This window comes from Centroberyx gerrardi, chromosome 2 (genome assembly GCF_048128805.1).
Source record: "Centroberyx gerrardi isolate f3 chromosome 2, fCenGer3.hap1.cur.20231027, whole genome shotgun sequence".
NCBI classification, from domain to species: domain Eukaryota; kingdom Metazoa; phylum Chordata; class Actinopteri; order Beryciformes; family Berycidae; genus Centroberyx; species Centroberyx gerrardi.
In genome coordinates, this window is record NC_135998.1 from 29,909,090 (window position 1) to 29,981,178 (window position 72,089).

At 40.0% G+C, this 72,089-nt stretch overlaps 3 protein-coding genes across 6 annotated transcripts in view; 1 reads left to right on the plus strand and 2 right to left on the minus strand.

Moving 5' to 3' along the window:
* Positions 1-463: 463 nt before the first annotated feature.
* On the minus strand, positions 464-18,466 carry sh3glb2b (SH3-domain GRB2-like endophilin B2b). 3 transcript variants are annotated; one of them, XM_078286900.1, is made up of 11 exons: positions 18,359-18,466; positions 15,320-15,461; positions 12,578-12,706; positions 12,224-12,357; positions 10,785-10,877; positions 7,965-8,027; positions 5,959-5,982; positions 5,663-5,752; positions 4,641-4,741; positions 1,629-1,881; positions 464-716 (listed from the first exon to the last, which is right to left on the minus strand). In XM_078286900.1, exons 1-11 carry the CDS (start codon positions 18,419-18,421, stop codon positions 609-611), a joined length of 1,200 nt encoding a protein of 399 aa, XP_078143026.1. In that variant the 5' UTR covers positions 18,422-18,466; the 3' UTR covers positions 464-608. The 3 variants fall into 3 exon arrangements, with proteins under 3 accessions (XP_078143026.1, XP_078143033.1, XP_071767981.2); XM_078286907.1 differs by having other exon boundaries at positions 1,629-1,822; positions 4,639-4,741; XM_071911880.2 differs by lacking the exon at positions 7,965-8,027.
* Positions 18,467-30,197: 11,731 nt separating this feature from the next.
* On the minus strand, positions 30,198-53,143 carry zer1 (zyg-11 related, cell cycle regulator). 2 transcript variants are annotated; one of them, XM_071906901.2, is made up of 16 exons: positions 53,036-53,143; positions 51,552-51,769; positions 51,246-51,396; positions 48,775-49,229; positions 43,975-44,148; positions 43,732-43,846; positions 41,209-41,355; positions 40,902-41,075; positions 39,279-39,494; positions 39,036-39,077; positions 38,787-38,906; positions 37,944-38,059; positions 36,824-37,012; positions 36,050-36,147; positions 34,820-34,922; positions 30,198-31,023 (listed from the first exon to the last, which is right to left on the minus strand). In XM_071906901.2, the coding sequence occupies exons 2-16, from the start codon at positions 51,716-51,718 to the stop codon at positions 30,936-30,938; spliced, it is 2,355 nt and encodes a 784-aa protein (XP_071763002.1). In that variant the 5' UTR covers positions 51,719-51,769; positions 53,036-53,143; the 3' UTR covers positions 30,198-30,935. The 2 variants fall into 2 exon arrangements, with proteins under 2 accessions (XP_071763002.1, XP_071763003.1); XM_071906902.2 differs by having other exon boundaries at positions 51,552-51,734; positions 53,036-53,126.
* A 7,705-nt stretch (positions 53,144-60,848) lies between these two features.
* The window catches only part of tbc1d13 (TBC1 domain family, member 13), a 13,066-nt gene continuing 1,825 nt past the window's right edge, over positions 60,849-72,089 (plus strand). The window contains exons 1-8 of the mRNA XM_071906910.2: positions 60,849-60,918; positions 64,368-64,441; positions 64,531-64,571; positions 66,916-66,977; positions 67,155-67,254; positions 68,105-68,187; positions 68,419-68,578; positions 71,427-71,637. Of these exons, the coding sequence (XP_071763011.1) occupies positions 60,896-60,918; positions 64,368-64,441; positions 64,531-64,571; positions 66,916-66,977; positions 67,155-67,254; positions 68,105-68,187; positions 68,419-68,578; positions 71,427-71,637 (754 nt within the window). The 5' untranslated portion in view covers positions 60,849-60,895. The remainder of the gene's footprint in view (positions 60,919-64,367; positions 64,442-64,530; positions 64,572-66,915; positions 66,978-67,154; positions 67,255-68,104; positions 68,188-68,418; positions 68,579-71,426; positions 71,638-72,089) is intronic.

A 72,089-nucleotide genomic window follows, 5' to 3' on the forward strand; every position in this document is an offset into this window, starting at 1 on the left:
CAGATTAGATGTAATTCATCAAATCTTACACTACTGTTCATATCAATAACTCACATGGCTAGAGTCAATGTGTATGCACAGGCCTGCTTGAGTGATTTTACACATATTACATGAGGTCGTCTCTGCATGCTCCATGCCTACTACTGTGATAAAAAATATTCTGCCAAAAATCTTGCAGTGTTTTGACAGGGTGTGAATAGATGTTCACTTTAATCATCACTGACCCTAAACTGTGGTTTAATTGTGGTTCCCTCACATTATGGACCTACTGACACTTTACTAGAATAGGAGGAGGGTCCTGGAAGTCGTCCCTGACCCATGTGGCCTCATCAAAACATTTATTGCTGGTCTACTACACACACATATGTTTGCCGCCATTTCCCCATTTTAGTCATCCATATTTAGAGGGAAACTTCACTTAGCCAATGGACAATTTTGTATATGTTTTCGGGATAGCCAAGGATCAATATGCAGTAGGTGTGCTGGACGCACACATGTGCCATTAGGTTGAGGTTTATGCAAGTGTGTGTGTGTGTTTGTGTGTGTGTGTGTGTGTGTGTGTGTGTGTGTGTGTGTGTGTGTGTGTGTGTGTCCTGTTGTTTGGTCCATTAGCTCAGCAGTTCAAGGTAGGTGACGGGGACCTTGCCCTTTTGGTTTCCCCGTTCTCCAATCAACCAGTCAGGGTCCATACCGGGTACGGTGTATACGGTAATAAGCTGAAAAATGAAAAGGCAAAAGACACTTCACCAAAAAAGCTGATATCCTATATTTTATACATAACGTCACGCACATCGCAAAACTGCAAAGTCTTGCACAACTTTGTTTAGTTTGAGTTTTCCACTGAGTGAAATCCTTTGGAAGACAATAAATATTTGATTTAAAAATAAAATTCTGGAAATGAAAAATACAGCATAGCCCCAAACAAACTGAGACATGCTGTTGGAAAAAACTAGTTTCACAGTTGTTTTATATACTTAGAACATTAATAGGACTTTATAGGGAATCAAAACAAAGCCGTAGAAAGAAAAATTTCAACACACTGCAGATCACTATACAAGTCTTTGTGTAGACAGAACATATTGAATGCATTATTGGTGAAATGCCCCTTTTAACTTTCAGTTAAAACTTCAGTTAACTTTAATTCAGTTTTCCTGTTGTGTAGCTCAGCATCAGACACCCAGCATTAAGTTCACCAAAAATTCTTACAATTATGTTAATCATGATTAATTATGATAAATTTAGCAACAAAATCATAATTTAAAACAAAAACAATTTCTAGAGTTATAAGCTTTTGTGTACTATTGATGGGGCATTTACTATGACGTGACCCCATCCTTTTCCATTTTCATTACATTATCATAAATGAGAAGCATTTCGTTTTTAGGTTGATTTTGCTGGTTAATACATCCAAATGAAAAGTGAAATAAAGTCTCATTTAGTTGGCTTTCATTGTCAGTCCAAAGGCAGTAAAAAAAATAGAAACTTAGACTTTTGATATTTGATATTAAGCCTTAAAACTCGTTACAATACCGTAGTAGATACCGTATAGAATATATACGGTACGGTATAAAAGAGCTGAGTTTACATGCAGCAGCAGACAAGCTAAACTCCATCCCTCCATGTCCTACCTCGTCAGCCAAGAGGGAAAGCTCGCTGGCATCATGGGCGTCGTAGTCGTACAGGACCTTGGCCTTTCGGGTGCCGGTGACGGGGAGCTGCAGGTCCTCCATCGCCAACGTGCCGGGCCTTTGGGTGGCGGAAGACGCCGAGGAGGACGCCGTGGCTCCGGGGGACGAAGGCCCGGACAAGAAAGCAGAGGAGACGGGGTTGGGGCAGACTGCGGAGGTGGAGGGGTGGGGGGCGCCGGCGACATTAGCACACCTGGGGTAAAGGTGGGTAGACAAACAGGGGGAAATGGCAGTGTGTGAGTAAACCCTTCACCCTTTCACCCGTGTTGCGTCAAATTTGCGAAAAGGCAACTTCAAAAGAACAGCGGAACAGCACCCAAACCCAAACACATGCTCTTTGATGTGGTTTACTTTCTTAGTACACATTTTCATGATGAAAAGGCAGTTGATGTGAAATCAAATGACTGGAAAAGGCATCAAAGAGTTTGTATCCAGACTTGGCCACAGTCCAGAGATGAACAACTTTCACACTTAGGCTACAGAAAAAAGGTAACTGGAGTGCACCGGGCAGTCAAAAACCTCAGGGACTAAAGTACTTAAATGAAAAAAAATGGGAAATTGATCCCAGGCCAGGCACTTCAAAAAGCCTTTATCAAAATGGGCTGGAACATTTAAAAAAAACACACCCATGCGTATCAGCTTTCGCCTTTATCAGGGTGACACACAAAAGAATGACTATGCTAAAATTGCCTCTGATTGTTCATATGACCCACTTTCACACCTGTTTACCATCAATGCAACACTGCAACTTGATCATGTTGTCTTTCAAAAAACAATCTTTCAAAGCTTGACACCTCTCAGAGTATTCTCATACTATATGGTGCCTTTATATGAAAAGTACCAAGAGGGAAGTTTTAAAAATCTTTATTGACTGAAAGATTAAAAGTCCCATATTCTCCACTTTCCAGTGTTTTATTTTCTGTCTTGAGGTCCATTCAAAGCTGTGTGTGTGGTGTCATGCACCAAAAACACTCTCAATCCATTTTTACACGTTCATTTTCCAGCATCTCTCTGAGCCTTACCAAGAACAGGCTGTTTCTGTCGCTGTGTCTTTAAGGCTCATTAATATTAACGACCCTCTGTTCTGATTGGCTAACCGTTTCAAGAGTGAAACGTGAGACGCCGCGGCCCGGCAGCTACAGGTAGGGAAAACTCTCCGGTAATAAACAATGACAACCGCTCAACCGCTTTGAAAAAAACACTTTGTTAGTCTATTATTTCTTACAAAAATGATAATGAGCGAACCTTTGTGACGCCACAAAGTTACGGAAGTCCAAACGGCTCGTTTAGAGGCTCGATCGCTTTTCTAATATGGATTGTGTGGATTTAGTTGGCGACCGTGCGTTTTGATACTTTCACCATGTTTAGATAGACCATCCAACTCCTTCATAATCAAAGAGGCAAGGGAAATCCTGTTTTACACCATATGGGACCTTTAATTTGAGAGGGCCACCATAGAAGCCGGTAGTCAGTGATTCATTCAAACCCACATGAGTGCCTGAACTTGGATTTCTTATGCCAGGAGAACACATTTGTGGTGATGACATCTATTTTCCAGTGCAGTTCCTGGCCTCCAAGAGCAGCTGTGGTTGTTTGGGAATCCCCAAACAATGCTTGTATCTTTCCTCTTAGATAGCCTATCAGATTATTTGACAGAACCACTACAGCAAATGGCTTGGGAGTTCACTGGAGCATTCCACACCATAGGAATAACATATGATTCAACTGAATGAGTACACACCAGCACACATCCATCTGTGAAATGTTAATGTTAAGAGTGTAAAGGAAACCGCAGCTTAATCACTCTGCACCACTCTAAACCTTGTATGGACTTGCATACAGGATCAATCACTTTCAGCTGTGTGAGCTGCCAAACCCAAAAACAGTTAGCGAAACTATAAACCAAACATCATATTTTTGCTCTGTCCTTCCGCTAAAGGCTGAAACTCTGCTCTGAAAAGTTTATCAAATGGCTAAAAATAGCAGCGCTGCCGTGGGATCAGCTTTGCTTTTCAGATCATTGGAAACATCAGATGGTTACAGTCAGCTCATCCAAAATCTACTTCAAATCAGCAATACAGGTCCAATTACTGAGGCAGTCAAGGGTAGGTTAGTCAGTGATCTTGGTCCAGCATTATTTATTTTTGATATTGTTCAACATTATTAGCATTTATTAGCAATGTTATGTTTTATAAGAATTTAGTACGCTTTTCTTCCCAAATAATGTGGAAGACATCCATATGAAAACAACTAGGACAAGAAAAGGGTTCATGGACATCAGAAAGCTCTGGAAACATTGACTAACTGAATGATGGATAAAATTTTTTTTAAATGGAATGCCGTCCCAACGGGGTTACACCTCACTTAGCTTTCCAAGTGCAGAAGCTCAGCCCCATGTTGTGGTCATGTGACTCATAACCTCAGCTTAAGTCAAAATGCAACACAGCCTGAGGACAAGACAACATTGGGGAGAAATAAAAGGAATGGGACCCATATGAAAAAACAGAAACTATAGAACAAATCCATCCAAGTTCCATCAGTAGTTTAGTATTAAATTAGCACTCTACAACACAGAAGAATAAGTTGGTGAAAAGATATCCTTTTGCTCTCTTGCAGAGCGCTGGATCTGGACGATGTCCTGAAAACACAAAGGTTTCGCAATAAACGCCCTTGACTTTAAGGGTTTCCCTCTCGGGAAGTTGCTGCCCACGGGGACACCCTTAAAGTGCAGTGTTTACCATCGCCTACGGCATCTTTAACATCGGCATTAACATTTCAAACTCCCTTCATCCCGTCCCAAATCCCCATTCTGAAACGAGTGGCTGGACTCCAAACACATGATCCTAATCTAAATCTCTGCCCATAAAAAGGTAATAGCAGCACCTATCATACTCAATGAAACTTTTATTTATACAGCACAGCTGGCTCAACAAGTGAACAGTAAATCCTCACCTGTTGAGTTCTTTCTGAAGGTCCTGCATGTACTGATGACACTGGGCGTAGTACGTAGCCTGAGCCTCCGCAAAATCATGCAAACAACGCAGGTGGTTCAACTGCGGGGAGAAAGGGAAAGGGTTAACCCTTAGCTTGTCACTCATCACAAATGGTATTAAAATGACTATTGGTGGAATTTATCATATGTCTAACAGCAGTGTTAAACGTCATGCACACTCACACCCTTTGATTCTAATAGATGATTGATTATCATAGGTAAATTCAGTGGTTATAGCACTATTGTGTTAACCTCATGAAGTGAATATGTGAGTCTGCTTATTTTAATAAAGATTAATTCAATCAAATGTTCCAAATCAAATGTTGTCGTTTTTTTATTTGTGGGTTGTTTTTTTTCCCCCATGTTTCACTTGCATCAACGCTTGGGTACGCTTGTAAATTGAGAGATTTACAAGTCATTAAGATAGTTCCAGTATGGATTTTAGATAGTGTGATGATTTTGAAATAGGCATTTTTCTGAGTATAGGCTCCTCACATGGCCACCTGTCTTATCTTTTCTGATTGCATAATAAAAAATTCAAATTTAGAGGTGAAATTTCAATGAGCGTGAAAGATTAATTGTTATCGAGATTGTGATCCAACAGTTAGCAAAGCAAACTGCAATACCTATTTAATGTTGCACTTTGCGAAAGGTTGATCAGCACCAAGATGCTTGTGATTTGGACAACCAAAAGGGGTAGGAAGGATTAGATTAGATTAGATAAACGTTATTATCCCACACGGGGAAATTCATTGGGGTGAGACAATAGCTAGCGAGACAAGGAAACAGAAATAGTCATGAAAACAGTTGTCATTGTCTAATCCCCACCCCTGCCTATTAAAGTTGCCCAATGTTCTTTATTGTAATAGTTTCTGTGGCTGGCTCATCAGAACTGACGCCACGAGTCTAGACAGCATGTGCTGGCAGACAACTGTTTCCAGTACTGCTGGGTCACTGGATAAATATGAGGAGTTACACTCACATGTGTGCTGCTGATGCCTTCCAGCAGCAGTCTGGTGACTTCTGCTTGCCGGTCAAACTCTGTCTGAGCAACGCGAAGCTCATGCTCCGCCTGCCAGAGGGAACAAGGACAGAGAGAGGAGGGATGGAGGCAAACGGCATCATTAATGCGGTTGTATAACATATCAGGCTTTTCATTAAACAGTTAGCACACAAACACAGATACCGACACAGCCACACACACACACACACACACAGACTTCACGCACTGTCCACTGATGTGGTCTTGGCAGGCGAACTAGCCTAGAGGATACTTACTTTGTCCACTTCCTCACTCAACAGCTGAGCGAAGCAGCATGACAACAGAAAAAGCAGTCAAGAGCCATTCTCAGACCAAAACATCAAACAATGTTGACATCACACGCAACTATAAGCTGTGCTTGTGCTTCAAGTTAGCACATCTGGGCATTCATATGGTTCATTCATATCACTTAGAGGTCACTAGACAAGTAGGGAGGGAGCACAGGGAGCACAGTGAGCCATCAGAACATGCAGGATTTTGGCTTGGTAACCAATGGCAATATTTTGCTGAAATTATATTACAGCATTATCCATACAGTCAATGCTCAAATTACTAACTGCATCTTTTGTAATTGTGATTATATCCAAAGAATATGATTAAATATAGACACCAAACAAGGGAAACAACTATCTTTATGCTCTATATCCATTGTGAATGATCAGACAGTAATAAGGCAACTACCTACAAGCTGACTGAGTATAAGTATATCAGTGAGGTGTGCATTTAAAATGAATGTGTGTAATACATTTGTATGCACTTGTGGTAGATTACTTGTTTCTGATAGCCGCTGTTGTTGGTCACTAACCTGAATCCTATGACAACTTGCACATGAATGTTATTGCACTGATTTCACTGCAAATAATCTCCATCTTAACAAGTCATTTAGTCTATTATTGAGTCCTGAAATCATAATTTTCTTAAAATAAGGGGGAAAAAAATCTGCCAATGGGGTTGAGATAATTTCACTTGTTTCCAATGCAAATCAACTTGTTTCAAGAATTTAGTAGAATCAAGTGTCATTTTCTTGATAGTAGTGCAGTGATCTGCCTTATTCTGACTGGTTTCAACAGACTGACACTCATTTCTGGAAAATTCCTGAAACAAGTGAAGCTGCATTGGAAACAAGTGGAGTTATCTCTCCTCATATTGAAGAGTTATGCTAAGTTTTTGTTGTATTGCGCCCTCTTGTGTTACACATTTGTAGGTTACGTTGCACATTCACCTTTCCTATTGTATAAGCTTGGCATGCAAAAATACCATGGCGTGCTTTTTTAGTACAAATTGCAAATAAACTTGAACTAGGAATGCAGGGAGAATGAGGTAGATAATGAGGCATTAGTAAAGTAGTTCCATAGCGCAGAGACGCGTGTGAAACTCAATTTTAGGGAAAAATGTTATGCAGTTGTATTTACCATTTACTCATCATTTTCTTGCCACGACAAAATTAAAATTGTTTTCTAAGTACTTTCTGATAGTCTTCACCACAAAGCACACACCGTCTAAAGCACTGGAGAGTCTAATTCACACCATGTCACACGACTAAATCACAGATAACAACATGACTAGGCGCTAGTGCTATGTTACTGTTGTTCACACATTATACTTATGGTTTCCAACCTTCCTCTGTTCTGACACACTGGGATCCGCCGCTACATCCCAACTCTCACAGCCGCTGTCTAGCTGTTTAGGTTATGGGTCCGAATGAATAATTAATGCATTGCAATGAGGTGTACCACAACAATCTATTCTTACAGGCTGGTTGCAGGTGCTTTGGGATATCTACTCTATGTGTATTGATATACATGGATGCATATGAAATGGGTCATTGTGGATTCTGGTTGATTACTTTGACTGGTGGATCTGTCAGTTTGAATCATTGTGCTCAACACCTTGAAATGTGCATGTTAGTTTCTTATTACTTTGTTTTTCTTATGTTTGAGTGACAGGGATTTTGATATTGTAAATGCGTAAAATGTGACTTTAATGATTTGACAGTAAGCACAATAGACCTCCACACCTGTAATCACTGATGAAAAATGTCTGCAAAATGTGTGAAGAACTTAGTTGACTTCCACATCATTGAGAAAACTGAACATGCACTGTGTGTTTGCGTGAGTCAACTACTGCTGTATGCCCATTCGCATGCCAGCATACATGTCCAGTGATGCTGGCCCTTTACTGGTGTGTGTGTGTGTGTACCCTGCATGTGTGCCATTTCTCTCGCTCGCCATTGGGCTCTTACCGCTGATGCACTGGCAGAGAGAACATAATTTCGAGGCCGTGTCTCCTGAAAATCGGGTGCAGCCTACGAACGACAGCAGGGGGGGGGGGAACAAATGTTGGCACAATCATGCATTTACAATCATGAAGCAGCTTCGACAAGCAAAACGTGAGCCGCGAGCAGGTAAAGAAAAGCAGAGGGACAAGAAGCAACAAAAGAGCAAGTCATTCAGAACGAGTCCAAGCAGAAGAGCCTTGTGAGGGAGGTGAGGCGTTGATCTGAAGCCCGGTGAACAGTTGACTTTTGACCTTTGACCTTTCCATTCTGAACAATATAGGCCTGTAACTCCCATTTCTGCCTAAAGTATAAAAGAAAGTAGGTCTAACAACTGATTACATGAGCAACAAGTAAGATTTCTGGCTTTCAGAACTCACTTTCTGGACCATATTTTGTTTTGGAGAAAACCCCCACCCCACAATCAGTGCCCTTGTGCATGGCATTTCAACACACTCCCAACCTCGCCAACAGATCACATAATGCCCTTTTAAATCTTCTAAATACTCTCATCCCCTGAATTATTCCACAGAGCTTGGGAGGTGTCTTAACTCTGTTAGGAGAAGCCAGCAGTTTTAGACCGCTTTAATACCCGGCTTTAACGTTTATCCTGGGAATGTGAAATTGGGTAGAGATGAAGCTGATGATGTTTAAACACATTCAAATGTGTAGACTTGGAATTGTTTTTAATGTTACTAAAATCACCTTAGTAGTAGTAGTTGTTATATATGAAAACCCATCACAACCCATACAAGCTTAGAGAAGTTAAAATGTGTTTGGCCTTTGTTTTTCACAATTTGCTACACATTTACAAATCCGCTACACATTTATCTGTCTTTCTGGTGCATTAATGTGTTTAAGAAATATGAATACAGTTTCGGTTGCTTTGTGAATATCCGCCAGTAGCCTAAATATTACTCAGTTATGTGTTAAACTAGACGTTTAACACACAACTGGGTAGTCATGCATTGCATGCAAAACGAGCCGGCATTGGACATTTTTCAAAATATTATTATTAATTATATTGGTTGGACGAATGTGTGTTATGTTTTGACTGAGGATCATTGGGAAAGCGCCTGCAGGGCCTCCGTCTGACCATTAGCTGAATGGATTCATGTAACAGCTGATCCAAGGTCTGTCTAGGGGTTAAACTCGCCATAAGACGTCATAATTCTAACAAAATCACTTGATCAGACAGTAGTTTTTCTTATCAATTAGTCCATAATTGTCAAATTCCAAGCAACCACATAATGACACATAATGACTTAACAGATCATATATGCTTGTAGAAACAATTCTCTAATAATCTGTCCTATAAATGGTCATCAAGTCACTGTGTTGCAAGCAAGTTTATGCAGAGTTTCCTCTATAATTTGCTGCAGCTGTGGTGCTTGGGGGGGAATAACTCTAGTTTTGTCCCATATCTATTGCTGTTTGTTGAGGTTGTTAAAAACAATTGCCAGGATGCATGAAACAAGGTTGTGTTTGTTTTCCCCTTTTTGCATGTGAAGTTTAGCACCAGCATTTTTATCATAGAAAAAATGCAAATTATTACATTCTCTAAAAAGTTGCTATTTTCCAGTTAAAGGCCTCAGGATATCGGATGATGTTGTAAGTAATAATCCATAGAGTTTTTTGCTAGCAATCATTTTGTCACAGTAGATGGCACATTTTTCAATAAATGTGGGCTCACACTTACCAGACAAGGCTCACACTGTCTAAGCCAAAAAAGTCCATCAATAATTTTGTTTTTGTTACATTTTAGATGAAACAGCTTTTATCAGTCACATTATCACTGTAGTTGTAGCATGGATATTGTGTTACCATGGTAGAATGATAAACACTGGCCGTGGATCTGGTCCTTAAACTGGATACAACATCTATTTTGGACACATTTGAGCTTTGAGGCAAATGAAGAGGGACTTTATAGAAGCAATGTGCTGCATTTGAGGGAAGGAAATAAAAATCAAAATGGCAAACTCGCCAGCCACACCGTCTCACAAGTTGATCACAGCCAAGACCAATCTGACCGCCCTGTCGCCTTGGAAACCAGGAGGACTACGGCTCCTGAAGTCCAGTCAGCTTTAGAGGCTGATCTTAACCAGTGTTTCTGTTAGGGATGCAAGCAACAGGCGCTGCAGGCAGAATCAGACAATAATGGCAGCTAACAGAGCACCTAAAGGGCTTTTAGATTTCCCCTAATTTACCTTAGTGTTAATTAGGTCAGTGCAGCCATAGCATCTTAAGAAGCAGGGGGCTTAGTGCAATAAAAGAAGAACAAAGTGACTGCACAAATTCTGCTTACAAAGACAACAAGAATCTTAAACTGACATGTTAGCAGAATGTTTTATAGCTACAAGCTGGTCAACACTGGCTTGTAATTTCACCTGCAAATATTTAATATTTAGTTACCTTTATTGAGCTTTTTCAATTTTGCAGCTTCACACAGCTGTGGTAGAGAACAGCTGGCGCAAACATAGATGCTGCACACTAACTGGTTTGATCATTTAGTGTAATGCAAGCCAGGTGGCGCTGTTTAAAGAGACCAGGAAGCCAGAGACGTGATCAACCCACAAGACAGTTTGTCTGGCGAGGCTACAAACACAACAAGTTTAAGATCACAGCAACACATTCTCTGATAATTCAGTCCATCAGAAGATCATTGCCAATATTCTGTTTCACAGTGGTTTTCAATTTAGAAAGTATCCAGAGAATAAAAGAATAAAGGGAATAGAGGAAATAAAAAAAACACAAAGCTTTGGCAACATGAAGCGACATGAATCTCACCGCTGCTTTGGCTTCTGCCTGCTTGGCTTTTTTCAGACGTGCTTTACAGATGTCAAGATCCAGGCGTCGGTTCTCCAGAAGTCGCTTCTCTTTCTACCAAGAACAAGAGGGATGAAATCAGATGCAGGGGATCTGCTGCAGGAAACAAACCTCCAAACTCCAGACTTATATCCAGCTGACGGCACACTGACACACTACGGAACAAGGTGTCACTGATGATCTCTGACTCTCTGCTATGCTAACTGCAGAGAGGAATGGGCCAAAGTGGAATGAAGGAAAGAAAATCAACCCAAACAGTCCAATAGACTGAAGGTATGTTTGAAAACTCAGCTAGATTGAGCTGGGAGAACTGTGTTTGGGATAAAAGATTTGAATTCATTAAGTTTGTTCCTCTCATGCACGCGCCTGAGCCTCATTTGGAGGGAGAAGTTACAGGAGAGAGGGAGGGAGCAGAGAGGGAGGAGGGGGATTTTTTTGTTGTGTACTTTCAAATTCTTGCTCATTTCTCCAACATTGCCTACAACAGCTTTAAAGTCGAGATGAAATGAAAAATGCCTTTTTAACCCTTTTAGATCACATCAGGTGGCGTCATATTGTACGTCATATTGTGCACCTATTTAACAATATATGCCGTTTCATCTCGACTTTAAGTGAAATAAGATGTTCCAGTTGGGTTGTTTCTGTAAAGTGTCCCCTGCATTTTCAGTTATGATGGGTTAACAATGCTATTTTGTTCATCTACAAAATGGCAAGAACAGAGAATTGCTATAAAAGCTAACAAAAAATTAAAACATTATATTCCCCCCTCCCCCCGCACTATATATTTACTATATATAATATATTTATATACTATATGACATATTGATCTAACACCATATGAATCACAGTGAACACCTTGCGTCCCTCTCCCATATACAGAAAGATATTACACAAATCCATATCCACATATCCATGATATGTCAGATGTCAGTAAACCCTAAATGTAAATGTTCAAATAAATTCAAAATTATATCTCTGAATGCATTTGAATATGTAAACAAGAGCCACTTGAGCTGCCTAATGTCCCGCCATAATCACTACGATATAATAAACATAACCAGTTATGCTAATGAGCTCATTAATTCGCTAATGAATGCATTAATTAGCAAATATTTCTATGTCAACACATTTGCCTTCACATAACATATGGGTGGTATGAATATTAACTCCATATCTTAAAGCATGAAGGAGTTATAGTAGTTGTTTCAGATCATCTCCTCTATACCTGTGGTGGAAGTATAAAGTTTCTATCATGTATTTATTGAGGTATTGTGTTCAGAAGAATGAGTCTACACACACAGACAGACTGTTATCACCATGACAACATCATGTCCTATATCATGTGACTTCAGGAAAACCAGCCCCTGCTGACCAGAACACCTAAAGTGAGTCAGACTTACTGATATAGTCCTCCAGTCTCCTTCCAGGAAGTTGCGTAGAGGAGTGAGGAAGCTGACCGACGAGGTCTGGAGGAACTCGCGCTCCGCCCCGCCCAGAGTCTTCTGGTACTCTCCTACTGTGATCAGGGTGCTGCCTAGAATCCACACAGATGCACACATGCACGCTGGTGTTACATGCAATGTGAAATCCAAAAACTGTACAAAGCTACAGGTGGGCTGTAGACTTTATTGCAATATCAGAAAAAGGACATGGTTGGAAAACAAAACAGGGTGGTAGCAGATAGCGTGCCCAGAATTCAGCGGCTATAGGATCTCATTCCATTGAGTGCAAACATCTCCACGAGCTCCACTGACCGTATGGAGTCCCGGGACCGAAGTCCTTGGCAGCATCGAGCATGTACTGGCCCAGCAGCTCCGCGTTGGTCGTCCTGGACGGGAGCTTCTTGTCCAGCTTCTCATAGAGGAACTCCTCTATACGCGCACCTGCACAACAGCAGGGAATTACACAATATCCTGCATGTATGTCTGTGTATTACTTTGAAATTAAAACAAACTGAAAGATGAATAACTTTATGAAAACGGATCATAAACCATAACACACCATGTGAAAAAATGTGTTCTTTAGAGGCCTCGCCAACTCATAAACTCATGTTTTTCATTTAAAAATGGCAATTGCCAGAAATTTTGTTATGAAATGTACATATTACATGAATATACAATAAAGGATTGAATTAATGATAAAGACTGGGTGTTATGAAGCTCTTGTGATATACATGTGGTATATATCACAACAATATTATGTCATATATACCACAGTTCATGTAAAGAACTACCCTCTTTTGTATTAATTTAAGCATGTTAATCATTCCCTCCAGGAATATGCTATTTTGCAATCGCAATAATTAATGCAAACTCAACCAATACCAACCACAATATTTGTAAAAAAATGCAATTTTGCAATATCACTGCAAATTTTTTGGCATGAAATGACCAAATCATCTCCTTTTTTTGGTATAAAATGGTCCAACCAAACTAAAGAAATTTCCAGTAGTTTCTGTGATATGCAGGAGGCCGACAGAATGCTTATTATCACAAGAATTGTATTATTGATTATATCTGACTCTTTCTTAATGAGAGGTAATTCTAAAAGTCCCATTTTGGGTATGTTGTTTACAACCATTTTTCCTTAACTTGAGATTTTTACCAATTACTGCATTTTTACTGAAAAAAAGGCCTGAAACTCCACACAGGGTTTTTGAGAAAAACCTGCTGCAAACTCAAGCATTTTTGGTCACAATAATCACAAAAACCATGAAATCCTGGAGAGACTGATTAATGATGCTAAGTGGATTTTGTTAATGTAATAACCAAATCTGTGATGAAGCATGTGAAGTTACTCTTGCCGTAGCAAACATTATCTTCAGTGTTCTGCTATGTGCTTCAGTTTGGTCCAATTTGGGTGTTTGTGCTCTTGGTTTGATATGAACACTATGGAAAAACAGTAGAGATGGGGAAATAATAAAATATTCTGTTGGAAGCAGCTAACAACTATAGTGCAGTCCTCACTGCCACCATCACAGTTCAGCTGACAATAATATAGTGTACACTGCCCGTCAAAAGTTTGGACCCATCTGACTGAATGTACTTTTTTTCATTCTCTTCAAATCCATTTTGATCTAAAGGCTTCTGCTTAAATGCTTGAAATTAGTTTTTCAGACAAATATAAATAGTGAAGTTGATCCTATGTATGAATTTCTTTCCAAAGCCTTTGCCTTTCCATCAAGGCAAAGGGGCGGCTACTTTAAAGAATCTAAAATATAAGATAGTTTTGATTTGTTTAACACTTTTTTGGTCACTGCATAATTCCATTTGTGTTATTTCACAGTTTTGATGTCTTTATATGACATTTATGTGATATATAGATATACACCTGAACACAGCGTAGGTCTTATACAATGGAACAAGTGCTGGCTGGCGTCTTGCTGCCTGGCAGTTTATTAGTAATTCAACACCAGTCTGTACATCGATTCCACCACAGCACACAGCTTGAACCAGGAAGTTACAGTATACTGCAAACTGATTCAAAGCCACAGTGCGATCCCTCTCAGAATTGACTGATTTTCATTTCAGTTTCCACATGTAATAGGTTACACTTCTATGACACAGTAAGTAACCATCTGTCTACCTATTCAAAGTCAAAATGAAAAAGAGGACACACGCACACGTTCAAACAGGCTTCCTCACTACAGGACACTGGGAAATGAGACAAAGACTTACCAGTATGATCAACTGGAGCGTGGAGAATCAGAAAACAACAAGGGTTAGACATTACTACCAGGATTCACTCATCAAGTCTAACAAAATAGAGACACCGGGCTAAAAAACGTACACAAAACACCATCTGTCAGAGTGTAACGATTACGTCCAAGTGTGTGGCAAAATGACAAATGTTACTGAATGTGGAAAACTAAATTCAGATATCACATATAGGTTGCTGATTTTGAAAACAAGCTATACAGAAATTTCCATGAAAGATTTATGCATATGTACCTCCTACAGTTCATTTGAAAATTTAAAAAAAAATGGAAAAACTTCATGGTCTCAGACAACATTTACTGTAGCAGTGAGGAAAAGTTTACAAAAAAAAAAAAAAAAATTCTTGACTAATCACTACGAAACCAAACCCCTTAATTTTATCCCTGAAATGTCCTTAATTTCTCATTATATAAACATTAATTAGCCATTAAAAATAACAGCTTTAAAAAAGTAAGGTTAGTATCATGGGTTTTTGAGGGATTTATTCATGGGTTAGTTTGTGGAGACACTACAAATTAAGGGACTTTTTTGCAGGGTTACTAATGAGTTATTAATGGAAAGTTCCTGTCTCCCTGAATTTTACATTAAATTAGAAAGTAAGGAGTCAAACATTAAGGGGAGTTTAAGGAGGTTTTGATGGGGTCTCCTCCATTAATAACTCCCTTAACTAATTTTAAGGGGATTTTGCATGAATTAAGGGGTGAATTCATGTAAATGTAAGGGTACTTTAAGGGATTACTGGTTCGTAGAGAAATTTTATAGTGAATGTGAAGAACTTACTTGGGTTAGGTTGCAGGAGCACCTCTGTTTGTCTGAAGATCTTCTCAGTCCAGTTCTTGGTGCAGTCGGCCCGGGCGATCAGGTTTTCTAAATGAGCATCCAGCTCTGTCTTTTCTGCCTGGCCCAACTTCTCCTCTGTGAACTAGGAGACATATTAAGAATCCTAAATGCACATCCCAGTCAGGTGGGACAAACAACATATATCAGTAAATACTAGAGGTGTAACCAAGTCAGCTTTGCTCGAGTCCCAAGTCGGTCTCAAGTCTTGAGGCACAAGTCTCAAGTCAAGTCCCAAGTCTAAATGTAGATTACCAAGTCAAGTCCAAGTCAAGTCCAAGTCATTAATGTCAAGTCTCAAGTCTAAATGTAGAACAGCAAGTCAAGTCAGAACAAATCAAGAGTCCAGTATCAATTTAATATCTTAAAGAAAACTAAATATCTAGGACTTTTCAATGCAATATGGTTTTAATAGGATAAAAACTTGGTAAGAGCATCATGAGTTTGATTTCTATAATCGGTTTCAACTTCAATCAATTTAATCATTCCATACAAATTCAGAAAACAGAATTTAAATTCAGTCGTCTGCTGGAACAAATCTCATCACTTTCAATGTAAGTCATTTACACAAACACAAGATCTTTTGTCGAGACTTCAGAAACCTTTTCAAGTCATCAAAGTACAAGTCAGAGTCAAGTCTGTAAGTAAAAAGTGAGGTTCAGTTGGGCCACATTCTCCACAAGCAGCACTAGAATCATGTTTGTGCAATATTGTTGGAGAAAAACAAGCTTCTCATGCTCACGGAGAACGCCCACGTATGCAAACAGCAACAGTGACTATTTGTTTTTTTAGAACTGAGGCCAAAAATGTGTACATCCACCATCTGTGGTAAAAGGCAGCGCTGACCGACTTCTGTTTTCTTCAGCTAACTGCTTTGCCTGCTGTCAAGTCTGATTGACAGAGAGAAGCAGCCAGCTGGACTGAAAAGACAGAGGAATGACTGAGGGAATCAGCATTACTGCCATATTATAGTGGCACAATACCCTTGGCTATGAAAAGCCTTGTGGATAAGATAAAAGAGGATGTCAGGTCTTCTCAATTCTCAAAAAGTCTCTCTATTGTGCACCATCTTCAGAAAGGACCATATGAGAGGGAACCAGACTCCATCTATATCTAAATATATATATATTTTTTTTTATATGAGAGCTATGAGACCAACCTCAACCTCAACCTGCCTCGTCTACTTCTACTTGTTAGTGATTTCCTACATTTCCCAGAATGCCTTTCAACAACCCCCGAGAACAGCCGTGAACTTGTTGCTTTCAATCAAAAGGTGGGTCTATGGGCAGTCAATATTCATAGTATTCCCATGATGTCACATGCATTTCCTACCAATATGGCGCTTTATCATGTAGGCTACACAGCTCATTGGCTGTGGCTGTCATTTGATTAGAATCACCTGTTCATTTGTTACAATCACCTTTATTTTCCTACCAAGATGGCTGTGTGGTGATGGAACAGAATCTGTATAGCTAGCTGGATAACTAGTTGGTGAGCACTGGGGTGAATGTCTATGATGGCAGCCGCACCCTTACTCAAAACACAACATCTTGTGGCTGCATTGCATTGTGGTCTATTGAGGCTGCTGTTGGTGGAGAAACTGCTCTCTCTGCCTCTTCTATGATGGATTTCTCGCTGTGTGCAGAGTGGTGAGTCTAGAAAGAAGCCCTCGCTCTTTGATTCTGACTGATTCAAACTCCATAGCTGTGCTGGAAATGTCTTGACGTGATGTCACGTTGTCTACGTTTGGCCAGTTATCTACAGGAACAAGAAAATTACACCAAGCAACAAAGTGGAAACATTAATGTAGGATACATCGTCAATATCTGTTTTTAACAGTGTTTAAGTGTTTTGTTTTGGGTTTTTTTTTTGGGGGGGGGTTGCCTTTGGTTGATGTATTTGTCCTGGTTAAACCATGTAGATTGCTTGGAACTCCAAATCAGTGAAAACTCTCTTGAGGTGTAGACATTGCTGTTAATTTATTGATTACCTACCTGTACAGCCCTACTTCAGATCAAACTGATGTAGTTAGTTGTCTTAATGCTATCACATATTCATACAATGTAGGCTGTCAAATGCATGTGGCCTGTCAGTGGAAAGGAAAATGGTCACCTTGCCCCAACACATGCACTTCTCTCTAGTATGGAAAATCTTACCTTGATTATCAGCAAAAGTTACACACCTGGTAGAACACGACTTAAGACCATTTACGAATGTTTAGGGTCTTTAAATATATTCGGTATAAAATATATTTTATTTATTTATATATTATATTTTGGGAGAGGAGGTGGTAGGAATAACAAGCAAACCAATTCTGTTGAAAATCTATTCAGTGTAGCCTAATAGCCTATTTATCGAATTTATCAGTGGACACTAACGATTCATCAAAGGTCTCGAGTCATGTCCCAGCTGTGTTACTTTGTCAATAAGCAAGGCAGCGTTTAGCTAGCTGCTACATTTTGAATATGAATGTTTAGTGTAACGGTTTCTCTCGTGACAAGAGAGAGCGGGGCGTATAGAGGCTGTATGCATGCATGAAAAATACAGAAAAATAGAATACACCAACAAATTCCCGGTGGGAAAATGCAAAACCGGTATAACCGGTATAGCTCTGGTTATACCCAGGCTGCTCCTGCTGTTACTGCTCCAAGGAGAGGAGGAGAGGAGAGGAGAGGAGAGGAGCAGTCTCATGGTGTCACATGGGCGGTACACTAGACAACAGCCATCAATAATGGATCAAGGCTTAACAAACCTTTATCGGCTTACAGCGCTGGCTGTGCTCCTCAACCCCACGGCGCTACTCGGTTTTTCCTTCACAAAATAACTTGTACACGACAATGTGATTATTTGTGGTTTGTAAAAAACCAAGCTCCGCCTCCCACAACAATTGTAAGCCCGTGTACGATGCGGCGACGAGCGTGCATCAATCAATCCATAACGTTAATTACTGCGGGGATGTTCGATAAATGATCCGCGCCTTACCTGCACTGCGCGGGTAAAGAAGACCCCCGCGTCGGAGGCGAGTTTCTTGACATTGAAATCCATGGCGCCGTCCTGTGCATAGGCAGGGCTTGTTGTTTCCCCTGCAGAGGGAATCCTCCGGATCAGCTGAGATGATGTAGCAGCGAACGCAGGCTGGACGCTCTAATCCGCTTCACGGAGGATCGGAAATCGACTATGCGTCCTGCCTTTAAAGAGACCTCTGCACCAAGCGGCAAGTCACGACTCCACACACCGCAACCCCAAGATAACCTCTGCGTCCATCACACTGACAGTAGGCAGGGGCCTCACATGGGTATGGCAACACAGAAAGTATGAAAAATCCCTTAATTACTAGTGTCTCTGTGAATCAACCCATGAATAAATCCCATATAAACCCATTATACTAACCTTACTTAAAAAAAAAAAAAAAGCTGTGTTATTTTTAATAATTAATGTTTATGGAGAAATTAAGGACATTACTAACCTTACTTTTTTTTTTTTTTTTTTTTTTTTAAAGCTGTTATTTTTAATAATTAATGTTTATGGAGAAATTAAGGACATTTGTACTAGGAAGCCATATTTAAGGACAAACCTAAATTCCCTGTGGTCTAGCCCATTCAGTTCAAGTATTCATGTTCTTCCTGTTGTTTAGGACAGTCCAATTTGTGACCAATGTTCCTGAAGCTAGACACACAGGACTTTAACTTGAAGCTGGGATGTCACTAACATCTGAAGCAGCCATACACAATGAATGGGCTAGTATTTTGTAGACCCACGATGCCTCTTGTTATTCTTTTGGTTGGACTGTCCAAAATGTCCCAACTGTGAATACTTAAATTTCATGCTTTGAACAGACTAGCAGTGTCATAAAGTCACAATTTCATTAGGATATAGTTTAACCTAATTTATTAATTTCATACCAGAATTTCCTTGGGACATTCCTTGCGCTTTACTGAGCATAGTTTTCTATCAAATCTAGATTGACATAATTTAAATTCGTACCTCAACTACTTTCTCTGCTTGTTTTTACACTTTAGAAATCTTTTTTCTGCAACACTTAAATCATCCCACAGCATTTGTAATTCTCCATTTCAGTAAGGTTTACTTAATCCTTTAGGTCCTTTCTTAATATTTGATTTATTCTTCACACAGCTATTCGATTCATTGTGCATACAATCGCAAAATGTCGTATACCAAGAGATACCCTGACTAATCTGGTATCTCTAGATGGTCAGTGAGCTCCATTAAATTGTTAACAGCCACACTGGAAGTCAGGAACAAATCACGAGGTTGACAGATTTGAGATCTATGTTTAGTGTACTGCATTTGAGATTGATTCACACGATCAAAGAGAAGACCAGTTTGAAATGTAAGTTTTAGTTTTAAAAGCAACAGAAGGGAATGATGAGGTATCTTACATTTATCTGCAGGTAAAGAAATGCCTTCGGGCCCTAGTCTCTCTAGAGGTTCATTGGGAGGGAAGACATTAAATGTGATGCACTTTTTTAAACATTTGTATGGGGCAATAATATAATCCACAACAGCTTTTCCTTTGGTGGATACTGAAGTGAAATTATCAGAGCTATAATCATTAAGATTGCCAATTCGACAATAATTTAGAGGCTATTTACAGCCATATAGATGCAAGATATACTACTGCTAGGCAAATGTAAGCGTTCATAAACAGTGACTCAGAACATCTTGCAGCCAACTTGGAGGAATGTCTGCCATCTTTAAAAAAGATAATCTTTTAAAAAGTTAAACCAATAGCTATCACTATGTGTGCTTATTATATAATGGAGTCTTCAGTAGACTGACAACATGCACAAGCAATAACTCAAACATAAAACACACACCAGACGACTTAGAAAGGTATGTTATCTTAAAAAATTAAATTGAAATCTATAACTAAGGCAATCATTTTGCCACAGCTATCGTGGGTTTTATATACTGTTTTAGCCTTTAAGTTATCCTCACATAAGTATTATTATTATTATTATTTTAGTATTATTATTTTAATTAGGAATACATAATAATCAACATAACTCCATCCAGTGTCTTTTGTCTCTATTTCAGATCTTCCATTAGGTTTTCAGTGTCAGTATTTTGTTGTCCTGTCCACCCCAGCACATGCTTATTTTCAAAGTGACAAAACTTGTACAGTTTTTGAGGCTTTTATTTTGAAGACAAAAAATGCATAAAACTTACTCCTGCTATTCTCTGCTGGCTTTAAACCAGCTTGAGCAGAGCGACTCTTATTTAATACAGTGACCAAAAAAATGTGACATTCATAGTGATAAGGACCCCCATGGGGAATGAGAGACAGAATAGAACAACAGATTTATTTGTTGTGAAGAACAACAGTTGACCTGGTTTTGCGGAGCAGCTGGGAACGGGGCACCCTTGTCTTGCTTCACCATCGATTGATTGATTGATCAATAGATACATAAGCAGAATTGAGAACAAACAAACAAATTAATAAAACCATTAAAGGATTTTTTTGTGCATTGGAATTGGTCAAGCTGGTCTGCTGGATATGTCTACATTTTTCATATAAACACACATAGACCTATACAACAAATATACACACTCACACCAACACACACATTATGTACATATTGTACATAAGTGTAAAAAATAATGGCAAGCTAAGCTTAACAATAAAATGTTAAGTATAAAATGTAAGATACAAGATACCAAGTTATTGATGCTGTGAAATACCCTACAATATAATTGTCTAAAATATGTTTAAATAAATGAATTCAGAGGCTTACCTTTGGAAGTGTTTTCCTAAAGGTAACAAAAAATGTAAAAACAAATTTGAGAACTTAAGTTAAGAAGAAAATAAGAACTATTTTCATATCAAACTTTTCTTAACTTTATTCTTGAGACTAAGGTTATGAAAAAAAATGGCACTAAAGATTTTTTTTCCTAAGGAGGTTTTGTGAGTCCGGCCCCTGGTCACGGTGCAGACAGACCCAAGCTGTAGACTACTTGCCTGGATAGATGGTGTCTCCTTCAGAGAGCAATCCAGCGTCTTACACAGGCTTCTCACAGGTTTCTCCATGATGGATGGATATGGTTACTTTGAAGAAAAAGTCTTGCATTCAAAACACACCATGAGCTCAAACAGATGCTTCAGTATTAAAGCTTGAGCCAGTCATATATGTGAAGAAGCAATCAGAACATACTTAATCATTTGCCAATAAGATTTGTTTGCTTTCCCTAGATTGTTATTGTGTCTGACTGTTAGATTGTATGTTTTACCTCCGTAGCAATATGGATGAATTAATGAAGAGACTAACCAGGAGTAATATCTCCTGTTTTATTATTTATAAATATCTGCAGTATTACTCAGAGGAGTAAATAGTAAAATATCAGTAACTACCAATTTATTCCACTGTAGTACTTAGGGTAATTAGCTAAGTCTATGGTAATAGGCATTTAGTTTTGATGTTATTAAAGGAATAGTTCACCCAAAAATGAAAATTCAGTCATTATACTCACACCAGTTGAAACTCTGGTGAAGTTTGTTAGTCTATATAACTATAATAATTGAATTTTCATTTTTGAGTGAACTATTCCTTTAACATGTACTTCTGATATAGTGATGACACAATAAGTTATATAAAGACTGATTTATAAACAGAGGGTGTTCCAAGTAGACGAAATATGAATAATACAAGATACCCATTTTATCACTCCATCTTTATTGCTTATTTATTATCTTTACACTAATTGGCCTGGTACTATCCAGATCAGGAAAAACTGTAATTCCATACTGCTTGGATCAGATGTTCTTCACTCAAATTTGGGATTACACTTATCAGCAGTTATAAAAGAAACCGTTAACAGAATATTGACAGACTGCAAAAACATTATGAAATTAGTCTATGGAATTTGAAACCGTTGGTGACACAGCAGTTCTCTTGAAGCGATATTTCACTTGAGCAGATTATTATTATTTTAAAATTTTTTAGTGCTTCCCTATCACTGGTCAGGAACAGTCAACTATCTGCTGTCACTGACATCCAAGTATTTTTTCAACTCTCAATAACTGCAAAGTCTCTTCTTGAAAAGCATAAAAACATGACTTTAAACATATTCAATGAATTACATCGTTCTGTTTTGTACACTGAAAAAACAGGGAAAGATTGGTTGTCAGATTTACAAAATCATAATATGTTCCATTTACTCAAAGAAATTATGTTTCTACTCTTTACACTATGCAATCAATTACAATGAATTCAATCCAAAGCAAATCATTTGTGTTGACTTAACACATTTCAATTATATGGAACCAATATACAATTTTTTTAAAAGTAAATACAACAACCTTATTTTTTTCAGTGTAGATTTTGTTTAAAGTAGGATTTGACTTGATTTGAAGTGTAAAATATTCTGCAAAAGTAAAATACCGCTCCACCTATTCATTGAAGTCATATGGTGGAAGTTAAAAAGTACCAAGTAGATATCGTAATGAAGACGTCCAAAAGGAGCTCATCTACTTTTTCTATAGAGAATTGCACACTTCTACCAGGATCGTTAATCAAAACACTGTATGATCGTTAACAACTAAAACATCACAACGGTAAAACACCGTTCCTGTTGACCGTATGTGAACGCATGGTAAAAAACTTTTAATATCCACACCAATGAATGCCAGAGGAAAACCAAAGTGAGTTTCTAACAGTAATAAAGCTTTTCAGTTCACGCCACCATTGCCTATGATCTCCCATTAGAACATTAATTCCCATCATAAATGTGAAGTAGCAATATAAATATAGTTGTACCAATCATACTTCCATAAATCACACACAAAGAAAAGCTGTACATAAAAACAGGGAAATCAAGCCAGTAAGTAAACCCAACAACTGATATGAAATAGCTGAATTTAAATATCAGTTAGGCATCACTCATGAACATAATCCTTACCGCTATTTATGTTTGCATGGGTTATAATGGAACTCAAAATGACATGGAGAGACTGATATTGGAAATAACCTCAAGCTACACACACACTGTGGTGCCACATATTAAGAGGACTGTGCAATACGTCTGTCCCGATACATCTAAACCAACACATTATATACTTGGAGGAGAGAATTCTTAAAAAATAGATAAGCGCTTTAACTGCTGATGTATATGTTCCTTCATGGCATGGATGTTGTTGTACTGGGAATCACTGGGAAAAAAGAAATTAGGATTGCAATGTCCGATTTTTGCTATTTTTGCTCGAGATTCTTTCCGATTTTGTTCAAACACAAAACTGTTGCTTGAACACCCAAATCCACCATCCAAATACAATTATCAACTTCAGCACTTAATTCACAAGGCCAGTTCGCAAAGGCATTTATACTGTAGATGAAGTACACTGCAAAAAATGACAAGCTGTCAAGTGATTTTAACTTGTTTCCAGACCTATCAAGCTTATTTCATGATATTTTTAGTTAAATTATCTCACTGCACTGGCAGATAATCTTGCTGGTTTTAATATATTTCACTTGATTCATGTCAATATGCCAATAAGTAAATGTCCTGAAACAAGTTACATTCTCCTGAAAAAAAAGAGTAAAATTTGTTGAAACCGGTAAAATTATCTGACAGTGCAGTAAGATGATTTCACTAAAAGAAATCCTAAAATAAACTCGATAAGTCTGCAGACAAGGTAAAATAACTGAACAAGTTTGTCAGTTTTTGCAGTGTAGTTCTTTAATCCCTCTTAACTTTGACCACAAAAACAAAAACCAAAAACAGTCGTATTTAACAAACATTGTATAATGGATTGGCCATGAAGTATCAGGGTTGTAGTAGTATTTTCTGTCTGAGACAGACATCATAAGGCTTTTGTCAAAGTTCAACAAAACTACAATGGAAACAGATGTTTTGAGAATTTGCATCTATTTGCATTGCATCTATTCTCAACTACTACTTCTGCATCTGATTCTCAAACTCAAAGTAATTGCATCAAAAACAGAGAACTGACCTATTATTACTTCTTCTAACATAATTGAAATTTCACTCTAGTGTCAAGACAGAGCCAGTGACAACACTGTATTACTCTGTTAGCAGAATAGTGAGAAAACAGGTTCCTAGAATAAATGTTAGGATTTTCAGATCACCACATCTGCTGTGTAGAAATCTTAGTTCATGTCAGCCAGCGCACTGCAAAAAATAAAACCACTGCATCCTGTTCAGCAGAAAACCGCTTGGCTTTATTCACTACTAGTCACTACTGTAAATAGAGTATAGAGAATAGAATACACTCTACTTTGCAATGTATTTGATTTTTGTACTACTTTTAACCACAACACTGGAAAAAAAAACGTCTGGAATGTATTTAAGATATTTGTCTTTGTGGATTCAAAATTAATGCTAAAATGCAAGAGAGTTGGTAAGATATAGACCAAGTCATTTGATCAAATGAATATACATTACAGATGTAGATTTTTTGAGTATTTTCATTTAATCAGAACTAGGAACTAGGACTAATATGGTTACATATCATAGGCAGACAACTGCAAAAACGCCTGTAATTTCTAGCAAAATTTAAGTATTATGTTAATATCCTCACTGGGCTGGAGACAGTGATGTGGTGGTGAATTAAAAACGATGGGTATCTCCATTTGGTGATCATTATGAATGATCATTATGATGACCACCAATATAAAAAAAAAATCTATTATATTTTAATAAAAACATTATTCATTGAATTTTTCTTGAAAAGACCAAACATTCATACAATATAAATTCTTATAATAATCAGTCTGAGGAAAGGGAAGGTGGAGAACAAGTTCCGGTTCAACATCGCAGGCACAGCCATCCCAACCATCACAGAGAAGCCAGTCAAGAGCTTAGGCAAGGTTTTTGACAGCTCTCTGAGGGACACGACATCCATCCAGTCGACCTGCACCAAGTTGGATGGCTGGCTGAAATCCGTGGACAAGTCTGGCCTACCTGGGAAGTTCAAAGCCTGGGTGTATCAGCATGGCATTCTTCCTAGAATCCTGTGGCCCCTCCTCGTCTATGCAGTTCCGATCTCGACAGTCGAGACCTTAGAGAGGAGGGTCAGCAACCACCTCAGGAGATGGCTGGGGCTGCCAAAGAGCCTGAGCAGCATTGCACTCTACGGACACCACAACAAACTGCAACTGCCCTTCAAATCCTTGGAGGAGGAGTTCAAGGTAACAAAAGCCAGAGAAGTGGTACAGTACAGGGACTCAAGTGATCCGAAGGTGGCTAAAGCAGGGATCCAAGTGAGGACTGGAAGGAAGTGGAGGGCAGAGGCAAGGCTGCGTCACAAGGAGCTGGTGGGTGTGGTCACACAAGGCCGAGCTGGGCTAGGATCCTTTCCAACTCCCCAAATGAACACCATCAGAGGGAAGGAAAGGCGCCGCCTAGTTCAGGAGGAGGTGAGAGCAGCAGTGGAGGAGACGAGAACCTGCAAGTCGGTGGGAATGAAGTAACAGGGAGCTTGGACAAGATGGGAGAATGTGGTCGAGAGGAAAGTGACCTGGGCTGAGCTTTGGAAAGCCGAGCCACACCGCATCAAATTTCTCATCCAGGCAGTGCATGATGTGCTTCCAAGCCCATCAAATCTGCACACATGGGGCATAGCAGAGTCACCAGCGTGCCCACTGTGTTCCAAGCAAGGAACCCTGGAGCACATCCTCAGCTGCTGCACAAAGGCACTTGGAGAGGGACGGTACCGATGGAGGCATGATCAGGTCCTGAAGACCATCGCTGAAGCCATCAGCGCAGGAGTTGAGTGGGCGAAGCGGCCCCGACCCTCCAAGCAGGTCATCGCCTTTGTCAGAGCTGGGGAGCAGCCAAAACTCGCCAAAAGAACATCTGCAGGCATCCTGACCTCTGCAAGGGACTGGCAGCTGTTGGTGGACCTCGAACAGCAGCTGAATTTCCCCAACCATATTGCAGCCACCACCCTGTGACCAGACATTGTCCTTGTGTCTGAGTCCACCAAGCAAGTTGTGCTGCTGGAGCTGACAGTCCCATGGGAAGATCGCTTGGAAGAGGCCTTTGAAAGGAAGCTATCCAAGTACGCAGGACTAGTCAGCAACTGTCAGCAGGCTGGATGGAGAGCGAGGTGTCTCCCAGTGGAGGTTGGATGCAGGGGATTCGCAGCCCGTTCTTTAACCAGAGCCTTCAGTCATTTGGGCATCGAGGGAGAGAGGAAGAGGAGAGCCATCTGCAGTACTACCGATGCGGCAGAGAGGGCTTCAAGATGGCTGTGGCTCAAAAGAGGAGAGCCATGGAGTCATAAGTAGCTAGCCAACTGGACACAAGCTGGGGTCTGATCAGCCCCGGCTGGGTCACCTGGAGGAGGGTGTATGATGTTGAAAGACCGGAAACACCCGATGATTCCAGGAACATCACTGAAGATGTGTCCAGAGGCATCAGTAGATGTATGTACACAGTCTGATATTACTTAATATGTATGCTACGAATTAAAATCAGGTTAAAATCAGGATCAAGGTCAGATAACAAGGTGGGGGTCAATTATGCAAATAAAAAGGTGAAAATGTAAAAAGGTACGTTGATACAAGGCTGATACAAGGCAAAATAAAAAAAATGAAAGACAATTAGAGACCTACCTTACTTTATTCTTTCAATGTGAATCAATTTTTGTGTGCTCAACTTCCATTTTTGGAATTATGATTACCGTTATCCTCTAATTACAAAACTCCTGTAATGTATATATTATTATATAGTCAGATTCCAGTCACAGCTTCATTTGCCCAACATCTTCACCAAGACAAATGGACACTTTCTCAAGTGATGTTGATGGCCTCTAATCTCCGAAACACACGACTGCCAGAACATGCTAAGAGCACCGTGCGGTGAAAAACATCAGCAACGAAACCAGTTAGTAGGGTCATAATAAGATCAGAGTTCGGCTCTGGTTAGGGGTAGAAACGGTTGAGTCAAGTTGAGTCACGATGAATGAGTTAGTTAAGGTTGGGGTAAGGGGTGGGATAGCTTTAGCATTAGTTAAAATGTTAGCAAAACCTTCAGCAGAGGTGGGGATCAAACTCGCTTTCTTTGTATTCAGTCCAAAAGTCCACACTCCCTTCCGATGTTCAAACCTTGTTATTGGAACCCAGACATTGCTCCCCTAACAGATCATCCCAGTTCCAACTTTAAACATCCATGTGAATGCACCATAATATCTTTCTCCCATCAATTGTTCAAGACAAAAGTGTTAGGTTTAAGTGAAACAACCACTCTAGCAGCATGTTGACCAACCAGTAAAGATGATGGGCCATTGGGTATTGTTAAAGGATAATTGTTTTTTTCAACTTAGACAGAATTTTTTTTCATCATCTGGCATCATACTTTACATTTCTGATAGAGACTTTGCTACTGGACGCACTGTTGAGCTTGGGTGCAAAACACTGCGCACTGCTTCAGGATGCTCCCGGTGTTGTTACGCATCCATGGACAGACATTTAAGAATGCTGAACTACTTAAGACCATGAATGCATACGATAAATTGCACTCTATGCTCCAGCATTTACAGCAGTCACAGGAAACTGTGTGATTCAAGGGTGTGATCTCTCCCAACAAAATATCTAAGTGAGCTAGCTACTTAATACACCAATTCACATACTTTGGCTGGCTGGCTATTAAATTAATTTTGTGCGGTCATTGTCCAAAATGTTAAAGAGTAACTAAACCCAAATCTGTGGTGAAGCCTGACATCTAATGGTGAAAAGTAGGGTACTGCACTGGCAATCTGCTATTGGCTGGTCTTTGGTTCCAGGTGATGTCACCTTCTATAGAGTACAACAGGTGGTGACAGCACCTGGCACTAAAGATCAGCCAATAGCAGATGGCCAGTTCAGTACCCTACTTTTCACCAGGGGCGTAGGGGCATTTGTGTCTGATAGACTGAACAATACAATTTAGCTGCACCCATCTGTTGCCCCGACAGACTTGTTCCCCCTTCAGTGCCCAGCACCAACCAGTAGGCCACAACTCTGCATCCACCAAGTAAAGACAAAGACAATAGATCGTTGATGCAAAGGAGATAAAGTAACAGACCAAAATAAAATCATTTGTTCTGCAAAGCAACGGGGTAGATCATTATTTGGCAAATTACTTACTCAATAGCCAGTTGTCCAATACAATCCATTTGGTCTGCCTCCCAGATTATTTTGGGGTTGGGGAAATGTTAGGATCTCAAAGACGGCTCTTTAGACGAGGGGTGGCAAACCCTCTGTGTTGGTGACACATCATTCTGTCATTTCTGTCGTTTCATTGCTGGACACATCCAGACACTTGAAGTCCGGGAGCAGCAGGTTACACCATAAGACTTCCTCCACTGTGGGAATAAACTGGCCATGGGAACACCACCAGTCTCCTGCAGCAGCCACTTCTCCCTCAGCCTGCTGCCTCTTGTTGTCCAGTCTCCTCCTTTTACTGGAGCTCTTCATTTGCCCATTTCAGCTCATATTCATGACTGGCCATCAAAGTCAAATGCTTCTTCCCCATTCTCAGAATGAGGCAGATATTCAGCAAGTGTTACTTATACCTCTTTTAGACTAAAATCCCGGAATTTTCCTGGATTCCTGGATTGTTGATCAGCCTCCATTCAGACCGCCAAGTCTATTCCAGGTTTTTCTTGGAAAGGTCCTATTCAGACACACTGACCAAATCCATGGATTTTGGTTACGTCAGACCACTTTCTGTCCTATGATCACTTCCGTGACGTCACCACCTTGTTTACACTGAATTTGAAAAAATGGCAGGTGAACTTTATTATTTTGATCTGATGCTTTTTTTCATATTTTGCCAGTATTTTTATTCTCCCACTTCTCTTGTTGTTGTTGTCATGCACTGCACTGAATTGCTTTTTAAGCCAGCTCAATTTGCTATGCACCTGGGATTTTGTATTGTGGCTTCCCTGCTTTATTACTATATACGACTGCAGCGTTCCAGAAATTTGCTTACAAATCTCCTCTTCCGCATGAATGAGGAGAAGTTCTCGGATTTCGGCATCCTGCCACTTCTAATAATTAAAAAGTTTAAAGTCAACGAAATTAGAAACACTACATTTTGGATTTTGGATGTTCATTGGTTGCATGCTTAATGTAACGATTCCTGGGTTTCTGTGAGATGTGTTCAGACTGACCCAAGCCCAAGAAATTACTATGCCAATGCCTAGGAAGATTGGACCGATATTCCAGGATTTTGAGCCACAGACCTATTCAGAACAAAGGCAATTCCTGTAAAAACACAGGATTTCAGTTCAGTCTGAAAGGGATCCATGGTATTCTTGCTAACTAGGGTGAAAGCAGATAAGCAGAGACCGCATCAGTGAGTGTTAAGAGAACCATGCTCCCCATGTATGTACAGTAGCAGCTACTGGGAATCACAGAAGTTTGGCAGAAGAGCCCAAGGCTTGCAAGAACTAATGGTATGAAGAAGGCTCAGTTTGTGATCAGTTTTAATGTGTATTTTCAGGCATCTGTCAGTAAAGTCAGTGTCTCAATTTTAACATGTTTTGGGTGCTTTTGAAGTGATTTCTCTCACTGTTGCTAATGCAACATTGTAATGCATCAACACCTGGAGCAGCTATCCAAGCTCAAGCTCAATACTGCTTCCAATAACAAGATTTCCAACAGAATCAAAAGGTGCAATGCCAGATAATCGAAAAAACTGAGGCAAGGTTGAACTGAATCAAAATTATCCTTTAAAGAACCACGAGTATCTAGGGTTGCTAGACTACATTTACATAATTGGGTATTCTGTATATAGTTTCTTAGCACTGACCACGTGTCAGTCAAACCTAAACAAATTTAAATACAGAGAGAAATCATGAGTGTTTACAGTTATATTATAAAACATACACACAGTAAAAGGATGAGACACGACATGGAATATTTACATATATAACAAAGAGGTCCATCATCATGCCACAAGATCTGGGAAGACTTCCCTCCCGTCAGCATCATTGTGATGCTCCTCTACAGCCTCCACAGATAATGGCTAATTTTCACTGTACAACTGTCCACAGCTCAGTGCCCTGCACATCCTGACCAGAAGCATAACCAATTCTGAGAGAGCATGTTGGAGTGGCTGAAACCTCTGACGATGGTGCATATAAATAGCATTTAGCCTTTGATCCAATATTACACAGTTAAATGGTAGTGAGCCAAGGAAAGCATCTGTTTTAGTTTCCTTTCATTGAGAACTGAGCGTCACTCCACATATTTTGTTCTGTCATTAACTCTTTGACACACACCCACACACACACACACACACACAGAAATACACAGTCACCCACCCCCACACACTCCCGACTGAAGAGATGCTTATGTGCAGCAAAAAGTAAGCACCCTCACAAAAACACCATGCACCACATCTTAACTCCTAAGTGTCACATATTAAGGTTCTGTCCAAATCGCCTTGAAGGAGGCCAGAGACACAGTTCTGCTCTACAAAAAAAGGAAAATGCACACAATTGACCCTTGTGGTGATGATAGTAGAAAGGGCCTTATGTTGGTTTGCTTGACGTTTGCTTGACGTTTGCTGGGAAAGATTGCTTCTTGTGATGTCAACCTCTTTGTCCATGGTTTACCTCTTGTCCGAGATTAATTTCCATGGGGTCTTCCTTGAAGTTTTCACACTGCTCCATTACTTTCCTGGGAAAACATTGGAAAAAAACACTTCAGTCCTTAATTTACAGTTTAGATACATGGGAGGGTTCTACACAGCGAGCTCAGGTATTTGGAAAGTACATTCTAGCTCTGTACTCATCACTATGAGGTTATTTAAGTATGGGTGCCATAGAAATTACTTACTAAAATATGTATTTAGAATTACCAAAGAGTCAAATATGAATAAAACAAATTGGCACATTCAAATGTAAAAAACCTGATAAAAGCACACCTGTCACTGCATTACAGTTATTAATATTATAATATATAAACACACCTGTGACCACGTAAAAAGTTAATTACAAATATTAATATGCCAACCCAAAATCACTACTGTTACTTACGTGTCGCTTGGGAATCATTTTGTTTGGCTACTGTTTAAGATTTACATTGCTTAGTGGAAGAACACCATTGAAGTATTATTTTTATTTAATTATTATCTATCATTCAATAAATATTAACTTAAGTAATAACTAATAACTAGATAAGATTTTTGTGAATTATTTTCTTTTCCTTTTTTACACAATGCCGTTTTAAAGGATAATTCCGGTTATTTTCAACCTGGACCATATTTTCCTAGTTTTTGCCATCATGAGTTAAAAATGTCATCACTTACTTCACTGTAGAGCATGATGTAGCTTCAGATAACCAGGAGCACTATTCTCCAATACACACATACAGGGCAACGGTTGAACCACAAAGCGATTAAAACACGTCTTTTCAACATAACCGGTTGAATAATAATGAGTTGTTGTTGATATATAGGTATTAAGCAGATGACTACAAATTAGGTAGATTAATGCAAATAGTAAATTACAGCATGTAGACCAAACCCTCAGTCTCAGAAGATTGGAGTTACAAATATAAACTCTGCTAATTTATCACTACACTGGAACTCAGTTTGTAATGACTTAACAAAAAGCTGCAGACAACGCACCTTAATTGTGCTTTAACTTTAATTTCAATATATCAAGGGCTATCGTGGATTATGGATTAATTACTTGTCCCTACCCACAGTGAAAGCAGTGTGTCCAGTGGAATCCAATGGTGAGCTGGGGCAATTGTCTTTGCACTGCACTCATGTTAACTCTCTGAGTGTTGGGTAGTTTTACACATCTCCGATAACTAAAAAGTGTCAAGTTACTGTTCACAAACATTGTTACAAACACATGCAAGGTTGGAGCAAATTGTAGAATTTTAGGTTTCACTTTGGTTTCCCTAAACTTCAGTCTACCAGAAACTTTAGTGTCACTAATTCCCTCCCATCTCTCAAGCAGCCAACAACAACAAGGCATTTGCCTGCAACACGGCCAATCCCAAACTTTGCCCCCCCAAAAAAGATGACATGCACCCGACAGACTTATAGAAGCAGCCACTAGTATCTACATAGTGGCTTGCTTAAAAAAAAAAATTGTGCTTGGTTGATTGCTCTGCCGCATTGGTAGACTTATGTACAAGGCCATTCGATCTTACATCTTTCAAAAATTACATACTACATACACTATAGATTTCAATGGAAGTGATGGTGACTCTCCTATTTGAAACAAGGAAGTTGTCTACTGTGTTTCTATAGAAGCAGCTGTTTGGTCAAACCAAATGGGCACTGGCTGCTTCCCAGTCTCTCACTCTCTCTCTCCCCTTGTTCCTACATCACTCTTCCATGTTTAAGCTTCTTCTTCAGGGGGCCAGTGGGCTGAGCCAGCTGAGGCAGAACATAACTCTTCCTCTCTCGCCTACTTAAACCGCCCTTTGGTTCAACACATGGGAAGTTCTGGTCACTCTGTTCTCCACTGTGTACCAAACCGTCTTGGCAGCAAGGCTGGCACTGGCTGCCAGCATTTGTCTGAAGTCTTGGGTCTGCATCGCCCTTTGTTCTCAACTGAATTCTTGGTGAACTGGAGCCACCCTTTCTGACAGCTGGCTGGAGGCCATTTCAGCCACTGATGGTCCGTTACTCTGTTTGGGGGCCTGGGTCCAGGTCTTACTGGCTATGTACACACTGCCAGAATTTGGAAGTGACAACCAAACTTGAGTGAGAATGAATTCTATGTGTATGGTACACATTGGAGAAGAGAAAAGCAAAATAACTAGACTGTGTATGTGTGGGTAAAGGGAGTCACGCTCCTCCGATCTCACGATGGTTGTAAATAATGTCTGTAACCATAGTTATAACCAACGTTTACTCAGGGATTTTCCTGCATAGAATTTGTCCCGCCTCGATCGACAAAACTCTGTTGTCTGCATGAAACTGAAAAAATAAAATAAATAAATTACTCCGCTGTGGCGCTGCATCGTCAGCACAATAACCCTCTGAGCTCTACCGAACTCCCACAATTAACCATAGATGGTTCATGAAACGCCCTGAATGAACACTGATGTGCATGTGCATGTGCTTATCATTCCATTCTCTGAGTGAGAGAAAATGGCTGAGCCGGAGCAAGATGGAAAAAAGAAATTTCACAGTGGCCTCAGTTCGGGCATCACCAACGAAAACAAACTTTGTTGAGTGACAACATGTCACAGCAGCAGTTAATGCTTTATAAAAATAAAACTAAGAAAAAAAGAAATGATCCGATATAAAGGTTTGATGCCAATTTTCACAGTATTCTCCTTTTCCACCGCATGACCTTGATAGTTTTAAGCGACGCACGCAGCATTTGACTCGCCCCAAGACTGCAGAACTGGTAGGAGCAAACACGATGTTGAGGAAAAAAATTTGAGAATGTCTCACAACACTTACCTCCGTCTCTTTCAAATTAACGACGATAATGTTGCGTAACGTAACGAGTGTCGCGCCTTACAGACCAGTTGTCCAGTCCGGTTCTGGTTCACACTACTCGGAACTAACCGAATCCGCTCTCAAATTCGTGTGAGTTCGAACTGTGTGTGAACTTTACAGGATTAAGTACTCCAATGAGGGGTGACAACCGTATTTAGCTGCAGTGTGTACGTTGCTCCAGGCCTGGATCTTTCTGGGTCTCACCATGGGACGGTCCTCGGCTATTTGCTCCCATTCAAGCATTTCATCCTGGTCTGGTGGATCTTCAGATCACGTGGGTCTTTGCAGTTTGCCACACACACATTCCACACTTGTTGTACATATCACATTGGCATGGGTTGTTTCTGTAGATCCAACCAGCTGGGGTGATCATGCTAACCTCCTCCCTTACTCCCCAGGGTAGATTTTTCTGTAGAACTTTTCATAGTTGATTGCGAAATTAAGCTATTTTTGCCTGAGGCAATTATCATGATCTATTTTTTTTAATATATGAATTTAATTTAATTAAGGCCAAAGGAATACTTTTAATTTAAAACATCTGTTAGTTTAATTGTACACCTTTGCCCAAATATGTAATTATATGTAACTTGAGTAATCTCCCCTTGGAATTCAACCAGACAGGAACAAAAGTAACCTAAAATATTCACACCAATTATGTTGATTTATAATATGTGAAGAGAAGCATTTCTTACAAAAATGTGCTTTTGGGGTTTGACTGTTGGAGTTCACATAGGCCCTATGGGTGTTTATTGGAGAGCAGCGCTCCCTGCAGCTCTACAGTGAAGTAAGTGATGAAATTTTGAACATAATCAACAGTCAAGATGGCAAAAACTAGGAAAATGAGGCCCAGGTTAAAAATAACCAGAAAAATCTAAAATCATAGTCTACCTTTTTTTTGGTATTTTCTACAGATTTATTTTTGTATATGGTAAAAGCTTCTGTTGCAAATGTGTCATTAAGTGTTTTTAAAGAAGACCTACGCTAATAAAAGTTTGGTCCTACCTTGCCATGTCCTTGGTCTCCTCCTGAGAGCTCTCCAGTTCCAGAACCTTCTCCAACAGGGTTATTCCTCCTTCCTTTATCAGCAAGGGACAATACTTGCTCGCTGGGGATAGAAAAGTAGAAGAATGTTCCTGTATATTATTGCATATATTACAATTACAATTTAAGCATTTACAATAACTGCAGCGGTAAAGAAAGACAGCATGTGTGAATCGCACAATCACGAGCAGCCTAGTGAAGAACAACTGCAAGAGAAAATGCAATGCTAGGAACTAGAAAAGAAGGACTTATTAGAAAATAAAAGTGAACTAAATTTAGGTAGAAGACGTGGTATGGGAAGAGATGAGAGCAATGTGCACCTTAAAGAGATGTGTATTTAATCTATGACAGAGGCTAGGGATAGAAGATTTATGCTAAACAAAATGAGTCAAATGCCCTTGCAACTATGCAAAATAATTTGAATGGATGACTGTCAAACATGATGCATGTTTCTTCCCCAAATCATACCACAATCTTATAGACACACTTTATGTGACTGGTCAATTGCAGCCCCCATAATGGACACCTCTGACCCATGCATATGTATCCATCTTTATATTAACATTTCTTCCTTAATTTCTTCAGATTATTTAAACAGGTGATGGCCCATGGTAAGCTATGCGCGTGGATTCATTGCATTTTTAAAATAAAACAGCGCTTTCCCTGACTTTCTTCAGTATCAGTGCATAACTCATCAATTGTTGTGTGGCAAGATATTAAACATGAAGGGGATGGATCAATTTAGACACTACATTATTACATTATTATATTCAAAACTACTTTTCTGACAAAATCAATTACATTTATCTTTAAATTGCTTATATTTCACTTTCATTTTTCAATATTTAGCTGCTGTGACTTATTAACACGTTAACATTTTTTCTGGTGTCTTTATTACTACTTGCTTGAATATTACGATACAGACAATGAGCAATATATGTATTTATCTTTTTTTTTTCATCTGCTTAGTATATGTTTGACCTCTCTGCTGGTGTATGTAATAGAAAGTACAATATGAGCAACCCATGAGTGCGTACCATCAAAAGTTAGTGACATTACCACAGATTACTGGGACAGCCAGCTTTGGTGCTGACTCAGCAGTGCCTCAGAGGATACAAGTACTGAAAACAATAAATGTTCTGGCAAAGTCAAGTGTGGGTTAAAACACTCCACAATGTAGCAAATACTCACGGTAAACTGATACTAGGTTGAAGAGAGCCCATGTAGCCCAGTGCTGACTGACAGGGGAGATGCCCTGGGGCAACAGTCGGAGGATAGGCTCGAATGACCTGAGGAGAGAGACTCAATTTAAAAATTCAAAAAGAAGACGCCTCAACGACAGGTGTGCTGCACAGCTAAGGCTCGACATATGTTGCTGACCTCACCTTGACCTGGATCTTGTTTTTATTTGGAGTTAAATGTATCTCTTGCATCAATGTTGAGAATTTTATTTTCACTGTCTCCACACTGACACTTTAGATCTACCTGAACAAGCATGCAGCAACTGATTAGGTAATAACTGCCGAATAATGTAACAATTTGTCAAAATGTAAGTCTTTCTAAATGGGTTGAAAATGTAATTAAACTTGTAAATGTAATAATATAATGTAATAATAAGCTTATCATAAGAGGTGTTATGTAATAACAGTATTGACCAATAATGTAATTACTATATATTATTTAGTAACTAGTTATTATTACATCAGTCAAAATATGGTACACCCCATATGAAGTAATAATTGCTGGTTAACATTATCCAGCAGTTATTATATTAGCAGTTGCTACAAAGCATGCTCACTGTGATTAAACACAACACCAAGTTTACTCATTGCTGCATGAATTTCTACTGGTGGAAATTGTTATTTATGTTCGTTTTATGTATTGTACTACTCACATTTCTGATACCAACGTTCTATCTATTTAGAATTCACAGTCAGATGTCATGGCTGATATGGTCATCATCACCTGTAGTTTATGTTCCGGCGAGAGCTGACGTCCCAGCTTTGGATGGCGTCCCACATCTTGTCCATCACTGTGTCTCTTCGCGGGTCCTCCATGGACCAAACCTCTGGCCCGTCAAACATGATGTGTGACAGGACCCCGCATGCGTTGTAGGAGACCTCGATCCCATCCGCCTTACTGTCGAGCAGGTTACTGCCAAAGCATAACAGTGAGGGGGGAAACAGATAAAAACATCAGGACTTTGTTATTTATGTTGGTCTATATGAGATAATAAAACACTGTAAGTGAACCTCCTCCTTTAATACTCTTCTAAGTAGTCACTATGCAGGACCTGAGTCTGTTTTTTGTAATTCTTTATACTTGTTAACACTTTCTTTACACCGCACTACTGGGCCAAACGGCCAGTAGCTTTTTCTCCGCTGTGTGTTTTCTGAGACATTAGGCTTGGGCCGATATTCAATATTATCAAATATTATTATTTCCTGTGATATCGAATACCCCCCACCCCCTCCCAAAAACGTTCTCCACTCCTCCCGGCCATGGCACCATGTGTTGCTTAGATCCCAATTATACAAGCTTTTAAACTTATAAACCTATAATCGACTAGTGGTAGGCTGTTAATAATAATGATAATAATTAGTATTATTATAGCCTAGAAATCTGATATAATTTGGAAGAAATAAAATAAAATACCCCCCTCCCAAAGAAACGGGAAAAAGAAACTGAAAAAAAAAAAAAAAACGCCCCCCTCCCCGCGATATCATATATCGCAATATTTTGGCGGGACAGTATCGCGATATAACTTTTTGGATATCGTCCAAGCCTAATTATAAGAATCATCATAGTTCCAAGATTTACTAGCGACTTTTAACCTTTAATTAATTTTACCATCTTTCTTAGGTCAATCAGCATGATACAGGGTTTGGATATCATCTCACTTTGAAAAATATACAAGCTCAAATCGACCTTTGGAGTAAAGTTACATTTTATCTGCATTGTACTGCGAACAGCATTCAGACCGTGCCCCCAATCTGCCGCTGCAGCAGCTCTGTAGCTACAACAATAATTTTACTGTTCCATGGCAGCCTGCTTTCAAGAAGATTCCGGAAACCAATTTTCTAACCTGAACACAGAGATGAACTGCGGGGTGAGCAGTTGTGGCCTCAGAGCTTTGACCTCGGCAACATTTCCCAGAAGCCCCAACATGTTCCGGTGGAGCTCTTGCTTGTCTGGAAACTCCTACAGAGAGAGACGGTTGCGGAAAAGATATGAAGTACAAGAGATGGTGCTTGTGTTATTTTCTGACACCTTGTTATTCTTAGGTTTTTCAACAATCTGGTAGTGATTCTCAGTGTTTAAGACTCAGAAACTGGTCCTATGACAGTCTGAAGTTTTATTACATTTACATACACTGCCCGTCAAAAGCCTGGGGACACCACATTTTTCTTTATTTTTCCTATTTTCCACATTTTAGAATAATAGTAAAGACATCAAAACTATGAAATAACACAAATGGAATTATGCAGTGACCAAAAAAGTGTTAAACAAATCAAAACTATCTTATATTTTAGATTCTTTAAAGTAGCCGCCCTTTGCCATGATGGAAAGGCAAAGGCTTTGGAAAGAAATTCATACATAGGCATCAACTTCACAATTTTTGACAGCCAGTGTACATAATGACACACATACAGGTGTCTTGACATACCAATCTCTTTGTCCGGAGCTTATGATTCATATTGTGATCAGATGTAGCCCCGACTTGGCTATCCCAGACAAATTTGGCAGTGAGAGGATTCTCAGGGGATCGTAATGTTGAAAATTTACATGGGACAGCAATATAGGTGCATAATTTGTACAAGAAATGTCAAATCTGAATCTACTAGTCTGTCCGGAAATTACTGCCTTAATAGTCCAAAGACATCATATTCAATCTGGTACAAATTATTATATCTAACTGTGTACTAACTTGTAGACACTCCAGAAAGAGGCTCATGCCCCGACAGTTGAGGAACATCTGACAGTTGTCGGGCGTCTCGTCAGTGATGTTCCACAGGGCGCTCCAGGAAAACTCCATCACCTGGTCACACTGCATGGAAACGGATATTTCAATGAGTCAACAGAATAACAGATGCGTTGGGCCATTCAATAAACAACTGTAAATCTACGACATTTTGACAGATGCAAAGATCCAGGAAGGATAAAACTCAAGACTCACCATTCTGTCCTGTAGCTTCTTCTGAATCAAATTCAACATTGTCTGAGAAAAGAAGAAAAAGAATCAGATGACAAAGGGATTTATCCAAACCTCAGACATAACAAATCAGTTCAGCTCTTGGCATAGGAAACAGAATAGGTACCAGTGTGAAAATGTGTAGAAGTAGAGGTTTCTCAACTGCAAATCATTAGACTGTACACGGGTAAGAATAAAAAATCCCCTGGCCTTTGATGTTATCCCTACCTTGACGAAACCCATCTTTCCCACAGCTTCCTTGTGATGGTTGTCCACCTGGCAGACCAAGGCGTTGCAGAGGTGCACGGCGATTCGCTGGATCGACTCGTCTTGCCTGGCCGGCTCCAGGATTTTCAGCAGCAGCAGGTTGACCCGACTGTACTGGAACTCCAGCTCCTCTGGAATACTGAAGTTGCACAGCGTCAAGCAGCAGTTCCTCTGGACCTAGCGTGGGTCGGGGGCAGGGGAAAACAAGAGCGGGATGCAGGAAGATGAAATACTTTTTTCCACATCTAGGCTCAAATTCTGAGTTGGCGGATGCAAGTCATGCACCTGCTCACTGGGTTGCCAGTTTTCTGACATACGTAAGTTTGTACAGATTGCACTTTAATTTCAAGACACTGAAAATTCTACACGCCTAAAGAGAAAAATAGCGTAGATCAAATATGCCCAAAAGCTGTGCCACACATCTAACTATATGATAGCCTTTTATTATTCTGCATATTATATGGACTTGCATCATTGTGTAGGATAGCAGAAGCAAAGTTATGTTCTCTGAGTGTCCAGCGTTGCACAGGTACTTTCCTAAAAATGTTACTGTCTATGTATTTGTGTTAAATCATTGGGGAATTAAAGGCAATGTGAAAATAGCTCTACTGCAATGTGACATGTCTGATACATGCTATGTCTGTATGTAAAGCATAACAAAGAACTAACACATGCCATGGGTTAAACAAGGGAAAATGTGATGCATTTTGAATAATTTGTGCCTGGCATATAGCTGTATTGCTGTCATTTCCAAATGTGTTTTTTATTCTGTTGTCCACACAGGTGTGGGAGTCACTGCTTTAGTCAACTTTAGTCTCAGTCAGTTGTAGGGTTTCAAATGCTAGTCTGTTTCAAATGTTAGTCTTTCTGCAGTCCTGCTGCATTTCGATCAGTCGGGTCTATTGGGACACTCTGCGAGCCAAAGGCACTGAAGCACTTCCAAAGATAGTCTGGGTACTGTTTTTCAATTTTGCTTACTTGGACATCTTAAGGGGAACTTCAAGCCCTGTGTATTGAAGGAACGGACATTTTCATCAAGATACAATGAGCTGCTGGTTGAAACTTTCCCTGTAATGTCTTTTCTACATTCAACTTGCCTCTTGCCTTCTAAAATGTTTTTTTAAATTGCGCTAATTGTGAATAAAGATTACTATTTGTGATATCTCCGCCTCTGATTGGTTGTGTCCCTTATGGAGTCCACGACCTGCATTTGGAGTAACTGCTAAGAGGCAACAGGTGTGTGAAATTATTTGAGTGGTGGGTGTAGCGGAAATGTAGTGGTAGTAGTGTAACGGATTATCTGCTATTTATGTTATGTTATATGTTTATGTTAAGACTTCTCATTTTGATACACCATGAGCCTTTACAATTTAACTGCTAGTGTTGACCTTTGAAAAGTAAATCCAGGAAATCAAGTTTTTCATTGGTTGTTGGTTGTGTATGAAAGTCCATCAAGTATTCTTCCTTGTTTCATCCCTTTAAATGGCCTTGCTGGTAAAAATTGGTAAAATTGATTCAACATTTCATTTCACTTTATTTCTGTCCTTTCTCTAAGATGGGGATGAGGCCGTGGATTAGACTTACAGTGACCTCCTGGTACTGCTCCATTCCATTCAGCACCACCTGAATGACTTCTCTGCGCAGCCGCACGCTCTGGTCGCTGCGGTACTCGGTATTGGTCAGGTAGAAAAGGGCGGCGCTGCCCGTCACCTGGATGCTCTTATCGTATTTGTGGCACTTCAAAGCTGCTATCACAAGCTGAGAGACGGACAGAAGGGTTAAAGGATGGATATGAGGAGTAGAATGAATAAGAACTACAGCCCAAATATTTATTAAAAGTCGTTGGTATCCATCTCTCCAAAGAGCAGCAGAACTTTGTAAAGCATCCTACCTGCAGAGCTCGGAGCAGCTGGCTGCAGTGTTGTATCCTGGCGATGTCAAACAGCTGGTTGATGGCTCTGTGGGCCAGCTCGGGGCGAAACTCTGTGTAAGCCTCAATCGCATTCAGGACCTGGTCTTCGTTCTTGGAGCCAGTCACCTGGAAAAAACCCGCAACACATAAATATAACTCACAGCATGTCTCAAACGGCTTAACATGCCATCATATACTATACTACATCATATGTACATACTACATATATATATACACATCATACACATCCTATACTAGGTCATATACATACTTCATATACACTGTTCACTACACCATATACATACTAGACATCGTATACTACATTATGTACTACACCATATACATCATATACCATACTACACACAAACACACTCACACCTATGGGCAATTTAGAGCCTTCAATTCACCTGACCTGCATGTCTTGACCTGCATGTATGCATACATGATTGTTTTTTTAATCATTCCATTTTAATTATGAAATGCACTTTTTTTTTTAATTGCCATAGTACCCTTCAGTAACTGGGGATAAACAAAAACCAAGACAAAGATAAACCGATACACTGTTGGATGATATTTCGTCAAACAGTACGAAACTAGAAAACAAGACAAAGGTGTTTACTTTTATCTTCAGGAAGTGGCAAATCACACAACTAGCAATGTATTTCATGTGCATGCATAGCTTCATGGAACATTTAATGCTTCTTTCATTTTCAGTCTCATTTTCATTGGTTTTGCGACAGACAATCACACTCACACCTATGGGCAATTTAGAGCCTCCAATCTACCTGACTTGCATGTTGTTGTAATGTGGGAGGAAACCCAGGCGAACACAGACAGAACATGCAAAATCCACACAGAAAAGACCCAGGGCCGGGAATCGTGCCTGGCTCCTTCTTGCTGTGGGGCTTCTTGCTAACCACTGAGCCACTGTGCTGCTGCAGTCATTTTTTTCTTCCACAAAATCCACTGACTCAGGTCATCTTTTACAGCTTCATTAACAACTGACGCACTAGGCTTTACAGCATAATGAGCATCAAAACCATCTATAACAGTTACATTATCATTGTTATTCATCTTTTCATCCATCAAATCAATACGAAAATAAGACTGACAAAGGTATGTCACAACACCTCAACTCCACACTCAACACAATTCCACAAAATCCAAAGCATACAACTGCCATTAACATTCAATGGGGCATTCCCAAGTAAGATCGGCAGGACCAAGCACCGATAGCACCGAGTTCATTTTCTCGAAGCCCATTCAGCCCAATGCCACTTATACAGCCCCAAATGGTTTCAAACTTCGGGTCACGATATAGAATGAAGAAGATACGTCTTCGTGTGGTATCCTGCCTGGTATCCTGACTTTTCTTGTAGTGCCGAGCATCAACGCATTCCGTGCCAAACAATGTATAATATGAAATCCAGCCAGCATTCCATTCAGATAATCCAAATTGAAATAATCCAGCAAAATCACAGTCCAAATTCCTCTGAATGGTTCTTACTTTTTGAAGTGACAATTGTCAACAAAACAAAACATTTGTAAATAGCACACAGCAAAGCCACTGCACTACAGGGGCCTACCAAGGACAAACTTCCAAAGCACTGTGCATAAATGCTAACAGCTAAGCTAACCGTACCTGCGGAGAAGTGTCACCAGTTACCAGTCTAACTTTCTCCTACTGAAGGTTACATGTCCCACAATGACGAGTGAAGAGGCAGGTAGCACATTTACTAGTTTAACAAGTTTACTAGTTTAACATGTTTACTCGCTTGCTTCATCGATTCCACCATTATGTCAAAATTTACAGGAATGGGAGGGGGAGAGGGCCGCTTTTAAACAGCGAGGGAGGAGACAAGCTAGTTTTAAAAAAAATGTAAGCTACTGAATGGAGCGGGAGGAGCTTTGTTCCGGAACACAATTTGACAACAAGGTTTAGAAAAGAGGTGAAAACAGCAACACAGCTGGCTGCTGTGTGGATATTGGTTTATATAATTTATATAACATATATATAACAGTTTATTTCATTATGTCTCAATGAAATTTCCACATAGCACATGTTAGTTTCAAGATCAGGTATAACTGTTGACGCTAGAAACACCAATCCAACAGAAATTGTCTGTAGTTGGTTTCTTTGGAGTACTGTGAGTACTTCCGAGATTTTTATTCAGGCCAAGGGGAAGGCATTAGGAATGGCATGTTCTAGACAAAATGCAACAAAGCACAACACTTGCTTTTAGCATTCCGGCAGTCTATACGCAGAACCACCAACGCAGGTAGACTCCACAAGCAAGCTACGGCGACATCTGAACACAAAACTACAACCTAGCCTTAACTCTTGAATTCTTGACCCTCAGATGGTTGACTATGTAAAGTAAACTCTATAATGGGCAGTGTTTATGATACCGTCTTGACCGTCACAAATTCCAAACAACGCCATGTTGACATGGCAATAAAATACTGAATCTTGAATTTTCACACTTGTTGATGAACCATTACCTTATATGCCGGGATGTGTGTCACATTACAAAGGGTGGTGTCATATAAACCCAGAAACTGTAGGGGCCTCTTCAGCTCCTGGAAAGGATAGATGCTGCTCTTGCAGGGCTCAATGCTGAAAGTGAAAAACATGTGGCTTGTTAAAGAATCCATCTGGAGCAAAAAGGCGACATGAAACTTCCAAAGATTCTGAATTATAGTCTTTTTCCGTATCCAGTGTACAATCTCGGGTTGGTTGCTCACCTGGGACGCCCCATGGCATCTTCAAAGTGTGGCACTGTGCAGTTGTCCAGCATAATGTGACCTGAGATGTCCAGTGACACCAGATTGACCAGACGCTGTACGATGGCCGTGAGGATCTTCCTGGTCATCTTAAACTTAGAGGTGCGCCTGCTCTCCCGGGAGATATCAAGATGCCTGGAGAATGCATTGGATTATGTTACTGACAGTGTGAAACAGCCCCTAGAAATGTAATTCTTTTCATATAATTTGGTGGCACATACTGGGAACTCCATAAATATTTGGATAGTAACATAATGGACTAAGGATTCAGTGGTGTCGGTTGTAAATGCTGATTTTGAAACTATAGTGGGAGGAAGATGAAGCTAGGGTTTTTCCTGCATAGGAATAGGCACCAAAGACCAAAACTCTGGGGCTGAGTGGAAAAAATATCACTTTTTCTCCCACACGATAACAGCAGCCTAAAGTGGCCGACACCAGTGAAACTGCCTTTGTTAAGAAGCTTCACAATTTAACAGCAAAACAAAAATATTCATAAATGTTCAACAAATAATCATCCAAAACTTCATGGCTCATTTGGCTACTGTAAAGCATCTATCTGACGAACATATTCACATACGAGGTTACAAACGTTTTGATTTATTGTTGAAAAAGTATTGCATTTAAGGTTTACATTTCATACTCTTGTAAGCTGCTGCATGAGCTTTTGGATGCCATTAATAAGTATTATGGAATTTTACTAATCTCTTGAATAAACTGCTCCAGCTATTTTTTCCAAAAAGAACGTAGGAATGCCTCTGATTGGGTAAATGTATTGTGATAAGTCTGTCGGTCCAGAAAAACTTTCTGTCCGTCAAAACGGATTGAAATCTGACTGAGACGGACGCATCATCAGTTCTGTCTGGACAACGGACAGCTCTCATTGAAAATGAATTGAAGTGAACATACACACAATGGATCAGTGTGGCCGCCCCCTAAGACTGTCAAGTGACAAAGACAAACACAAGGTAAATTAAAACATAAACGTATCCAAACCAATCACATAACTTCCTCCCCCAAGGTTTGGGATCTTGGGAACCTACTCAGAATTTCAGTCTGGCTATAGCCCTGCTTAGGATCACGTGACATTTGGTGCAACAAGGCCAATGTGATCACCAAAGGTGCATGTTGAACTGTTCCAGAAAATGCGACTGAACCTGCTGAGACATTGTTGTCACTTCTGCTCTGTTTTGTTTAGGTTCTGGGACAGATGTTACCTACCCACCTTGGAGAAAGTTGTGGAGTACAACCTATCTATTGATCACTGACACCAAAATTCTGACTGTGTGCATGCAACCCAGGGAAAACCATGGATGATGTTTTATCTTTTAGACCCTTGTATACTTGAATAAATCCAACCATGTATATTTATACCGCCTCTACATACTTTCAAGCCAAACGTAGTCACACCTAACTCCTACTAAGATTCACTGAAATGCAAGAGGACTGGAAAGAGAACAATCACATAATACGAAAACTCGTGCTGTAACGAGAAGACTGCAAGTGTCCTAGAATGAAGGAATTCATGTTCAAGTGTCAGGTGGTTAAGGATTTTTTGTAGTTATAGATGTTTCTCTAATAATAATAATAATAATAACTTAGATTTATATAGCGCCTTTCAAGAGACCCAAGGACGCTTTACAGAGTGAGGCAGACAAAACAAATAAAACAAGAACAGAAAATAATAATAGCAATAATTGCCAGGGATGAGAGAGTTAACTAGAGGCCATAGGTCTTGGTTAACAGGTGGGTTTTCAGGATTTTTTTAAAAGTGGCCAAAGATGGGGCGTTGCGGATCTCTGCCGGGAGAGAGTTCCAGAGGGTGGGGGCTGCCACACTGAAGGCTCTGGCCTTATTTCAAAGAACTGCCACTAGAGTCTGTTTCAATGTTATAAACTCCTTCTACTCTTAGCACTGATGCCTCCCCAGAAAACTGTGAAGAATTTTTACCACTATGTGGCCTATGGAGCCACGTGTGTATCACTGCTGCCCTAGGATCAAATCCTGTAAGAACTTACTCTCATGTGTCTTCCCTGCTCTGGTCTCCCTCTCTGCTTACACTGTCTGAATAAATAAGAAATGCTAGAGGTGAGTGGACTGTCCACTCTTCTTCTTCTTCTTCTTCATTAAAAAGGGTTCTTCATCTATTAGTTTACAGAAGTCCTACACCTGTCCTCTAGATGTTGTCCTTACTGAGGTTCTCAAAGAGAATTTCATTCAGTCAATGATTCACCTATTATCTACCTCTCTTAATACCTCTCTGGCCTCTGGCATTTTCCCTTCCAGTTTTAAACAAGAGAAGAAGCCTGGTCTGGACCCCTTTGTGCCACTTAACTGCCCCCAACTGCCATTTAAAGTAAAATATTTTATTATTTTTAGTCAAAATAATATGTTTTCCAACAGAATGCCTTCATTCACCATAGGCAACTCATCCTCATTCTCAACAGACATTGCAAATGGGGTCCCGCAGGGATCAATTTTAGGCCCCATCTTATTCTTCATTTACATGCCTCCACTTGAACATGTCATCCACAACATATTATTTCACTCTTCTGCCAATACATACAGTTATACCTGCCTATAAAACCTAGTGGTACCTGAAACTTTCAAGCATGTTACACTTCTGGTCACACCCCAATCAGTGATGGGGTGTGAATGTTTCAACCCATAGAGAGCAGTGCAAAAATGTTCTGTCTTATGTGATCTAGTGTTGATTTGCTCTTTAAGTGCTGGCAGCCACAGAATTTCCAACTTTTTGAAACCAAATCAGAAATAGTCATTGCCCACCTCAACCATGGACTAGGTACGGTCCATCAAGGTTAAGGAAGAAGCAAGAGATTTAGGTGTAATACTGGATGCTAATTATTAAGTTTTTTTTGGTTTGTTTTTTACCTTTATTTATTCAGGGAGAGTTTCACTGAGAGCAATGCTCTCTTCTTCAGGAACGCCCTGATCACATTCACACACACATTCACACCTGGAAGCTGACCAGTACAACCACAGTCTGATCTGCTGGCCACTGAGCAGCTCCACTGGAGCGGTTGGGGTTAAGGGCCTTGCTCAAGATCACCTCAGTGGTGGTAATGAGGGAGGGGCAAGCGCTGTTTTTCACTTTCCCCACCCAGATTTATCCTGCCGGTCCGGGGGATTGAACCGACGACCTTCCGGTCACAAGCTCGCTTCTCTAACCTTTAGGCCACCACTGCCCAGAAAGAGGTTTCAAATGGCTCGTTGGAGGAGGACGCCAAATTATAATTTGCATATTAATGGAGACACTGCTTCTATTAACATAAGACGGCAGTAGTTTGAAGGAACTGGTATTTGTGTTAACTTTTTTGATTTGAGCACACATGCAGCTTCGCCCAGAAATCTCCCAGAAATGTATCGTGTCGGGGTCATGTGTAAATGGGAGCCGGAGTTGATATTCCGCAAAAGTTGCTTCCTTTTGCCTTTTGCAAATTCTTCCTTTGCAACGCTAGTGTGAAAAAAGCCATAAGATTCCCAGGTCAAGCAAGCAAAAAGTTACGACAGTCTTTTACGCTTTCACGTAAAGCGATCGAATCAATCGCAAGAGACTCTGGGGTGGTGTATTTCATTCTGCGACTTTTGGTTTTCAAAAATGTCACAGACTCCGACGCAACTTCCGGCCTTGCCTCACCTATCGGGGACCATCATGTCACTTGTAAAGGCATTCTACGCAAAACTTTTATGGAGAGTTAATAGTATGAACAGTGGAAACCACTAGCGATGCTGGAAAAGTCAACACGGCAATCTTGGGGGTTCTATGTGTGAAAGGGGCTTTAATGTTCAGGTTACTTGGCCCAAAACTATAAACTATAACAATCATGTGTTTTGCTTATATACTTTAATTATGCTATATTACATTCTAACATTAGCTGTAGAAGGGCTTTGCTGTATCAGCTATTACTTGGGAAAGGTGAGTGTGGCGCTGCAGCAGGATTTTGCGAGCCATAACTATCCCTATTTATATAAACAGGAGAATCTGCGTAAGCCGTATTCTCATTTTGTGTTTCCAGATTCCATCCAAAATTCTGCTCTAATATGCCGATGGTGACAGTCAAATGTTCATGAAAAATAAAATAATTAGGACAAAACTTTTTAGGCAATTGGCTTCTGTTGACTTTTGTCTGTATTCTCTATTGGCCTCACAATGAACGTTGTCAAACTAGACCCTCTGTTTGGGCTGAGCCTATCACCTGCTCCACTTCGCAACGAGGTAGACTGCCAAATCGCTGATGGCGCAATTTGCAAAGGAGTCTCAGTGGAGTGTGGCAGACAGAATGATGAAGAACAAAACAACATTCATGATTAATCTGGATTAAATTCATGTGGTAATATTCAACTGGTGTTAATATTTACCTACAAAAATGAGGAAACTAGGAATAAAATGAAAAGGAAACAGCTGTAATGGAGGTACGTTCCCAAGACATGGAAAGCCTTCAAATACCGCAGTATGGTAGTTATGCAGTTATTGTTGCAGAACTAGCCATTATAGGAAACACCCAGGTAATATCTTTTTCATGTTGTACGCTTATGTTGTCTAAACATGAGCCCCCCTGAGTGTGCAAAATGCTTCATTACAGAATAGGGACCCAACAGACCCAAACAAGTCAAGGCAATGAGAGCGGGAACCCTCGACTGGCAATACAGACGAGGATGGTGGTACCAGGAAATGAATTAAGAGCATACTGACCATAATTAAGAGGCGGAAGCACAAGAATGAACATCTCTTTCCGACCTTACCTGAGGTTCCCCAGCTCCACCACAGTATTGACCAGCTCCTCTGACAGGTCCACATTGTAGAGAACAAGAGAGGCCAGTCTGTCTTTCCACTGGGTCAGAAAAGATGTTCTTAGCAATTGCACACCAGACAGATCTAGCGAGGTGAGGGACTGCAGGGGTTTGAGCAGGGTCTCGGCATCCATCTCGTCAGGCAGCCCGCCCAGGTTGAGCAACCTGAGGCGGTTGAACCCCTGGAAGTTGAAGTCTCTCTCTAGCGCTTGCCTAGAAGCGGGGCTCTCCTCCTCGTCTTCCTCGTTATCTTCGTTGCAGGCGAGCGGGGCGCCTCCGATCCTGTAGAAGATCTGTTTGCTGCCGAAGAGGCAAAGAGAGACCAAGGTCTCGCGGAAGCAGGTCAGTGTTTTCAGGCTGCGTGCCGTCAGATTGTTGCAGTAGGTGAGGTGGAGCTCAATCAGGTCCTGGTAGAATGGACAAAGTGAATAGTTACTGCGCAGCCCTGAGTATATCATTTTGAGATTTTGACCCCAATGTCACACTTTGGCCTTCACTTAAAAACTGACCCAAGTATAGATGACTGGATTATCCTTCAACAGCTGGTGCATAGAGCTTTGACATAAACTAGAGGTCTTTACAGGCCTAATTTATTCGCGGCCTATAGAAGCCAATTTACTCCTACTTCTTTTGTTGTCACCCCTGCCTCCTTCTGCAAGACATTGTCCTGAACCCACCCTACATTTCGAGATTGATGTATTAACCTACCATTAGAAATTCAGTCATTTTCACAAATAATTATTCTCAACAGCAGCCTGATTACAAACATTTGTGCACACAGGACATATTGCTGTTGCTGCTCCACATGCAACTTATGGCTGTCAACAGCCTAAAAAAAACACTAAGCGAGAAGTAATAAGAGGAATATGATCTTAGAGACTGCATTACATTATCCTGAACAGAAGAGTATACACCGGAAATTAAGTTACCTGTTCCAATAGGACTAGCACAAAGGCTTTCCTCTTTAAAAATTGTAAAATAAATAAATAACAAGCAAAACTAACCACTTCCTTAGCTCTAATGGTAGCACTCCCTGTCCTTGTATATTTGTGTAATATTATTGGCCACTTTATTGGCCCAAATAAGTCATTATTTATTGAGAGCAATCTATTACTGCAATTTTCAGAGCTCGGATCTAACAGACTAAATGCATGCCAGTGCATGTGACGGTCCTGCCTGCTGACAGTGCACAGTAAGACAGGCACTGCATGAATGAGGCAGAGCGCGAGTGATTTGCTAGTGTGGACATTTTGAAGTGAAACACTATTTTCATCATTGCCACCTCATAAATTGCCACCTTATTCAACAATACATTTGAAACTTGCTTATGTACAATCACACATCTTTAAAATTTTTGTTGCTGCTTGTCTACACAAATTAAAAATGTGCACAATTTCCACAAATATCACATAGCTGTGTTCCCAAGCTCACCATCAGTTCATTCGCTCCATAATATGCTTCATTTTATCATGGTGATGTAAGGTTATTTCGATCAGCATCTGCTTGTATTTTACATGTCTGTCTGCCATAGCAGCATCAAGATTATATTCTGTGATCATGTGTGTGAGGAGTGGTGGAGACAATCTGTCTTTGTGAGGAAGCTTTGTACTTGACCAGGAAGTACAGAGGTGCTATATTAGATAATATTAATATTAGATATTAATATTTTAATATTACTGTTAGAGTAAGATAAATGTGACAAATTATAAACATACTTTAATAGCCAGAAATTGGTGGGTTGCACCTATCTCTAAAATATGATGTCACATACTTTCAGTCCATTCATCAAGAGGCCAGTCAATTAATTTCAGGAAGAAAAAGGAACCCACTGAGGTTTGACAATGAATGTACACATTTTAAGTTGGACGGGACTGACACTAACTAATGCTAATAACTAATTTCCGTAAGTGGCAATAGCTGGTAACAAAACACCAAAACAACAAATGCCCCCCCCCCCCTCCCAGCTCCAAGGTGTTGACGATTCCTTTGCAAGGGAAATCCTGCATTACTATGGTGTCAGGTATCCAACCACTACTTTAACCAATGTTTCTAAAAATTGTAATAATTGCTAAACAAATGTTTGTGTTTTTATTTTGTTAAGGAAGAGATTTAAGACAGAAGGAACATAAAGGCTTGTTTCGTGAATCTCAATACAAAATACAATATTTAACATATCAATGTTTCATCACTTACAACTTAGATGTCCTGGGGAACACCTTTAACAACTGACATTTCTTCCCAGGTCTGGATATCAAAAGTTGTAATTTGGGACAATTACTTCTTGAAAAGCATAATCTGGGAGTCACAGAATGAAATGCTATTACCCGGATCTACTTTCCTTGTTTGTGGATGTGTTAGAAGCAAAAGGAGTTGTTGCCTGACTGTGCAGGTAGTCTATGATTTAATGACATACAGCATCTCACCTGTTTTCTGATGGCTTCCAGATCCCTGTCGCGCACAAAGTCCTCTCTCAGCTGCACCCGGGTCAGTCTGGTGCTTCGGGGGTCTGAGAATAGCTGGAAGAAGCTCTCTTGTGGTTCAAAGTTACTGTCTGTGTGGACCAACTCCATATATCTGTTAAGAAAAATCAATATTGCTGTTCATTGTAAAGGGAATAAAAATCAGTCGGAATTCCTAAATTACAGGCAATTGATATAACAAGGAGCAAGGATTAAGGACTAAACATTAGGTAAACATAAAAAGGGAATGTGACGACTTTTATCACGTACGTATTGACCAACTTGTCGCAGATCTCGCTGGGGAGGAAGATGTCGGAGCGCAGGCAGAGCTTGTTCCTGTATCCCTGGTAGCACATGGTCTTCCTGAGGTTCCTCAGACAGAAGGCTGTTGCCAGAGTCATGAGGCTGTCAGGGTTGTCTCCTGCTTTGGCTGCCATGTTAGCCTCTCCTTCTCTGGCTCAGATCAAACACAGGGCAGTGCAGGTGACCTTAGGGGGCGCGCATTGACAAACTCACAGGTTAGGCAGCAGGGAGCAGCAGCTTCACACAAGGGTCAAGGGCCCGCTGAAGCCGCTAGGTCTCACTTCTTTTCACAAGAAGCTGCTTCTAGTGGAATCAACAGCATACTCATCTACTTGGAATTGACGATTTCAAGAACAAATTTGAGAACTGTGAATAATAGAGTGGACAAGACACAATAATTGTTTTAATGAATGCTTCCATAAGTTTGTGGTCCACTTTTCAGCTCTCTTTTACATTCAGTTCATTGTTGTTGTTCATGAATGTTTTAGGTTAATGAGTAATGTTTTTATGTGAAACGTTTTGCATCAGGTGAGCTCACCTGAAAGAGTTGTAAATGTCAATGTGACATGCTCTGATTAAATAAAAAGAAATAAAATGTAACTGAATGCACAGAAGGCTATGTGCTGAATTTTTGAATTCGGAATGAAAGAAATGAAAAGCACTTCATAAGTAAGGTGAAATAAGATTACTGTGAGAAATGACAATTAACTTATGTATCTACAAACCCTTAGTATGCCACCTTTACCAAATAAACCGATCAACATGCTATTGTCAAAAGGGTCTAAAGCGTTGTAAACGGACCCTGAATTTACAGTTTGGTGATCAACACTTTGCAAACATCGCAGAATGAGCTTTGCATACTTAGCTAAGTTAGCTGTCATGCCTATGGATGGCTACTGTTAGCAACTAACGTTAGCTACTTTACAACAACGTGTTTCAGACTTAATAACACAGCGCTTTCGAATTATTGTAGCAAATATATCTGTTAATTATACTGAATCAGACCTGCAGAAAAGCTGAAGTTAGCAACGTAGCTTGCTCTGTCTTTAGGTTGGCATTACTAGTTTGGTAGCTAGCCACAAAGAGCAGTCAATTCTGAGGGAGACAGCACTGTTATTAACTTAGCAAGCTAGCTAGCTAGAATGTAGAATAAATTACTTTAACAACACTGTCGCTGGCTAGCTGCTTGTAAACCGACAGTTGCTGTTAGCCTACTCACTCGCAACAACCTAGAATAATGAAGACCACCACTTGTTCTTCTAAGTTAAGCCTTAACTTGCCGATACAGTTCCATCCGTGCTTATCATCGTATAAATTAGCTTGCAGCTAACGATGACTTTCCCTGCTATTAGGTTAGCTAGTGGGGCTAGCTAGCAGCTCTGTGTGGAAATGTAGACTAAACAGAGTGGTCAGCGGTGTAGGAGTGCATAGCTCATCAGTCAGTGCTGTACCTTAGCTTTCGCCAAGGCTAGGTGTCTTGATGAGGGCGATTAATTGAATTTTTATCACCAGTCTTCACTCATCTGATTTTCGTTTTCGCCCGATGTCAACAAACAGACTCCTCCTCCTTCTCCTACTTCTCCTAACGTTACTTCTCCTACTCCTCCTCCTCCTCTTCCTCCGCTTCGTACCCTTCCTATATATTTATATTATACTTCATATTGTTGTAATCATATTCATAAGTGTTATTGGTAAAATAATAACATATATATAATAATAATTGTTGTTGTTGTTGTTTTTGTTGTTGTTACTAGTTAGTGTACAGAAATTTTTCAAACTTATCCTCAGATCAAATTAATTCCTCTGGCTTAACCAACCCTACACTTCTACTATCTTTCTATCCCCACTTCCCATCCCTCTATGCAAATTGTCTGCTGTACTGTGGTACAACCAGTAGCCTATTATACTGTATTCCAACTCTATGGCTCTTTACTTGAGTCTAGGATGACAGAAATTCCTCTCTCAATGTCATCTGAAGACCAGAATCACTTTATTTGCCAAATGCAATGAATGTACAAAAACTCGTCTTGGTCACTTTGGTGCAGGGACATATCAACAACTCAGAGGCACACATGGTACAGGACCTCCCATTCAGTGCACTGGGACACAGCCGACAGTAGGCCATACATACCTCACATATATGTATTCATCACTATGTGCATGCAGGCAGCGTGGCATGCAGTGTGGCTGCAGCTGTCGAGGGGGAAGGTGAGTGTCTAGCAGGCATCTATTTATCTCTGCTCTGCACCAACATAATTAGCCGGATCATCTGTAAAGAGAGAGCTGCATCAGTGCCAATTGGAAGAGAGGCGAAGACATTAATTAGACACACAGTGATGGATTCAGGCAGGAGGAATATAGGATCTTGATAGCGAAGGAAGAGATTTATCATTTAGGTCTTCAATCAAACCAAGAAAGCATCAGAGACAGGAATGTTGTGTTGAGGTTAAGGAAGCTTCATCAACATTATCCTACTCTAATCCACTAATCATTTTATTGCTTTTCCATTTTTCCCATAAAGTGAACTGAAAGAGAACTAATGAAATTTGGTCTATGTACCAATTTTCTCATTTAGATGCTGTTTTAGATGATGTCTGTCTGTCTCTGTCCAGTTTGAATGTATATCCAGCAGAGGGCAGCATGCTGACTTTCCTTCCTTCAGTGTCACAGAAGTCACTTGAATCCCAGAGGATCCAAGCCATCAAGCACTACAGCAAAGCAAATGCTGTTCATTTAAGAACACTGCAAAGCTGAGTATACACAACATGCCAGAAACAACAGGGAAAATACTGCAAATAGATATAATGCGAAAACTGTACCACATCCTAGAGGGGATAAATAAGATGAATTTGAATTAATTTCAACTGTATACAATAGATATATACCTGGCACCCTGATATAAAGGCACCATGGACACAAAGTATTGTATGTACATCAATATCTTTCTTTCTCTTTTCTGAGAGTAAAGCTTCTAACAATCCTTATTATGTTATTGTAACAATCATATTGACAAAGAGAAATTGCTTTGTTACTTTTTTAATACAAATTCATATTCAGAGAGATACATTTTTCTTTACAACTCCATTTGAGCATTTCCATATATGGCATTTCACCCCTACCATGGACATCCATATTTAATTACTGCATAAAAATCAGTAACGAAGGAACTCACTGAAGACCGACTTGTAGAGTCAGAAATGTTCTGAACAGTTGCAAAAAAGAAACAAAACATAGCTTTCTTTATTGATAGCACTTTGAATGGATGAGCTATATTCATAACAAAATAAAGAATGAAAGTGCCATATGATTTCTATTGCACAGGAAATCAAATCTAAGATATACTAGGCCTACTTGTCATTTTCTTTCAAATGAACGACATAAACTTAGAAACTCTTTGTGATTTTCTGGTCTGGTGAAAATGTTCCAGAGTATCTAGAGGAAAAACCATCACTGTGAGGCAGAGGTGTGACCAAGTCAACTTTGCTCGAGTCCCAAGTCAGTCTCAAGTATTGAGGCACAAGTCTCAAGTCAGTCTCAAGTCTAAATGTAGATTAGCAAGTCAAGTCCAAGTCAAGTCCATGTCATTAATGTCAAGTCTCAAGTCTAAATGTAGAACAGCAAGTCAAGTCAGAACAAATCAAGAGTCCAGTATCAATTTAATATCTTAAAGAAAACTAAATATCTAGGACTTTTCAATGCAATATGGTTTTAATAGGATAAAAACTTGGTAAGAGCATCATGAGTTTGATTTCTAGAATCAGTTTCAACTTCAATAAATTCAATCATTCCATACAAATTCAGAAAACAGAATTTAAATTCAGTCGTCTGCTGGAACAAATCTCATCACTTTCAATCTAAGTCATTTACACAAACACAAGATCTTTTGTCAAGACTTTAGAAACCTTTTCAAGTCATCAAAGTACAAGTCAGAGTCAAGTCCCAAGTCAGCAGAACCCAAGTCAAGTCTTGAGTTTTCTCTTCATGCATCAAGTCAAGTCTCAAGCAATTAATATTGTGACTCGAGTCGGACTTGAGTCCAAGTCATGTGACTCGAGTCCCCACCTCTGCTGTGAGGTGAAAAGACAGTTTGGGATATATGAGTTTAGCCTCAACCAGTACTGGTTACTGTGGAGCCTCCTGTGGAATGATCATGCGCTACATGTTTATGTGTTATGTCCAAGTTGGCTTGCCGTATCTCATAAGGTGAACACAACGACACCATTTCAGTGCAATGTCCCAAACACAGTTACTATGTGCCTTTTCTGACATGGTTTCTCTGTAATTATTAAATTATAAATAATGTCTCATATGTTGTAACTTGCAATGCATTACAATATGACTAACATTAGCTCTACTATGTAATTTTGGGTTTATGCTCATGTTTGTCATCTATTTATAGTTTTATGGACATTTTCTTGTACTCATGTGATTGTGTGTGCACAGATTTCTTTGTGAATGTGAATGTATTCTTTTATTTTAATGTCTATTAAAATGGGATGACTGCAAATCAAGTGCATCAGATGCTTAATGTGTCTTTTGTCTGATTTTTACTGCATTTCATCCTATACCCAGCAGGTTGTGCCTTTTCTGCTGGTTTCATATCTTATGTTCTCCCCTGTTTGCTTTCAGTTTGATAAGCTGTGATAGGGTTAATGTGTTTGGATGGAGTTGTGAATGTGATAACAACAGTGGTACAGCTTTTATTGAAGTGTGCCATGAACTGTTCTAAAGATAAATAAAATAAACACAATGGCAAGGAAGGTCCAACCCCTGTGCCACATGAGGTGCCTTTTGGCATGGTGCAAACATATTCTTCCTTATTAGGCTCCCCATTGGCTGACGCCCCAGCAAATACTAGTCATCCTGGGCTGCACTCACATTCATACCCAATTTAAAGTCTCCAGTCCCGCGACTTCATGCATGCATTTTGGGAGGGTGGCAGTCTTTTCTGACTTATAAATAAATAAATGAGCTTTTTTTTTTTTAAATGAAACTGATCATCAAAGTTGTTGGGACCACCCCTATCAAGGAGAGTCCAACCATGGGTCTTCCTCAAAATGTGTTCTTGCACATTCTTGTGTCCTCCATGATGCAGTTGACATAATATCTAATGGCCGAGTGTATGATTCTAAAACAACAGACTGCGAGGATGGAGGATGGAGAACAAATGGGGAGCCCCAAGATTCGATCATTGCGAGAATGATGCATCATGTCCAAACAGTGCAATCGTCTATAGAACAGAGGCAGTTGAATTATCTGGGAAAAATGAACAGCTTTTTTAGGATAGAATTAGAATTAGGATAGATTGTTCTCCACAGGACATAAGTATTGACTTGGCATTCGTGGATTTGAGATTCATCATATATCTAGTTGGTATTTCTCAATCTTCCGCATCCAGGGACTTCAGATACCATATCCAGGCCACTTCAGATAGGGGGGTCCCTAACACGGGCCCCCTGAATACAAAACACACCCCCTGGCATTCAGATGTGAATTACTGACAAGTTTAGATTGTAGTGATAGATAGATAGATAACATTATTGATCCCAGGAGGGAAATTGAATTGTCATAGCAGCCACGATACATTAAAACACAGATAACAAGATACATTAAAACACAACAGATAAGAACACAAGAGGCTATGATGACTAAGAAGAAGAGTGACTAAATGAGAAATGAGACTAAAAGATATAAATACTTGACTACTGGTGAGGTTCATAAATAAGATGCAACAATGTATGCTATAAAAGTGCATATTATTAATAGTGCATATTAAAAGATTAATAAAGTCCAAAGTAGTAGCAGCAGATATTTTTCAGGCATTTTTCAGGTGTGCAAAGTGCAAAATGGTTTAAAATAATAAAAGTTAGTCCACAATCAGTTCAATGTCACCAGGCCTGGCAAAGGCAGATGAATTATAGAGTCTGATGGCACCTGGCAGGAATGATCTCCTGTATCGCTCCTTTACACACCGGGGTTGAATTAGTCTGCTACTAAAGGTGCTCTTTTGCCTGGCTGCCATGTCATGGATGGGGTGGGAGGCGTTGTCCATAATCGCCAGCAGTGTTGCCAGCAGTCTTTCCTCCACCACCTGCTCCAGTGTGACCAGCTTGGATCCGATGACCTTCCCAGCCTTTTTTTTTATCAGTTTATGTTAGTGTGTCTGCACTGTCATGCTGTGCTCCCAAAAAGGAAAATGTCTTTAAATATTATGCCATTCTCAAGCTATATATCATGGGTATGTGTTTTTGTACATACAAATTTGATCATTCAGCTTGCAAAATTACATTTGATAAATGTAACTACTTAATAAATGCACAATATAATTTTTAGTAGCGAATCATGATTCTTTCTTTTCACCATGTAGCAGCAATAATGATGGGAATTGACACACTGGTGAAAAAACGTCACTCGGTGTGTTGGCTTGAAAATATCGTTAGCTAAGATCACAAAAGCGGTGTCCAAAAATAAATAAATAAAAATAAACTAAATACATAAATTCACACACAAGCCTTCATCAGATCCACCTGTTGCTCAGAAGGAGCAGCAGACGGACATTTTGAAGATGATGCTAGCGACCTCTAGCTCTGTGGCTGCTAGCATCACCTCCCCACCTGCTTTACTGACTGAAAACCCTGCAGCGTGACAGAGAAACTTCATGGCCAGTTTGCCTGTCAGACAACAATTCCTCATGCTATTATACAGACACTGTTTCAACAATTTAGCGATGAATTACAGTCAAGTTCATGTTATTGCTAATACCAGCCAATCTAGCTCTGTATAGCTAATGTGAGCTAGCTGATGTTACTTTTCTCCCTCATCCGTCCATGCAATACAGGTTTATCCGGACATAATGTTTTTGCCGCTCTCTCACAATAAATTCATGCTTTTTAATGAATGGATGGGGGGTATTTTATGAAGGCAAAGGTGTGTGTAGCTTGGTGTAGCTAGCAAGTAGATCCTCCATGCCCTCCCCCTCCCCCACCGGCTACAGACACATGATCCCCAACCTCCTCTGCCAGCCTCTGCCACAGCCGTCTCCAGCTCTATGACGACCACCTCTGCTGACCAGGTGAGGAGAGAGCTGAGACGACTCCGTCCGGCCAAGGCCGCGGGCCCTGACGGCATCGGTCCAAGGGTGCTCAAAGCCCGTGCCCCCCAGCTATGCAGTGTGTTTCAGCATATCTTCCAACTGAGCTTGAGGCTGGAAAGGGTCCCGGCACTGTGGAAGACATCATGCATCGTCCCTGTACCGAAGAAGGCACGTCCCGGTGCCCTCAACGGTTACAGACCAGTGGCACTGTCCTCGTACATCATGAAATCATTCGAATAGACTGGTGCTGGCGTATCTTCAGCCACTCTTTGAGTCCTCGCCGGATGGGTTTGCCTACCAGCCTCAGTTGGGGGTGGATGACGCCATCACCTACCTGCTCCACCGTACCTACTCCCGCCTTGTGAGAATCATGTTCTTTGATTTCTCTAGTGCCTTTAACACTATCAAGCCGGTCATGCTTGGGAAGAAACTTACAGGGATGCAGGTGAACACTCCCCGGGTGTCGTGGATCATGGACTATTTGACTGGACGACTGCAGTATGGACGTCTGCAGAACAGTGTGTCAGATGCAGCGGTGAGGAGCACAGGAGCCCCATAGGGTACCATTCTACCTCCTTTCCTCTTCACGCTTCACCTGGCTGTGGGGGGGGGGGGGGGGGGGGGCGATGCAGGGCAGTGTTGGACAGTTTTGTCTACTGGTGTGAGCTTAACCACCTTCAGCTCAACATCAGTAAGACCAAGGAACTTGTGGTGGACCTGAGGAGATCGAGGACTCCTGTCACCCCTGTTTCCATCCGGGGGGAAGCGGTGGAGGTTGTACAGGACTATAAGTACTTGGGTGTACACTTGGACAAGAACCTTGACTGGACTAAGAACTCTGTGGCTACTTCTAGAAGGTACAGAGCCGGCTTTACCTACTCTGGAAGCTCCGGCCCTTTGGCATCTGTAGCACCATGCTACGGATGTTTTATGAGTCTGTGATGGCTAGTGCCATCTTCTTTGCTGTTGTGTGCTGGGGCAGTAGCCTAAAAGCTGCTGACTCCAACAGAATCAGCAAACTTATCCGGAGGGCTAGCTCTGTTCTGGGAGTGGAGCTCGACACTCTTGCCGTCGTGACTGAGAGGAGGATGTTTTCCAAACTCCTCTCGATCATGGACAATGTCTCCCACCCCCTCCACGACACGCTGGTGGGACAGAGGAGCAAGTTCAGCAATAGACTGATAACCATTAAGTGCACCACATGAGCGCCACAGGAAATCCTTCCTTCCTGTGGTGTTATAAGTTATACAACTCCTCTCCTTTCTGTAGGAGGTATAGAGGGCACTTTGACTGCAAAAATCACCTGCTCATGGGCAATATGTATTTGTGCTCACTTCATGGTTGTGCAATAGTATTACATTATCCAATGTCACACTGGTCACTTTATCCTTATTTTAACCCTTTATTAATCTTGCCTTTTATTGTATTTTTTATAATTGAATTTTCTATTATTATTTTATTTGTATTTTGCACTGGTACGTTGGACATTATTCTACTCTACTAATATATTTCCTACTTCTTGCACTTTTTAATTTGAATTTGAGAAATTGTGACTGAAATAATTTCACCCAGGGATGAATAAAGCCTAGGGGCACCAAACTCTTTGCCAAAGCAATAAGAGAACCTTAAAAGTTGCACAGCAGAATAACCTCTGCAGTTGTGAAGGACAAGAGGATCTTTTAAAGATGAACATAAATGAAAGTGGTAAACAAGTTGTTTTCATTCATGTATGAAACAAGTGGTCACAGAATTGAACACATTATTTATGTATAAAGGAAACTGAATTCGAAGTAATTTTGTCTAGTGGGCCAACGTTGGACCAAACATTTGGGTCAATATTGGGACAATGCTGTTTGCGTTTGTTTTAGCTGATTAGCAAGTCAAACAATGTCACTGCAAATTTGTGGAACATTATGCTAAATAAAGTTGTTTTCCACGTAATTTAAAACGTAGTTTAAACGTAATTTAATTAAATACGCGCCATCCTGTCAGTGATTAGCAAGAATCTAATCATTGATCATGGGTAACAAAATGAAATAATCCCAACGGAAAATGAAGCACACTGGACCCAGTTACTGACACTCAATAAAAACACAAGTGGCGTGGTCTGCCCCAACCAGTTTTGTTGTGAAAACGGAAGTGATCGCAGGGTTTCCCTCTAGCCATATCGTTCCTCTTTGGTTCCAGTTAAAGGAAAACAACACGGCTTTGCCCAGACATGTCTACTTCGTACAGAAACAGGTGAGACAAATCTAAAGATGTATTCTTGCATGGGCTGGATGATGCATGAGGTTACAAAAAATGATGATACATCATTTATTCTGTCAGCTATCAACCTCACTGCAAAAGTAACGTCAACTTCAGTGCCTTAGCTATTAGCAGCAGCACCGGGAGCCACAGCAAATTGCGTTAGCTAGCCAAACGTGAGTGAGACAGTATTGCGGGGAATTACAGAAACATATGCTTGGTACATGCAAACTGGATTGGCAGGGGTTCAAACGTAACATTTAAAGTAAAAGACAGTGAGCCTCCAGGGTGCTTTGCAAGCTAACACATCAACTTGTTCGTGTAAAGTAAGCTAGCTCAGCGTTAGCACATCAGCTGACACATCTATACTTCCTCAAGTCCTGACCACCGTCCACTAACTACCTGTATTTGCTGACAGTATTAATGTGTTTTTCTGTCAGTGCAAGGGCGGAAACAAAGATGTGACGTGTTATTTGCTTAATTAAACAGTCGCCCTAACGTCAACTTAGCTAATGACAAATAAGCTAAAGGCCATAGTAACTGGTATGTTGTAACTAGTATGGTCCTTTAAGCCTTAAAGACACCAGGGAAGGGCGTTTTGGGTGTCTTTTCATTGATTATATGTATAATTAGCTTCTGCTCCTCTGTATATATTTGTAATATCAGGCGTCTGGTGTTTTTCTCTTTTTGTGTACAAAACCTAATATGCTCTACACACTTTGTTAATTGTGACACATTCTAAGAGCAATAACTAAAATACATTGAATGCATAGGCTATAGCCTTTATTTTATAGTTATCTTAGCTGCAAAGTATTCTATTTCTATATAGGCGACCAGTGCTCAGTCTTCAACACTACAACTCATTATCAAATTTGAAGATAAACCATAAAATACTCAATTTTCATAATTAAGACACTTGTTTTGAATGAAATGAAAGTCTAAGAATGCATGGAAAGACACCAAAATAAAGCTTTCTCATCAAAATACTTTCCCTGGGGCAGCATGGAGCTGGCTACTTTTTCCTCTTTTTGGCTATTCAGTGTGTTTCAAGGCAATGAGCTGTGAGAAAGCGCAGCATATGGGGGGTTTTCATTTTGAAGTTCAACTTGTGTGAGATATGAGTGGGATTTTAGGGTGCTGAGATAATATCTCTAATTGTCATTATGAGTATCTCATACACTGTCAATGGCTGCACCAGCCCCAACTGTAGACACCACAACCTTAACTTAGTAACATTGACCTCATACACTCCAAGTCTCTTTCTCTGATCCTAACTTAAACCCTCAATCTGCTCCTCAGGTTCAAGGGTCACGGTATACCCTCTTCCTAAGCTTTAGACAGTTTCTGGGAGTCAAATATTGGCATTGTGTGAGGTTGGTTGGAGATTGGTCAGTTTGTGTTCAGTGTTTGGATCGGTGTTTTGCGGAATTTGGTTAATTCAGTTTGCCAATTTGAAAACTCTTTAAACCAATCATTATGTCACATAGTCAGCTCCACTGGGATGACAGCTAGGCCTGTATTTCAAACGTTGTGTTGCCCAGACATGTGAATCAACTTTTTGAGCTTGCTTGTTCAGAATCCCCTGAATTACTCACTCTACTCAACAGGCAATTAAAGTTAAGCTTTAACAATAAAGCCAGGAAAAGGTGCTTTGCTCTTCTGTAAACAGTTAATGATCTATGACTGAGGGATGGTATCTAGTGAGCACATTACATAAAAAAAGCTTTGAGTAATGTGACCTTTTGGATATTTTGCAGTTTCAAGGAAAGCCATAATGAACACCCTGTTCATTATGGCTTTCCTTAAAACTGCAAACTGGGTGGGCAAGAGAGAAGAGAAAGGATTTGGTTATGCTTGATGTGACAGATCCTAGTCTATGCACTACAGGCTTCTCCTACTCAAATTCTCTTGGACATTTTTCTATGGCCGTGCTTCTGAATATCTGTGCACCCAGTTGGCACCTTGTTAAAATCACATCAATCATACAGTTTGTGTGGAGCATTGCTGATGCCAATTCTCAGGTCCAAAGATGGCACACTAGGTGAAAACCTTATGTCACTAGAATTGCATAACTTGCTCAAGTCACTTATAGCAGCGGTTAGGCCTGAAATAACTGTGGAGAGACATTCAAGGGGAGCTCTGTGTGTGTGTGTGTGTGTGTTTCTGTGTGTGTGTGTGTGTGTGTGTGTGTGCGTGCGCGTGAAAGGGAGACAGGGTTTGTTAATGCTTTATTTTGGAGGGGGGTGTGTGCAATGTGGATGCCGTGCACTTCCAACATTCACCCCCTATGAGACTAATATCATTTATAGGCCTAAGCAGGCTGCCTTGGCTCTTCTTGATTCTTGTCGTTTGTGTGATGTTGTCATCGGCTTAGCCTAGATGCTTGGAATCATTGGAAATTTTGAATAAATATACTTGGGTTTGATACTTATTGGTCAGCTTCACAGACAAAACAGGTAGTGAGCTTGAAGCTACCACTAAGTTAGTTTTCACTTTTTAGTTTTTTCACTTTTGATTAGTAGTTAATTTCGATAGAATCTAATTAAGAAATTTTTGAAAAGGATATTTTCTGTAGCTTTCTGTTTAATTGTCATATCTGGTTAAAATAACCATACACTAATAATTAACACATCGTTCACTATTTCCTACTAACTCATCACTGCAGTCAGCGCCATTTGTGACCATTTTAACAAAACTGGATACACTTCATAAGGAATGCCAAAAGTGACATGAAAAATCCAATCAAATGTCATCAAGTGAGCAACAACAAAATTACTTTATTGCTGTAGTAAATCTGTAGTAAATCAGTGACATCATAGACATTGGACATTGTCACTTTCATAATGCTTTCATATGTTTTGCAAGAAACATGAAGCAAATCTGAGTAAGGCAAGTCAGTACCTTTACAAGTAGGACAGCCCCAGATTCACAGATGTTTTTTTTTATTATTAATGAACTCTTCCAAAAAAGCTTACCATTTTCCATCTCATCTGTACTCCATGGCATTTATTTTGTTGTGGCTTATGACCAAATTGGAATTTTGGTTGTGCTGCCTTGACTAGTGCCATAAGATCGGACAGATATATGCATTACATTTTGTCATATTAAGTCTAAATGTCACATCTACAATGGTTGAATTGCCATTTTTATGTTTGTTCATAAAAGCTTTTGGCAGGTCAGGTAAAGGAGAGAACTATGGTCGATACCAAGCTTATTATTTGCAATACTGACAGCAGAAAAAAATGCAAAAACACATGAAGAAATCTAAATTGATCCCCTGCTGCTCACATTACTCAGCAGTGCTGAAGTGGAGGGAACTTAAAAATTAGATTACAACAACATTATCATAATTTGACCCCTAGGTTATTGTAAGTAGCATTTTGTCCCTGAGCTCTGATGCAATAACATAATTGGTTCTAACCTCAGCTTGATTCTTATTTCAGAATACAAGAATTCAAAGTGGCCTTGAGTGAAGAAAACATAGACTTGAAGGCACTCCGGGAGCTGTGCTTTAGTGGTAAGTTTCACACCTTGACATTCTCGTTCTGATAAAATGAGCTTGTGTTTTTATTTTTTCTTTGACCAGCTTTTCTCTCTTCAACTCAGGAATCCCATTTGAAGGAGGTATCCGCGCGCTTTGCTGGAAAGTAAGTTGCCCCGTCTCGGTATGGTTTCACTAACAAGTGTCACATGTATCTCGTGTATCACACTCCACTTCTCATCAACGTGTCTGTAGTCAAGTATGTGTCAAACCTAGGTCAGGCTACAAGACTGTACAAATCATGCCTTAAGATGAGGGATCACACACTACCCAGTTCTTCCAGCTTCTTGTCTCAAAATTCACAAATCTCACAAAATCACTCAGGAACAAGGAAGTCTGGCACCACAAGACTATTGATACGGTATAAAGAGTCATGCTCCTGTCTCAATTCAAAAAGCCTTTTCTCCATTTCTGATGTCCAGGGTTTGCTGTCAGATTTCAGTCTTGGCGAGTCTTGGACTGCTTCACACCACACCAGTCCACCCAGACTTGGGACTGATGAAACCAGACACATTTGGAAACATCTTGTCTGGTTCTTACTGGTTGAGTTTTGAACCCTTGCACAGTACAGGATTATCTGCAGGACCCCAGATCAGTGTAAAACTCATCTAGTGTGACCTAACTATTAGAGGGTACTTTGGTGCTCTGCTTGCCTTGGATATTACTCTCTTAAGACTCACAACCAAACTTGTGAGTCTTAAGAAACCTTGCTAATGGTGTTTCCCCCTGTATCCATTTGGATTTCTTGTATCAGACACAGTGTACTTTATTTTAGTTCCACCTTTAATTGCTGATGCTGTGTCATGTGAAAACCCTTACTGGAGGAATTCCTATTCAGCGTGGAGGCAGGAGACAGCAGCACTAAACAGTTTATCTCACCCGTCCGCGTCACAGGCTCCAGTAACTGTTTGTCACTTCAATGCTCAGATGACTTATGGGGCACGAGGGGATGAACAGACATCAGGCAGACATGGTTTTTGATTCTGTATTGATAATGTTGGGAAGTTTCCTGCCTGCCCAAGCTATTGAATCTTTACTTGGCATCAAGATCTTCCTCTCATCAGGCGATTTATTTAAAGTCTAAAGTAGAGAGAGACGGGAAAGATTGAGGGAGAGAGAGGGGGATGAGGGGGATGATGGGACAAAGGTCGTAGGCCGTATTCAAACCCAGGATGTCCTGGTTACATGGTATGCGCCTTACCCAGCTGAGCCACCAGGATGCCCCCCCTCATCAGGCAATTAACCAGTACAAGGGACAGTTACCCACTGCCACATCAATGTCAGGGGGCCCATCAGATATCTGGGTTTTAATTTTTAGCCAACAGCCGTCAATTCTATCATTCAAGAGTCCATCAACCATATATGCTGTCTTCTAGGTGATGTCCTCTCACTGGATCTTGAATGTTTGCACTGATGGTGACACTCAAGTGATTGATTGAAGACTTGATTCTCATCACTCAGTCAAATTACTAGTCTGGGCTCAGGTGGAGCGAAGGCTTCTTTGGGTACAACGCCCCGTCTTGTGTCCATGCACTTGGTGACATGGTTCACAATCTACATCAAGATGAAGGGTGATGTTCAGTTGAGTGAAATCACGTTGGTGTTAGGTTATTTCAAGAACCAACTTCATGATCAGCCATTCAGGCCGATTCCTGGTGATCAAGTTGATGAAGGGTTGATGAAGCACAATTCTCAAGCTGTTCAATTCAATGGTTGCATTTGTAACCCTACTTTCTATGACCTTAAGCTAAGCCCTCTAAAGTTCGACACTGCTGGACCAAGGTGATCTGCTGAAGACATCTTCCATTGGGTCACACCATGATTAGCTGATGGTGTGTTTGCAATTTCAGGGCATTGCAAGAGGCTCCACTGATGTTCAGTGGAGTAGGGTTATACGATATGCGATATCGAATATCTCCAAATGGCCGTTGTTTCCTCCAATGCTTGAAAAGTAAGATCGAATTTCTAGGCTTGTTAATAATAATTATTATTATAGCCTAGAAATTTGATGTAACCAAAAAAACCCGCAATAATATTGTGTATCGCGATATTTTGGTGGGACAGTATCGCGATATAAAATTTTTGATATTGCCCCTGCCTAATACTGAGTAACTGGTACAGTTTATAAGTACAACTGGTTAACAGCTTCCATCCATTTCATTTCCCATTCATTGAGATTTCTTGTCTTTTTTTGTGTTTGGCAAAAGCTCTCTACAAATATAGAAATTATATTATAAAAAAATACTAATATAGAAATAAATACTTAACCTTTCAAGATTTCCATAAAGCCATACAATGTCATAGTGGTATAGATCGGGGTTTTAAGCTGCCTGCCAGCTTCTCATATTGGACATGAAGTTTATGGTGTTGCACATTTGGTTATGTAGATTTGCAGAATGTTCTGATCAGTGCTTTCACCTTAACGAGTGATTGTTCTGCCCTCTTTTCAGATCCTTCTCAATTATCTACCTCTCGATCAGACGTTATGGGACTCTTTTCTCAAAAAGCAGAGGTAAATAGAAGCTGACTGTGTTAGGAGATGCTGTTACAATGAAATTTTTTTTTTTTTTTTTCATTTTTATTAGATTGTACTGTCCAATATTTCCAAGAATTCAATAGCATTTTCAATATGTATATGGTTGCAGATTTTCACTTCCATTTCCCATTTTACCCCCCTCTTTCCCAAAAGGGAGGTGTATTCACAGTTCCTAAAAGAGATGATTATCCAGCCCGGCATTGCCAAAGCCAACTTGGGCCTTTCCAGAGAAGATGTGACTATGGAGGACCATGTGAGTCAAGTCTCTTTTGTTCTGGTTTTCTCTTTCCGCAGCAGTGATTAACTAAGCTCAGGCCCTGATTCAATAAAGGTACACACTGTGCTTACCACAAAATGACCAGATAATGCTGTACAATTCCCTATTCCTGCATTGAAAAAAGCACTGAAAAATCCATCATTGCGACCATACTACTATGCATATATAAATTTATGCTCATGCTCATTATGATAATTTAGCAGGTGAAGTTCAGAACTTCGCAACACCAATTTCTTCATTGTTGAAGCACAAATAACATCTCAATAAAAGTGACAAAAGTCAAAAGACTTTTGGGATTTTACCTGGGAAGTGCACCTTTACTTACTTTATGAAGGAGTTGTGTATTTACTTCAAATAACTGCCACAATATTATATGGTTATTTGTGGATACATTTGTAGCACATTGGTCCACCTACTGAAGGGCCTTTTCCTCTCACACTGAAAATACACATCATCATTTTGGAAGTGGTTTGCAGAGATGACCTTTCTTTTAACATATTTTTGGCACAAAATAAAATGGAACCCCTTAACTCCATGTTGATGAGGAGTCATCAACTTGAGGTCTTTGAAGTTTAGCAGTCAGTGGTAACATGTGGAAACACTGCTTTGGCTCACACCATTTGAAAGCACTGTCTGGCTGACCTATATGCGTCTCAACCATTTTGCATTAGTAATTATATAATTATTACCACCATAGTCTCTAATTGAGCTTTATGTCAATGGTCAAAAATTTTAGTATTTTTTATCTTCTCCAAAAGCATTGTGGAACTCCCAAAACTTAAAACTTCCAAATAATTTGGTCTGCTCTTCTTCTATTCATTTTCAGCCTCTAAATCCAAACCCAGACAGCAGGTGGAATACCTACTTCAAAGATAATGAAGTTCTGCTACAGATTGATAAGGATGTCAGGTAGGAATTTTCTTTTGCTATTCAAGGTCCGTGATCATTTGCTCTTGATCATTTCTGCCTAAAAACAGGGAACAGAGTGTGTCAACAAGATTCTTCCTGCCTTTCATTAAGAAAATAACTTGGTTTCAAACTGATAACAATAGCCAAACAAATAAACAGTGTAATAAATAAATAGGTAAAACAAATAAATAACTTGATAAATATGACAAATGTGTGTTTGCATGTTTCCAGGCGGCTGTATCCAGACATGGCTTTCTTCCAGCGTCCTACAGAATACCCTTGCCAACTAATCCTGGACCCTCAGAATGATTATGAGACATTGCGTCGGCGAGTGGAACAGACCACACTTAAAGCACAAACTGTCAATCGGAACCGCAGCGGAGTCACTAATGTAAGTGTCTAATTGTGTGTGGTATGCAATTCGCCCGGGTTAGGGTTACATCATGTTTTGTGGATGCAGATTATGCACTTCAATACTTAGTAACATGTAAACATTCAGTACATGTAAAAGTACAATATGTGCAAAATCCTTGATCAAATGTCCAGTCAAACTCATTCTGTAAATAATATTCCACTGATTCTAACCCTGTTGCTTTAACAAGCTAAAAGCATTTTGATAGGCTCATGACTAGAGCAGGGGTAATCTCCACCAATCACAAGTGACCATTTCAAACCTGAGGAAGCTTCCTATTTAGGCAGCATTTCTAGGTAGGAAGTCCAAAGTTTCAAGTTGTAGGACTGTCTCATTCCAGAAGGACACATAGGAAGCTTCCTTTTAAGGTTCCTGGTTTTGGACGATTTTGAAGGAAGCATACAGTGGTTCCTTAGGTGGAGCAGGATATCCCACAACACCTTGCAACGTCAGCGAAGATGAAGAAGAATGAAACGTCCCTAACATCTGCTAAATTAATGGCGGGCAGAAGTCCCCGCTTTGAGAAAGTTTTCCAAAAACAAACCTGACCATAAAACATAACACACATCTAATATTTTCAATTCATTTTTACGTGAAAATTGTCAGTAGGGAATCATATTACTTCATTTTAGTACAATCATACTGGCTGTTGCCCAGTATGATTGTACTCAGTTTAGCATGTGACATGTCAAAGCAACAGTGTGACGTTCCTGAGTGCGAGACTGTTGGCTGCCTGCCTGACACAACAAACCGCACTGAGCGTACAGGTTGGGAACAGCTGAAAACAGGGTTCCACTGATAAAGACAGGCTCCTGCCAAGTGAAATGAGACCAATGCAATGCAGAACTGGCAGTGTGACTCGACCACAACCGGTCATGGCCACTATAAGGACTCCTGACTTTGTTAGTGATGTAGTCTTAGGTGGATATGGTGATGTCACAGGCAAAGGTGGTATGTGCTTTTGTTTGATTTCCACTCATGTCTTCTCATGCATTTGTTACTCCATCTCAGGTATAGCTTCATTTTATCATTGCCATATTTACTGAAGCATTTCACAAAGATGGTAATTACTATTTAAAACGTTATTGTGAAAGATTTATTTGCTGATAGAAATAGTTGGCTTTATGAAAAACGGTGATTAATTGCTAAAAGTGTTGTAGGCATTATCTGTCAGTACCGAACATTTCAAAATGAAACCAAACCCAAGGACAAATGAAGAATAACAAAAGTTTTGCTCTCATGGGCAAAACCAGCTCCGCAAAGAAAAACAATTCCTGAGCAACCTGTTTCTTCCATAGCAGAAACTTGGTTGTGTTGAAACTGTTCATAACTCAGAGTGTAGAACCACATGACCCAGCTGCTCTCTCTCTCTCTCTGTCCTTCTTTTCTCTCTTTCTGTCAGTGGTCATGTGCATCGTTTCATAACTGTATCACTTTATGGTGCTGCTTGTTCATTTGTGTTATTCGTTTGTAGTAAAAAGTGTGTGTGAGAGAGAGGGATAAAGATGGAGAGAGAGTTGCCTGTTTGAATTAATGAAGCATAGATGTAGTTAGTTGTCTCCTCATGGGCTTTCAGACTTGGGTGGGGTCCCATTTATGCGTTTAATTAGAGGGATTGATTATGCACAACACTAATTCCTTCCAAATGACTCATAGTTGTAATGATAAAAAACAAAATGACAGCAAAACCCAACAAGAAGGAAAATGTTATGAGAGAAACAAAAGGCAAAAATGACAAGGAAATAAAATAAAATAAATTGATACAGAACTAAAATAGAAAATATAGCCACAAGCGGCGATGTTGGGGTTCAAGCCCGTAACAGTTAACTCTGGGAAAATAGATGTTTAACAGTAAATATCAGCTTATCAAGCTAAGAATAAGCATGGGAAAACTACATCTACATATTTACAACTTTGCAGAACTAAGCATCTGTAGGGTGGGAGATGTCTTTTCCTTGTTTAATCTGGGAGTATGTGTTTTTATCTCTGTTTTTGATTTATTGTCATTAGCATCTATTGTAATGCTCTTATATTTAAGCTTTTAAGCACTTTTTTGGACATATAACTCATTAATTCAGATTATTATTATATATTATAGAGTACAGACTCATTGCTTATGTTTGTCTGCAGTTTCACTACATTTAGTAAAATACTGCAGCGTACCTAACGTAGGTGAAAATATCCGATACGAATCGCTGTCTAACCCTTACCGTCTTGCTGCGCTCTTCCTCTGTGGTGTATAATCGCTTCTTTGTTGGTGTCCGAGCAGTGGTGAGTTAGCAGAGTGGTGTGTCTACTGAGTTTAGTGTGGCTATTAATCCCGTGGCTGTATGGAATGTTGTGATTTTTATATGTTCCCATACTGTGTTTCCCAACACCAACATTAATGTAGGTCAATGGCTATAGCTCAGTAAATGTATTAATAAAGCACTTTTAACAAATGTTGAGTTTATCACATATATGCAATATTTTGCAGAGAACAAAGATCACATATACAAATGATGAGGTAAAAACATGAATTAACAAGCGCATAATCTCAGACCTGTCTCACATTCTCCACCCTTGTTGTCTTGTTGAACTGTTTGAGTGGTTACATTTTTAGTCCCATCCCTACTTTTAAGGTAGAAGTAGGGCTTCAAATTCAACATGTGCATTTATAGGGAGCCAGTGAAGAGAGACTGACTTAACAAGATTTTTACTCATCTGCAAAAGTCAAACAAAAGGTCATCTTAAGAAATGTTGTGAATTTAATTGTTGTATCCCGGCAAGATTCCACTTTGCATTATTTCCGTTCATCCCCTCATCTTTCTCTCCTGTCCCCTCCCAGGTCAGCTCCCCTGGAAAGGCTTTGAACCTGTATCCATCTAATGAATACGAGGTGCTGCCCAATGGGAGCGAAGCGCACTGGGAGGTCGTGGAGCGCATCCTCTTCATCTATGCCAAACTCAACCCCGGGATTGCCTATGTACAGGGCATGAATGAAATTGTCGGGCCAATTTACTACACCTTTGCCACGGACCCAAACGACCAATGGAAAGGTAGGCAAGAGAAGTAGGTGCTCAGAGCTTAAAGACTGGTATGATAACTTGTATTCAGGAAACATTGGATATAAGTTCTAAATGTTTCTAAAATGCAATTTGCACTTAAGATGCACAAACAGACAGAAACTTACCATCAACCATAAAAAAATATTTTAGGTTATATTCAGATGTTTGAATAGTTTGACATACACTACCAGTGAAAAGTTTGGGACACCTGATTGAATATTATATATTTTTCATTCTGTTAAAGCCATTTTGATCTAAAGTCTTCTGCTTAAATGCTTGAAATGTGTTTCTTAGACAAATATAAATAGTGAAGTTGATCCTATGTATGAATTTCTTTCCAAAGCCTTTGCCTTTCCATCAAGGCAAAGAATCTAAAATATAAGATAGTTTTGATTTGTTTAACACTTTTCTGGTCGCTGCATAATTCCATTTGTGTTATTTCA

Excerpts from the sequence above, each read along its gene's own strand:
- sh3glb2b (XM_078286900.1), bottom strand. The coding sequence starts at position 18,421 with ATGGATTTCAATGTCAAGAAACTCGCCTCCGACGCGGGGGTCTTCTTT. Across the intron at positions 15,462-18,358 it reads TCTTTACCCGCGCAGTGCAG|TTCACAGAGGAGAAGTTGGG; the intron begins GTAAGGCGCGGA and ends TATGTCTCCTAG. Across the intron at positions 4,742-5,662 it reads AAGGCATCAGCAGCACACAT|TTGAACCACCTGCGTTGTTT; the intron begins GTGAGTGTAACT and ends TTCTCCCCGCAG.
- zer1 (XM_071906901.2), bottom strand. The coding sequence starts at position 51,718 with ATGGCAGCCAAAGCAGGAGACAACCCTGACAGCCTCATGACTCTGGCA. Across the intron at positions 51,397-51,551 it reads TGCGACAAGTTGGTCAATAC|ATATATGGAGTTGGTCCACA; the intron begins GTACGTGATAAA and ends TTTTCTTAACAG. Across the intron at positions 39,078-39,278 it reads GAAAGATGGGTTTCGTCAAG|ACAATGTTGAATTTGATTCA; the intron begins GTAGGGATAACA and ends TTCTTTTCTCAG.